This window comes from Anomaloglossus baeobatrachus, unplaced genomic scaffold (genome assembly GCF_048569485.1).
Source record: "Anomaloglossus baeobatrachus isolate aAnoBae1 unplaced genomic scaffold, aAnoBae1.hap1 Scaffold_358, whole genome shotgun sequence".
Classification (NCBI taxonomy): domain Eukaryota; kingdom Metazoa; phylum Chordata; class Amphibia; order Anura; family Aromobatidae; genus Anomaloglossus; species Anomaloglossus baeobatrachus.
Window position 1 is genome coordinate 136,747 of NW_027442935.1, and position 72,089 is coordinate 208,835.

Here is a 72,089-nt window from a genome sequence, read left to right on the forward strand (position 1 = left end):
CATCGGAGCGGCACATATACATGCCTTGAAAAAGGCTCAAATGTGAGCCGAAACATTGGCATTTTGGTTGACTCCTTTTGCAGATTATGAAAATAAAATATTCTTCAAAACCATATTGACATCTTTTTCCTGTGCGTGCCAGAAATATTAGTATTAATGTAAAAAAAATTCTGAGCACCAACATATTACATGGTTGTAGCAGAGCTTTTTCCTTCATACAGAAATCTCACTCCAGTCCCTGATGGGAGTAATATTTCTTGCATGGGGGGGCGTGGCCTGGACGGCAATGTGAAGAGACGTGTTTGTGGAGCTCTCCTGCAAACTCCCTTGATAAATCCCTGAATACCGCTGTTATCACTGCCTCAGCCGGCTGTCAGGAAGATAAGGTGGTGAGGACTTGTCTGGGGTGAGTCTGGTGGATGCAGAGTGCCATGGTCCGTCACAGGCAAAAAGATAATGGAGGCGGGAAAGTCCCCAGCTCTCAAGATGGTGCCATGATAAGGCAGGAAGCTGAGAAAGTTAATGCAGCCTGTCAGGAGAGGATGCAGGTCGCGGCAAGGCTGGAGAAATTTGCCTGGACTTCAGAGAAATCACTTCAGCATACAGATAACAGAGGTGAGATAGAGGAGGGAGAAGACAATGCCAGCTCTGATGAGATGGGGGATGGTGAAAAGCAGCAAGATAAGACAGGAAAAGTGGAGAAAGCACATAGTGCACAGGAGGCTCCAGAAAACCCCACTTTAAAGGACATTTTTGCAGTGGTGTCTTTTTGTAAAACAGCTCTGACTACCCTGACGAAGCAAGTTAAGGGATTACAGGCAGAGGTTGCTGACATCAAGAAAGACCTCAAGAAAGCCGATCTGAGAACAACGGCTGTAGAGGAGAGAGTGGGGATAACAGAGGATCATATTACAAAACTACAAAAGTCTGAAAAAACATTTGCACAGCAGATAGCTGAAATCATGGCAAAAAATGATGATTTAGAGAACCGCTCTAGAAGAAATAACATCCGAATTGTCGGCATCCCTGAGAAAGCGGAAGGAAGAAACCCCACTGAATATGTAGAAGACTGGCTCAGGGGGAAAATGGGTGCTAATGTCTTATCCAAGCTCTATGCCGTGGAACGTGCACACAGAGTCCCGATGCAGCCACAACCAGCAGGCAGGGGCCCTCGCACTATCCTAGCCAAGCTCCTCAACTACAGGGACAGGGACACTATACTGCGAAAGGCAAGAGACATGGAGGATCTTATGATTGACGGCCAGAGAATTTCCATATACCCGGACTACTCCATTTCTGTTCAAAAGCTACGTATGACTTTTACAGGAGTAAAGAGGCGCCTGCGAGAGATGGGGGTGCAATACTCAATGATGTTCCCGGCAAAGCTAAGAGTGACGGCGTTGGAGCGGGTGCACTTTTTTACAACTCCAGAGGAAGCCATGCAGTGGTTGGACGCAAACGAAAAGCGGATCCGTTTGAAGGAATGAGCTGACTGTCTGAATCTGCAGTGTGTTGGAGAAGGCCGGCTGAGACTCTACAACATCCTTAGGAGCTTACAGGGGACCCTTCTTGTTTTTTCTTTTTTTTTCTCCTTCCCTTTGGGATTGAGGTAGTATGCAGGGGGAATGTGAAGGGTTTGATGTGAGCTTCGCAGGACATGGGGACTGCCTAATTAGGCGCGGTGGTGGTATTTACAATTTGAGATTCCAGTTTAATTACTGTTCGCCATTTTACTGTTATATTGGTTGAGTGGAATATGATTATACATAGAAAGGGGGGGAGTGGAGAATTGTTGGAAAAGGGACGAGTTTTAAAATGTGTCTAAGAGGGGAAGGCGAGGGAGGTAGGGGGGAATTTAGTAGGGATTATGGACCAGGTTTGGAAAACCCGATGCTTCACGGGAGTACTCGAAAACACGAAGTGGTGGGGAGTAGGAGGGGAGGGGAGCAGGGGGGGAGGGGGGAAAGGGGTAGGGTAGAGGCAGCATGGGGAGATACTACAAGGTTTGATGGTTTTACTGGGTGTGATAATGGGGGATAGAATTAAGGTGTTGAGTTGGAATATTAGAGGGCTATCAGATAGGTCTAGGAGAGCGGCAATAATTAAATATGTTCAAGACCAGAACCCGTCAGTAATATGTCTACTAGAAACGCATCTAACAAAGGAGACAACACATGTTTTAAATAGGAGATGGGTGCAGAAGGCCTATCACTCCACCTTTTCCAACTATGCAAGGGGTGTATCACTGCTGATCCATAACTCTGTGCAATATGAAGAGATAGAAGTGTATGTGGATAAAGAGGGACAGTGTGTGGCCGTCAAGTGTAAAATATTTGGCAGACTCATGTGTATAGCTGCAATATATATACCACCTCCATATAAGTGCACCAAACTAAGGGAGATAAGGGAGTTCTCTGAGAAGGGGGGAGTAATCCCTTTTTTACTGGTGGGGGACTTCAATAATGTGATAGACCTGTACTGGGATAGGAGTAGTAGACCTCCAGGTATTCAGGATAGTTCTATGACTTGGTTTGGCACTCTTATTGGGGAACTTGGAATGGTGGATGCCTGGCGAGTGAGGAATGGGAGGGTATCCTGCTTCTCTTGTTATTCGGCTTCACATAACACTCTGTCCCGCATTGACATGGCTCTAGGTAGTGATCTGATGGATGCAATGATAAGCGACGTGCAATATCTGACAAGAGTGATTTCAGATCATAGCCCAATTCTAGTATCCATACGACGGGGGACCCTGACAGAGGGAAGGAGGGGAGAGTGGAAGCTTCATCCAGCATGGATCCGTCATATTAATATGGGGAATATAGAACGGGATCTTGGGGATTTCTTTATCCACAACGAGGGTAGCACTGGTCCGCTGGTGTATGGGATGCGATGAAGGCATACCTCAGGGGGCTCCTGTTCAGGGATATCTGTAAACGTAAAACACAGACGAGGCAGGATGAGAAAAATAGCCTGGAGGCCTTAGATAAGGCAGAGCTGGAAGCAATCCGGAGTACTACTACGGACGCGAAGCAAAATCTTAGGCAGGCGCATGAACAGGTTAATAAGATGCTTTTGGAGAAGGCGGTAAGGAAGCAGGCATTCCAAAAATTGCATTTTTATGAGGAGGGGGAAAAAGTTGGTCATCTATTATCGGTCATAGCTGCAGCTCAAAGGAGTAGTTCATTTGTGCATGGTATGGACACGGTGGAGGGGACACAGGTCACTGAGGTTGAGGAGATCCTTGGGGTCTTTAAAGATTTCTATCGCACGCTATATTCTTCTATTGGAGAGATGAGGGTGGAAGAGGTGGACTCATTTCTTGAGCGAGGTGAGCTTCCGGTGTTGTCTGTGGCGGATAGAGATAAACTGGAGTCACCTATTACTATTGATGAACTGGAGGGCGCTCTGCATGGCATGAGCAATGACAAGGCACCGGGAGCAGACGGGCTACCAGTTGAAATTTATAAACAGTTAGAAGAAATCCTATTACCCAAACTATTGAAAGTCTTTGAGGTGGCGGAGGGGGAAGGTGTATTGCCTGAATCTATGAGAGAAGCAATAATAGTAGTAATTCCTAAGGAGGATAAAAATCCGAGGCTTCCAGACTCATATAGACCCATCTCGTTATTAACAGCGGACGTGAAGCTTCTGGCTAAGGTGTTGTCAAACCGGCTGACTGGAGTTATATCTAACCTAATACATATGGACCAATCAGGGTTCATGGCCAATAGGTCGACAGCTGCTAATATCAGGAGATTGTACCTTAATCTACAGTTGCCGCCTGACAACTCTGGCCGGAGGGTAATCGCTTCACTAGATGCCCAGAAAGCGTTCGATAGTGTTGAGTGGGGGTATCTGTGGAAAGTGTTGCAGCATATGGGTTTTGGCCCAAGGTTTATAAAGTGGGTGCAGCTGTTGTATAATAGGCCTACTGCTAAAGTTAGAGTTAACGGTATGACCTCCTCAGCGTTTGAGTTGCACCGGGGAACGAGGCAGGGCTGCCCACTATCGCCATTCCTATTTGCTATTGCAATAGAGCCTCTGGCGGCGGCCATTAGGAAAACAAAGGAGATCCATGGATTTAAGTATGGGCATTTAGAGGAGAAAATAGCTCTTTATGCTGACGATTTATTACTTTTCTTGGGGGATCCATCAGCCTCATTGGATCATGCCATGCAGATAATAGAGAAATTTGGAGAAGTTTCGGGACTGACCATTAATTGGTCTAAATCGAGCCTCTTTAAAGTGGATGGGGAAGTAACCTGGACAAATGGTGATACTGGGGCTAACAAATTGAAGAATGTGGATGAATTTAAATATCTAGGTATCCAGATATCTCTGCCAGTAGAAAAATACATACAGGTGAACTTATGGCCTCTCCTTAAAAAATTGAGAGCCAAGGTGGATGCCTGGAACAAGCTACATTTGTCAGTTGTTGGAAGGGTTAATTTGCTAAAGATGGTAGTAATGCCTAAACTCCTATACATACTGCACAATGCCCCTGTTTGTATTTCAAGGAAAAGATTTAAAGGGATAAACTCGCTGTTTAGGGACCTGGTGTGGGGTAAAAAGCAGCCTAGGGTGCGATTAGAGACTTTACAAAGGCCGAAGGATGAGGGGGGTCTAGCAATCCCAAATCCGGAATTGTATTATATAGCGGCGCAATGTCAACACCTCAGGGGTTGGTCTGATCGAGAGAAAGATGGGGGCATTAAAGAAGTACTGGAATACATAGTGGGTAGAAGTCCATTGGTAATGGGACTAGAGGATGGTGCGGTGGGGCTCCTGGGTAGAACATCTCCTACAATGGCACTTATAAATAAGACCTGGGATAGGCTGAAAAGGGTGAGAGGGGTGACCCGGTTAACTAAGTTTACACCTATCTGGGATAACAGTAATCTCCCGGAGATTCAGAAAATGGGGAATATTGAGGAGTGGAGACGCAAGGGTGTGATATACATGCATCAGATATTGGACGGAGGAATTGTGAAGTCGTTCCCGCAGTTACAGAGTGAGTTTCAGTTACCGGCGTCCGGCTGGCTCCACTACAGACAATTAAAACATGCGATTGCAGCCCAAGCGGCTAAACAAAGTGTGGCCATACAGACTGACCTGGTACTGGAGTATGTGTGTAAGGGCGGAGGAAGCACTAAAGGGATAATTTCTGGCACGTATAAAGATATATTACATACCTTTCTTTTAGACTACCCAATTAAAACTAAATCTAAATGGGAGGAGGAAGTTGAGCCGATAACGGAGGAGGTGTGGGAGAGTATCCTGGAGTATATCCCTAAACTTTCCATGAGCGAACCAGCCAGACTGTCTCACCTATACGTGATTCACCGGGTATATAGGTCTCCTTTACTGATGTTTAAAATGGGGTTGAAAAGGAATTCGGAGTGTCCAAGGTGTCAGGGATCTGACGCAGGTATTTTTCACATGATGTGGTCTTGTCCGAGACTGGTCTCCTTTTGGACTAAGGTTATCCACAAGATAGGAAGAACATATGGGTGTGTCCTCCCCAGGGAACCAGTGATATGCCTATTGGGATATGTTGAGGAGCTTGGGGTGGAAAATACTATGAAAATTGTCATTGCTAGGCTGCTATATGCGGCAAGAAAGCTAATCCCCAGGTCCTGGATTAAAAAAGACCCCCCGACCAGGGGAGAGTACATTAAAAGGGTGAAATGTATTCTTCAGCTGGAACGGGGAGTGTATGAAAGAAGGGGGAATGTTAAAATGTTTGAGAAGCTATGGTCTCCTTGGCTGCAATGCGAATAAGACGAGTGATGGACCAATAAACTGGTCTGGGACCGGGATAGCCGTCTGAGACCTCTGATGTGTATGTTTTGTTTTATTTGTGTTACTAGTTGTTCCTCTTGCACAACGGGATGGTTGCTATACTACAGTTGAAGGGTATCCTAAGTGTGTACTAAATGGGATGTAGTATCGGGGAGAAGTGTTGCTGCCGGGGTGGGGGAGGGGGCGGGAGGGGGAGTTAAAGGGGTAATAGATGTGATAAATTTAATTTGGATGCCGATTTGTTATTCTGTTGTATGTATTCTGTTTTAATAAAAAAGTATCTGATTTAAAAAAAAAAAAAATATTTCTTGCATTGCATTAGGAGGCACATACCACTCGTCAAACGCTCCAAATTCATGAAGAGGCATGCACCATTTCATGAATCAATAGTGGCCCCCGCATAAATTGAGCCCTTTATGTTATAAGAACGAGCCCTTTACAAAGGATAATTATTGTAATTAAAAAACTAAAGGATTTTATCTGTCTGATATCCAATGCATTATTTTTTTGTAGGGCTACCCACAAATAGAGATGAACAGACCTGTTGAAGTTTGGGTTCAGCTTTCTCAGTTGGACTTTAGATAAAGTTCAGTTCGGAAACCGGACTGGTCCTAAACGCTGTTGGAAGTCACTGATTGGGTAGTTCGGGTCTCCGCCCAGATGCATCCAGCCATTTATTACCGGGGGACGGATGGCGGGATTTTTTCCTTGTACACAATACATCTTATAACAATGTTTTTACCTCCCCGTGAAAGCCATTCAAACACTACAAGCAGCTCACACCTGGCCAAGCACTGATAGATCGAGCGGTTAGGAAACATAAAGCACCAAAACTCCGAACTCTAACACTGATTTTTTTGTATAAAGTCTGTATTTGGTACAAACACTGAACTTTACTATTTAGGTTCACTCGTCTCTGCCCACAAAGGTTTATTCCAGTTTAGATTATGGGTGTAAAAGAAGCCAGAACTGAAAGCGGTCTATCTCTTGGTGGAGAGGAAGTAACATTTATGATACTTATGCTGGGGTTCTGTGAATTCAATGGGATTCGGTCACTTAATTAAAAATCAGAATAATGTAGACAGTGTCACTCTAGGTACCAAGTGAACGGCGAGAGGGAAGGGAAACCCTGTGCCTAGGGTAAGGGGATATGAGAGCCCTGACCAAGCCTACCGCTGGGCCCTGAGTTGCTTCACCACCCTATATAGATTCCACACCTATGCGCCGAGCCAGATACCTGACCCTAGGCTGACCCTGAACTGAGCCCTAAATAGGGAACGGATGGGATGAGCTCTTCATCAACCTCACTAAGTACTAAAGGACACACACGAATAACAAACAAGGGAAACAACAAACAACGTACTGCTAGACGACTCAGTAAGAAGTTCAGTAAAGAGCAACAACGATCCTACTGGTGTGTGCAAGCCACCTGGTTGCATCCAGAGCTTGTGAAGGAACTGAATATCTCCATCACAAGTCCAGGAAAAATGAGAATATTTTAAAGCAAGAGGAAATACAGATGATTAGCAGCTGAAGGGAAGAGGAGCTCCCCAGTGTCCTAAAGTAAAAGGATGAAAACCCAGCAGAGAGGAGATACCTAGTACACAGAATACTAACAGCTGGAAAAATAGAAAATCAGGGAACATTTTGCACAGCCAAACGCTGTGACCTTCTATTGCCAGATACCACATTACTGTCTGTCACCCGTGACACACCTCTGACAGAGAGGGACTCTGATTTACTGGGCTGCTTGCTGTAGTTTTGATAAATTCACTGTATTATCACTAGGGGATTATCACTAGAGAACTAGTAAACCTGCTGCTATGTATCCTCTATCTCCATAAGCTTTGTATAACTCCACCCTGATTAGCAGCTTTCTGTCTATGCTCATTGTACACAGCTGCCAATCAGTGGTGTGGGAGGGTTATACACAGAGCAGTAGTTCAAGAACTGGTAGATTTTAAACAAAGAAAACTGATTTTCAAAACTTCAGCAAGCAGCCAAGTAAGTGTCACATCGCTGGAATCAGGGTCTTTGCTTATGCAGGTTGATTGGACACACATTACAAGTAGCTTTGTTCCTCTTACTCCATAAACAACATCCCAAATCCATAAGCTATTCAATTTTATATATTTCATCTGAAAAGTAGGCTGTGTTTATAAAAATACACAAAAGATATTACAAAGGGGAACAAAACATTACAGCATATACTATTACATAAAATAAAAGGGAATAACGAGAGAAAATAAATGAACCTAGATCACAAACATAGATTCTGATTTATAGAGGGAAGGACGCCAATGGAACGTGGAACAATCCTATACAGCAATGTTGTGTTCATTGAATGAGGATCATATTTGGCATTAGCATTTTATAACACAAGTTACACCCACATACTTCCCCTCTGGTGACACATAACACGGCTGGACTTCAGATAACTACAGAATGTGTCTAAGTCTTAAGGGTGCTTTACACGCTGCGACATCGCTAACGGTATATCGTCGGGGTCACGGTGGTTGTGACGCACATCCGGCGCCGTTAGCGACATCGCAGCGTGTGACAGCTAGGAGCGACGATCAACGATCAAAAAGACGGAAAAAATCGTTGATCGTTGACACGTCGCTTCTTTTCCAAATGTCGTTGCTGTTGCATGCCGCTGGTTGTTCCTCTTTCCTGCGGCATCACACATCGCTATGTGTGACACCGCAGGAACGAGGAACATCTCCTTACCTGCGTCCACCGGCAATGAGTTAGGAAGTAGGTGGACGGCAGGTTACGGCCGCTCATCTCCGCCCCTCCTCTGCTATTGGACGGCTGCCGTGTGACATCACAGTGACGCCAAACGCCCCTCCCCCTTAAAGGAGAGCTTGTTCGGTGTCTCCAGCAACGTCGCGAAGCAGGTATGTGCGTGTGACGCTGCCGTAGAGATAATGTTCGCTACGGCAGCGATCACCACATGTCGCACGAACAATGGGGGCAGGTGCTATCGCGTACGACATCGCTAGTTATCGCTAGCGATGTCGCAGCGTGTAAAGCACCCTTTAGAAAATTATGAGATTCCCAACTTTTACAATATCTTTGCCACTGGAGGTTCTAGGCGAAAGATATTACTGTCATCTTTCCTCTCATGATTTTATCTGTTCAAAAATAGGAAACATTGCATAGATATGTTCATCTTTTTGGCCAATATCCATTTGGTGAGACCCTGGCCATCACCCAATGATGCAAAACAATTCTTTGCATTCTCCGTTTTATCACAAATTTGAAAATATGACTTTTCTATTTAACAATGCAGTTCATAAAACCTCAATTCATATTTTCCGTAAGGCGATACAAAGGATTTGAATTTATTTGCTATTTTTCCGTTCCACTGCTGCTCTTATCTCTATCGGTCATAAATCTGTCCTTTTCTGCATTCTTGTGCATTTACGCTGAGATTGGCCTTACATCTGGTAGAGGATTCTCTTTAGTTACTTGTTTCCAAAGGACAGGGTCAGCTTCATAGCTGACCCCCTTTATAGGAGTCTTTATGGTTATTTTAATTTGTATATGATACAGGACAAGACATTAATACATCTTTTTCCAAAATTGAGCTGTTAACCCCTTGAAAGCCAGGGTCATTTTTTCCTGGACTTGGTGGTTGAAGAGTTCAATAAAATCAGAAATATTAGGGTATGTGCGCACGTTGCTTTTTACCTGCTTTTTTGCTGCTTTTTCTTCTGCGCTGTTTAATGCCAAAATGGATGTGTTCTTCTATTCAAGCAAAGTCTATGGGAATTTGGGTTTCTTGTTCACACTATTGTTGTTCAAAATGCTGCCTTTTTGTGGCAGAACTTTGGTCAAAAACTCAGCTTTGCAGTGCAAAACCCAAATGGCAAAAACAATTGACATGTTGCTTCTTTGAAAAGCTGAGTTTTTGACCAAAGTTCTGCCACAAAAAGGCAGCATTTTGAACAACATAGTGTGAACAAGAAACCCAAATTCCCATAGACTTTGCTTGAATAGAAGAACACATCCATTTTGGCATTAAACAGCGCAGAAGAAAAAGCAGCAAAAAAGCAGGTAAAAAGCAGGTAAAAAGCAACGTGCGCACATGCCCTTACTGTCATGATTCTTGTATGACTTTGCTTGTGGAGAGCCATTGTAGGTGTTTGGTTTCCTGCTGTCTGCATTCTCCAGGGTTAGGTCCAATGGGAGGACCCTATTCTGTCGTGCCTCATTCTGGGGGTCACGCTGCCTTATTTTGGAACTGTTTTCCTTGGTACGCCTCCAGTGAATAGTTCCTGCTCTGCAGTGAGTGCTTCTGGTTCCTGTGAGTCTGTTCTGATGCTACCCGCTACCTAGTACTCCTTTCCCTGACCTCCGTCCTTCCTGTCTTGTCTTACCGCTCTGTCTCCCTAACCCGTTCTATGCTTTGTTATCCCGTCTCAACTCCCTCTATACTTCCTTGTCCTCTCGGTTTACGACCCCGGTTTGCTATCTGACTACGGTTCTGCTCCCCTCCGGCTCCTGACGATACCTCCTGGCTTTCCGGCCCTCGGCTCTCACTTGACTCCAGCTCCACTTATCCCTCTGTACCTATGTGATTTCCCGGTACTGAATTACGGCTTGATCGACCATTCTATTGTATCCTTCTGCGGATGCTAGTGACCTCTAGTGGGCTTCAAATATAAAAAATAAATTAATCCTGCACCACCAGGGTTTACCTTCACAGTTTAGTGGCTGAAGGAAAGCTGCTCCAGTCCTCGTAACAAAATGAGCCAGGAGGAGCACACTCAGATGAGAAATAAAATGTCCGAAGGATTATCCACAGAAGAACAAGTGGCTCCACTCCAAGGCCCGTAAAAATGGATTTATTAATACAAAAAGATGTACATAAAGAAAGCAGTGGCGGAGCTGGGTGCAAGCTCCTCCTGGGAGTAGGTAGCATCTTGGCCTCTATAACCGTCTTGGCTTTGAGCAGTTAGTGACTTTCTGGCTCTCGCTATGATTGGGGCCTTCCTTGATTTAGGATAAATGGCAGCCTGGATTTTCCTTTCCACAGAGAGTTTCCTTCTTACCAAACACTGTAATTAGAGGATAGAAGTGACTGGAAGTAGCCCCACCACCTCCAGCGTCATACACCTCTCCCCCAATACTCAGTCTTCACCTCCTGAGTCCTCAGACACAGACATCTTTCTCTATTTTTCCTGTCAGAAAAGGACCCGGAAATTTCCTCTCTGCTGCGTCACTTCCTTTTAACATATAAGGCAAAGGGAGTTTTGAGAACGGCCAGCAGAGGTCAGTGTAGATGCTACAACTCTCAGAGCAAGGCTTCAGAAGGCACAGATAATGCGCAACATTATAGAGAAACACACGGCCATCAGGGGACATTCTAGTAGTGTCTACTCTGGTCACTGCACACTCACAGCCCCACTCACTACACGTCATACACACATGGCTCTGCTCCATACACATCATACACACACAGCCCCACTCACTACACATCATACACACATGGCTCTGCTCCGTACACCTCGTACACGCGGCTCCACTCAGTACACATCGTACACACACAGCCCAACTCAATACACGTCTTACACACTCGGCTATGCTCTATACACCTCGTACACACACGGCTCCGCTCCGTACACCTCGTACACACACGGCTCCGCTCCGTACACCTCGTACACACACGGCTCCGCTCCGTACACCTCGTACACACACGGCTCCGCTCCGTACACCTCATATACACACATCTTTGCTCTATACACCTCGTACACACACGGCTCTGCTCCGTACACCTCGTACACACACGGCTCCACTCCGTACACCTCGTACACACACGGCTCCGCTCCGTACACCTCGTACACACACGGCTCCGCTCCGTACACCTCGTACACACATGGCTCTGCTCCGTACACCTCGTACACACACGGCTCCGCTCCGTACACCTCGTACACACATGGCTCTGCTACATCCACACTGTAAACCCCTCCTGACCCCTGACATAACCTCCCCTCATCCAGCACCATGACAACCAGCACAGCAGAGCCCTGCATACACTGAGGAGCTGATCATGTGACCCCTGACTCCTCCCCTCCATGTGACATCATCACAGGTCCTGGAAGCACAGAGCAGCCAAGCCATATATCCGGTGCGCGCCGCGGCTCTGCAGGAGGAGGTAGGTGCAGGGTCTCTGTTATTTTGGGGTCAGCATTATCATTAACCCCTTCATGTCTCAACTATTTTCACCTTTAACCAGTTCAGGACCAGTTTCCCGCTATTCCTGACCGCCTCATTTACATTCAGTTTAACCCCTTAAGGACGGAGCCAGTTTTGTACTTCATGACTCGGCCATTTTTTTGCCATTCTGACCAGTATCACTTTGACAGTTTCGAGAGGTAACGCCAAAAAGTGGACCCCACGGTTTGTTCCCCACTTTCTTATGAGCGCGGTGATACCCCACATGTGGTCAGAAACCTCTATTTGGACAAATGGGAGGAGCTGAAACAGAAGGAGCAATATTTGAATTTTGGAAAGGAAATTTGGCTGAAATATATTGCGGGCACCATGTAGCATTTGTAGGGCCACTAAGGTACCTAAACAGCAGAAACCCCCCACAAGTGACCCAATTTTGGAAGCTAGACCAATGGAGGAATTTCTCTAGATATTTGGTGAGCACTTTGAACCCCTGGAGGCTTCACAGAATTTTATAGTGTTGAGCCGAGAAAATAAAAAAATAAATTTTTACCACAAAATTGTTACTTCAACCAGGCAGCTTTTAGGCTATGTGCGCACGTTCTGTTCCTGTAGAAATTTCTGCAGCGATTTGAACAGCAGACGTGCGCTTCAAATCGCTGCAGAAAGAGTCTGTAATGAAAAAAAAAAGCCGATTTCATGCGCTCTGATTGCAGCCCCTCCCATAGACAGAGCGGGGGGTGCAGGCAGAGCGCACGAAAGAAGTGACATGTCACGTCTTAGAACGCGCGCTTCGGGCAGCAGCTGAAGCGCTGCGTTCTAATACGCAACGTGCGCACGTCTCATGCATAATCTTCATAGATTATGCTGGGGACGCAGGACGCATGCAGTTACGCTGCGGTGCAGATCGCAGCGTAACTGCATGCAATACGCACAAGTCCGCACATAGCCTCATTCACAAGGGTAACAGGAAAAAATGCATCATACAATTTATTGTACAATTTCTCATGAGTACGCAGATACCTGATATGTGGTGGAAATCAACTGTTTGGGCGTACGGCAGGGCTCGAAAGGGTCGAAACGCCATTTGACTGTAAAATTAGCTGGTATCATTAGCGAAAGCCATGTCGTGTTTGGAGAGCCGCCGAGATACCTAAACATTAGAGCTCCCCCATATGTGACCCCATTCTGAAAACTAAACCCCTCAAGGATTTTATCCAGGGTTATGGTGAGCATTTTGAATCCACAATTACTTCACAGAATTTGATAACCTTAGGTCATCATATTGAAATTTTCATTTTTTTAACAAAAATGTTGCTTTAGCACCACATTTCTCACTTTTTTAAGAGGCAACACCAATATGTGGACACCACAGTTTGTTATACAAATTTTTATGAGCTCAGTGATACCCCACATGTGGCCAAAAACCTCTGTTTGGACAAACGGGAGGGCTCAGAATGGAAGGAGCACCATGTGAATTTTGGAAACGTTGAAATAAATTGCGGGCACCATACCGCATTTGCAGGGCTCCTAAGGTACCTATACAGCAGAAACCTCCCACAAGTGACCCCATTTTGGCACTACACCACTCAAGGATTTTATTCAGGGTTATGTTGAGCAGGTAGTTCACAAAAATATTGTTGTAGTGCCAAATTTCTCACTTATAAGACCGACGTATCTAACGATATATCACCAGGGTCACGGATTCCGTGATGCACATCCGGCATCGTTAGTGAGGTCGTTGCGTGTGAAAGCAAGGAACGACCGTTAACGATGGAAAATACTTACCTTATCGTCCTTCGTTGACACGTCGTTCCTTTTTAAAAAATCGTTGATTGTTGAGCACGCAGGTTGTTCGTCGTTCCCGAGGCAGCACACATCGCTATGTGTGACACCTCAGGAACGACGATCTGCAGCTTACCTGCGGCAGCCGGCAATACGGAAGGAAAGAGGTGGGCGGGATGTTACGTCCCACTCATCTCCACCCCTCCGCTTCTATTGGGCGGCCGCTTAGTGACGCCGCTGTGACGCAGCACGAACCGCCCCCTTAGAAAGGAGGCAGTTCGCTGGCAACAGCGACGCCGCTAGGCAGGTAAGTCCGTGTGATGGCTGCAGAGAAAAGAAGCACAATGGGCATGAGATTCCTAAACATCCCGCCACTGCACTTGTACTGCACAACATCGCAGTCAAAACACTCTGCGCCCAAACCGCTGCATATCCTGATTGTGGGCACATAACCTAAAAGCTAGGATAGATAGATGGATAGATGGCATGTCAGATGCGACATGCCACGAGCCCCACTGAACCAGCAGAGATGTCCTGAGACCCGGCGTAAACGGACCCAACTGAACCAGCAGAGGCGTCCTGAGACCCGGCATGAACGGGCCCCACTGAAGAACGCCGCTGCCTGCAGTGAGCATCTGTGAGACCTGCTGCACGGAAAGACTGCCGGGGAGACTCCTGCATCCAGCTATCTACCCACCGGGCATCACCGGCTGCTGCTGGCAAGTCCAGCCACCTGTACTGCTCCATCTAATGTTCCTGAGCAGCAAGAAAGAACTGACTAAAAGTCATAGTGACTGAGGTTAGACAAGTGAGAACCTGTCGCCATCTTGGTTCCCTGGAAGTCAAGTTGGCATGCCCTTAGCATTTCTAGTCTGCTCTCAGGAAGCTTCCCAGTACTACCGGAGGTGTAGTTGCCAACCTGCATAGTGGACCTCCGACCGGACAGAGGGGCGCCCTGGGACATGGCGGGTGGTGAGTGTGCGGCCCTGTGCCCGGGGGAGCGTGGAGTGTTCAGCGTGCTGCCTGCCTGTCTGTTTGCCCACCGGGTCCGCCGCAGTGGTCTGCTTAATTGGACGCTGCTTTGGACGCTTGCCAGCTTGGAGTCCTGTGCTCCGAACATCTGTTGGTCCCCTTGATCTGCTGCATGTGCTCGACGGAGGGTTTTCCCCCCATGAGAGCTCTGTACCCACCAGGTCCGCTACCCAGGATCTCAGGATTCATAATCCCCATGTGAACGATATTGGAGGCAGTAACACAGGACACCCCCGTTTATTGCTGGGTGTCTTGACTGGGGGGGGGGGGTGCAGAGGGGGGTGTAGTTGTGGAAGCTCCCGAGGGGACTGCTGCCAGGGACTTGGACCTGGGGCTTCTCCTTCTTCCCACTGGCATCACTGAGCTGGAGCTCAGTACACAGGCTTGGCCACAGATAAACAGCCTCCTGCTTCGGGCTATTCGGATTGCTGTTTGAGGGGGCGAGAGTTCATACAGTGAGATATAGGCTGCCGGATTCCGCCAAAGATACCTCATATAATATACAATTTTTATTTTTTATACCTAATTAATTAATCTTGTTTTAATTTTTAAGTATTTTTTGTGGGGGGAGATAATGCTTTTTGATTATTATGATAGGTGTGGGAATAATTTGCCTGAGTATGATAGATGTATCAATGAAGAGTGGGAATTGGCAGGCTTGTCCAGGGAGGAAATGGCGGGGGAAGGGAGGATGATCCTATGGTGGTTTAGGGCTAAAATATTTCGGTCGTATTAGGTAGGGGCAGATATGGTGGGAGCCGGGGGATGGACTTCTCTCGGGGAACAAGGGGCCGCTGCATGATAGTGGTCCCTTGTTCGGCTCCCCAGAAACATTCTGGCTCAACTTATTGGTTTTCTGGAGATAGACGAATTCCAGACCCTGGGCTCAGGTTTTTAATGTTTAATGCCAGATCGGTTAAAAATAAAGCCCCACCTTGTTCATGATCTTCTTTTAGATGAGGGGGCCGACCTAGACTGTATCACCGAGACCTGGCTGGAACCCGAGGGAGGGGTTCCTCTCTCGGAAATTTGCCCGGCCAAGTTTGAGGTGTGGCATCAACCGCGACCCCAGGGAAGAGCAGGAGGAGTGGCTATTATTGCCCGGAAGTCCCTTGGCCTACGCAGACTCTCTGCCCCCGAGTTTCGGGGGTGTGAGTTCCTCCGTGTGAAGTTGGACCTAGGGATTCAGGTAGGCTTGTTGCTTGCATACCTGCCTCCCAGCTGCGTGGCAACAGCTCTACCAGTGCTAGTCGAGGAGATAGCTGGGTTGGCGGTTGAGTTCCCCAGATTGATGGTGCTGGGGGACTTTAATTTACCGTCGCTCGGTGAATCCTCTGGGCTGGCACGGGAGTTCATGGCTTCCATGACAACCATGGACCTGAATCAAGTAATACAGGGTCCAACTCACAGGGGGACACACCCCCCCGATATGATATTCTTTTCGGGGCAATTGAGAGATGATCTCGATGTAAGGGGCTTAGATACTTCGCCCTTGTCATGGTCGGATCATTTTCTGCTACGGCTTGACTTTCAGATGCCAATCCTTCCTTTCAGGGAGGCGGAACCAGTTAAGTGGTTCCGCCCCAGACGCTTGATGGATCCGAAGGACTTTCAGATGGCGCTTGGGGAATTACCGGATTCGTTTGTCCATACTTCGGCGGAGTCTCTAGCATCAGCCTGTAATATGGATGCCAAGGAGGCTCTTGACCAGATTGCGCCTATCCAGCCTCTCCACGGCGATGAACCCAGGAGATCTCCTTGGTTTACTGAGGAACTCAGGGGAATGAAGCATCTATGTAGATGTCTAGAGAGGCAGTGGAGGCACTGTATGTCTGAATCTGCGCGAACCAGACTAATATCTTGTACTAAGAGGTATCTGAAAGCGTTCAGAACGGCAAAGTCTTTGTACTTTTCCGCTCTGGTTGCGTCTGTGGAAAATCGCCCGGCCGCATTGTTTAAGGTGACCACACACCCTCCTTAACATCAAGAGGGCTGCAGAACCCTTGCAGGGTAGTGCCGAGGATTTTAACAACTTTTTTGTGATAAGGTCTCAAAGATTCGGGCGGATCTGGACTCCAATTAGAATGCAGTGTCGACTGATAATGATTCAGTCGAGGTACTGGGGCATGTCTTGAGCAGGTTATCTGGGATAGGTTTGATCTAGTGTCTCCTGATAAAGTAGAAGACCATTGGAGCTGTGAACTCTGCTACTTGTTTACTGGATCCGTGCCCCTCCTGGCTGGTTGTGGCTGGTAGAGAGGTAACACGGTGCTGGATCCAGAAAATTGTGAATGCTTCTTTGAGGGAAGGGTCCTTTCCGGCTCCCTACAAGGAGGCAATTGTGCGTCCCCTCCTCAAGAGGCCTTCCCTGGACCCAGACGTTTTTAATAACTATCGTCCGGTCTCCAACCTTCCCTTTATTTGGAAGGTTATAGAGAAGGTGGTGGGGCTCCAACTACAGCGGTCCTTGGATGAGACCGATCACCTAGGTCCTTTTACAGTCCAGTTTCAGGCCTGGCTATTCCACTGAAACTGCTTTGATTGCATTGATGGATGATCTCTGGCGGGCCCGGGATAGGGATGAGTCCTCTATTCTGGTGCTTCTTGACCTCTCAGTGGCTTTCGATACCATCGATCATGGTATCCTACGCCGATTAGAGGGATTGGGAGTGGGAGGCACTGTTTTATGGTGGTTCTCCTATCTCTCTGATCGGTTACAGTCGGTATTAGTGGGGGGTCAGAGGTCATCTCCTAGGTCTCTTCTTTGTGAGGTGCCTCAGGGGTCAGTCCTCTCGCCCCTGCTATTTAACATCTATATGAAACCACTGGCTGAGATCATCCAATGACACGGGGTACGTTGCCACCAGTACGCGGATGATACACAGCTGTACGTTTCTTCCCCATGTCAATTCAATGAAGCAGCAGAAGTGATGTGTCGGTGTCTGGAGGCTGTGATGGTCTGGATGGGTGATAATAGGCTCAGGCTGAATCCCGACAAGACGGAGTAGCTGTGGGTATTGCCTCCTAGGGACAATTCAAACTATCCCTCCATTAGCTTGGGGGGGGGAGTTTATTACCCTCTCAGAGAAGGTTCGCAACTTGGGAGTCCTCCTCGATCCACGGCTAACATTAGACCACCATGTATCGGCTGTGGCGAGGGGGGGCGTTTGCCCAGGTTCACCTGGTGCACCAGTTGCGCCCTTATTTGGATTGTGAGGCTCTACGCACAGTGGCCCCTGCCCCTATTACTTTGAGGATTGACTACTGCAACGCTCTCTACATGGGGCTACCCTTGAAAAGTATTCGGAGACTGCAGGTAGTCCAGAATGCAGCCGTGAGAACCATTGTGGGACTTCCTAGGCATTCCCACATTTTGCCAACACTCAGCGAGTTGCACTGGCTACCGATTAGTCTCCGAGTACAATTCAAAGTATTGGTGATCACCTATAAAGCCCTACATGCTATAGGACCAGCATACCTTCCAGATCGTCTATTACCTCATGTGTCTCAGTGACCAGTTCGAGCCCATAGGGAAGGCCTCCTTCGAGTCCCGCCAATAACTCACTGTCGACTGGTGACTCCCAGGCTACAGCCTTCTCCATAGTAGCTCCATCCCTCTGGAACAATCTCCCCCCAGGTCTTCGTCTTGCCCCAACCTTACTGGCTTTCTGTAAAGACCTCGAGACTCACCTATGCCATCAGGCCTGGGATTGTTAGTGTCGGATACAGCTAATAAAGCTAATAATTTATGACTGTGTTAAGATGGGTATGAATGGAGTATGTCTGTTGGGGGTTTTATAATTTTTAAGGTATATATAAAAAAAAAGATATATTTATTTTATGTTAATTGTTTTATTTGTTAAAGGCTTTGTAATTTGCATTTATGTCGTGAGCCACTCTGAGTCTTTGGAGAAGCGCTGCATACAAGTTTGACAAATAAATAAATAAAGTTTTCCCCAGGTCCAGCCAAATCACCCCCTGTCAATCCCTGGTCTCCCATTACCTCCAGCAGTGACGATCCCCCACGATCCATCCTCTTCCTTCTCAGAAGATCCTGGCCACATGTGCAGAGCGGCTCTCAGCCGGCTCCATGCTAATAGTGACACTGAGCTTACTGCAGATCACACTGCCGTGCTGTGGACCAGAGGAATGTGAGTGCAGCATCACTGCAACCACACTCCTCACATGCAGGGTTTGCACTTCCAGAAAATGGGGGATACGTTCTCTGAGCGTTCCCCCATATTCTGGAAGGTCCAGAGTCGTAGGACAGTCATGGCCAACCTTTCAGAGGCCGAGTGCCCAAACTGTAGCCCTAAACCCAATTTTTTTTTCCGAAGTGCCAACCAATCCTATTATTTAAATAATTGATTTTAACCTTACCTTTGCAGTCTTCTCATCAGCAAGAGGCATCACACTCATGCTTACCACACATTGAAACTGAGCCACTGCCACTGCCCTTTCCAGACACAGCAGTTGGATTAATGTTTCTGGAAAAAAATGCAGCATATTAGACTGCTATTTTAGCATGGAATGCAATCAGATGTCACCCTGTAATCCACATCTACATTTCAAAGTCTGAACATCTTGAAAACCCATAAAGACGTACGAGTTGCTCCCCTCCCCCTTCATTGTGTAATTATTTCTCCCTTCCTGAGCCACATCCTGTTAAACATGTCCCCTATCCTGATATATATTTCCTACATTCTGGTATATTTGTCCCCATCATGGCCCCATCCCGGCATGTACCCCATTCCTGGTAAATGTCCTCCATCCTGGTAAATGTACCACATCCTGGTAAATGTACCCCATTATAGAAAATGTATTTAATCACTGGCATGTTCCCCCATGCTGTTAAATGACCCCATCCTGGTAAATGTAGCTCATCCCGGCATGTACCCCATTCCTGGTAAATGTACCCCATTATTGTAAATGTATTTCATCACTGGCATGTTCCCCCATGCTGTTAAATGACCCCATCCTGGTAAATGTACCCCATTCTGGCATGTTCCCACATCCTGGTAAATGTACCCCATTATTGTAAATGTATTTCATCACTGGCATGTTCCCCCATGCTGTTAAATGACCCCATCCTGGTAAATGTACCCCATTATTGTAAATGTATTTCATCGCTGGCATGTTCCCCCATGCTGTTAAATGACCCCATCCTGGAAAATATACCCCATTCTGGCATGTTCCCCCATCCTGGTAAATGTACCCCATTCTGGCATGTTCCCCCCCCCCCCCCATCATGGTAAATGTACCCCATCCAGGCATGCTCCCTTATCCTGGTAAATGTCCTCTTTCCTGATATGTTCCCCTTCCTGCTAAATATTCCCCATCCTGGCATGTTCATGTACCCCCATCCTGGCATTTTTTCCCCCATCCTGGTACATGTATCCCATCCTGTTAAATGTCACCCTTCCTGCTATGTTCCCCTTCCTGCTAAATGTACCCCATCCTGGCATGTTTCTCCCCCATTCTTGCAGCCATGTTTCCCCCCATCCTTGCAGCCATGTTTCCCCCCATCCTTGCAGCCATGTTTCCCCCCCATCCTTGCAGCCATGTTTCCCCCCCCATCCTTCCAGCCATGTTTCCCCTCCATCCTTGCAGCCATGTTTCCCTCCCCATCCTTGCAGCCATGTTTCCCTCCCCATCCTTGCAGCCATGTTTCCCTCCCCATCCTTGCAGCCATGTTTCCCTCCCCATCCTTGCAGCCATGTTTCCCTCCCCATCCTTGCAGCCATGTTTCCCTCCCCATCCTTGCAGCCATGTTTCCCTCCCCATCCTTGCAGCCATGTTTCCCTCCCCATCCTTGCAGCCATGTTTCCCTCCCCATCCTTGCAGCCATGTTTCCCTCCCCATCCTTGCAGCCATGTTTCCCTCCCCATCCTTGCAGCCATGTTTCCCCCCATCCTTGCAGCCATGTTTCCCTCCCCATCCTTGCAGCCATGTTTCCCTCCCCATCCTTGCAGCCATGTTTCCCTCCCCATCCTTGCAGCCATGTTTCCCTCCCCATCCTTGCAGCCATGTTTCCCTCCCCATCCTTGCAGCCATGTTTCCCTCCCCATCCTTGCAGCCATGTTTCCCCCCCATCCTTGCAGCCATGTTTCCCCCCCATCCTTGCAGCCATGTTTCTCCCCCATCCTTGAAGCCATGTTTCTCCCCCATCCTTGCAGCCATGTTTCTCCCCCATCCTTGCAGCCATGTTTCTCCCCCATCCTTGCAGCCATGTTTCTCCCCCATCCTTGCAGCCATGTTTCTCCCCCATCCTTGCAGCCATGTTTCTCCCCCATCCTTGCAGCCATGTTTCCCCCCCCATCCTTGCAGCCATGTTTCCCCCCCTATCCTTGCAGCCATGTTTCCCCCCCTATCCTTGCAGCCATGTTTCCCCCCCTATCCTTGCAGCCATGTTTCTCCCCCTATCCTTGCAGCCATGTTTCTCCCCCATCCTTGCAGCCATGTTTCTCCCCCATCCTTGCAGCCATGTTTCTCCCCCATCCTTGCAGCCATGTTTCTCCCCCATCCTTGCAGCCATGTTTCTCCCCCATCCTTGCAGCCATGTTTTTCCCCCATCCTTTCAGCCATGTTTCTCCCCCATCCTTGCAGCCATGTGTCTCCCCCATCTGTGCTGTCCATATTTCCCCCATCCGTGCTGGCACTGTCCCCTCATCCGTGCTGTCCATGTTTCCCCCATCCGTGCTGTCCATGTTTCCCCCATCCGTGCTGGCACTGTCCCCCCATCCGTGCTGGCCCTGTCCCCCCCCCCCCCATTCGTGCTGGCACTGTCCCCCACACCTTGGCACAGCCGCACACAGTTTAAAAATGAAACAAAAACTCCACTTCCAGCACCAGCTCCACCGCTTCGCGCCGCTGGGTCCTCAGTTCCCGCGTGGCTACAAGACACCGGCGCCGCTTACTGACACTCTGACGTCTCCTAGACAACAGGCTGCGGCCTAGAAGAGGAGGAGTGTCAGAGGGAGGCAAAATCTTTCCTCTGCTCCAATACAACTTTGAACTGCCGGCGTGATCACACTGACAGTTCAAAGTGGCTGAATGTGGTGACAGCGCGCGTGTCGGCAGAAAGGGCTCTGCGTGCCCAGTCTGACACGCGTGCTATAGGTTCGCCATCAATGTTGTAGGACCTCCAAAATGGATTACGGCAGACCTGATTTTTTTTTTTTCCTTTCAATAAATTAGTGAAGGAGGGAATGTGAGAGGATCTTTTTTTTTTTTTTTTTTTTTTTTTTTTTTTTATTTATTATTATTACTGACTAGACTAGTGATATCGGGTATCTGATAGACACCGTGATATCACTAACCCTAACCCCAACGACCCCATTTATTACCCCATTTGCCACCACACCAGTGCAACGGGATTAGCTGTGCGAAGCGCCAGGATTAGCGCATTTAATGGATGCGCCACTTCTGGGTGGCTGCGGCCTGCTATATTTAGGCAGGGAAGGGCCAAATAACCATGGTTCTTTCCACCCTGAGAATACAAGACCACAGCTGTCCATTTTACCTTGGCTGGTAATTCAATTTGGGGGGACACCACTTTTTTTTTTAATTATTTATAAACAATTAAAAAAACAGCATGGAGAGACCTCCATTTTGGATTACCAGCCAAGGTGAAGCTGCCAGCTGTGGTCTGCAGCCGTCTGCTTTACCTTAGCTGTTTTTTTTAATGCTAAACACAAGGTTAAACACCCCTTAGAGCCACATGAAAGTTACTAAAGAGTGCCAGCTTAGAATATGCAGGGGGGTGGGATATTCTATATATGTTGGACATCTATTTATCTAGCCATCTATGCCAGTTGCGAGATAAATCCTTTTTTTCGGCCTGAATCGTGCTCTCCAGGGTCTGAGCTACCTCCGGTAGCTGAAACCACGGAAATTTTCCTATGCTGGGGGCCGGTGTACACTTTATTTCTTGCCACCGTTTTAAAACAGCGGATCAGAATAAGTACCTTTTTCTGCCGCAGTTTTAATCCGTAAGGCTGTCATAAAGGGGTTAAAGATCTGTGACAATCTTTTTCTTTGTTCGGATATTCAAGTAAATGTTGCATCTTTTCTCGTGATTTCCTCGGCTTAATTTTCCTGTTACTGTCGTCATCTTTATCATTTCTTTGCTTTCATGATGAGGCTGAAGTCGGTTTCTTGTTTGGCAATTTTTTTATTTTTTTTTACGTTTTTTAGTAACAAAAATAAAACATGACAAAAATATCCACTGCAGTGCGGAGCCCGGATGTGAATACACTGAAAAGCAGCCAAAATGATAAATCTGGCACTAAAATCGGCATCAAAGAGGCTCCGAAGAGCGTTAAGGCTGCTTTACAAGCTGTGATATCGTGACCGATATCGCTAGCGTGCGTACCCACCCCCATCAATTGTGCGACACGGGCAAATCGCTGCCCGTGACGCACAACATCATGCGGACCCGTCACACTACTTACCTGCTCTGCGACGTCGCTGTGACTGGCGAACCGCCTCCTTTCTGAGGGGGCGGTTCGTTCAGCATCACAGCGACGTCACAGTAGCGTCACTGAGCCGCCGCCCAATAGAAGCGGAGGGGCGGAGATGAGCGGGAATTAGGTAAGGTGAAGTTCTTCGTTCCTGCGGCGTCACACATAGCGATGTGTGCTGCCGCAGCAACGAGGAACTACATCGCTAGCTGCAGCTGCAGCGTTTCTCGAGAAGGGACCCCCATGTCACTGATGAGCGATTTTGCACGCTTTTCCAACGATGCTAAATCGCTCACAGGTGTCACACGCAACAAAATCGCTAATGTGGCCGGATGTGCGTCACAAATTCCGTGACCCCAACGAGATCGCATTAGCGATGTCGTAGCGTGTAAAGCCCGCTTTATGGAAAGGGTTAAATGACTTTGGGCTTTGCCCATAGACTGAAATCAGAGAACAATGGCGGCTTTCCCTTTGTGATTACAAATTAATGCTAGAAACCCATTTACATCAGCCGGAAGAGAACTTTACAGAACTCCAGTTACTTATTCACATCTGGGTGAATTGGCTATTTGATCACTTTGCTGCCAGTTCTGATGCCCCGAACCCATTTGGGCCGGGCTGGAGTGACCTGAATCTGATGCGAGACATCACTATATAATGGTGGGGTCAGATTAGTGACCCAAGGTCATTTAACCCTTTCACAAACACCCTTTGGTACCCATTTTGATGCCCATTTTTGTGCCAGTTTTATAATTTTTGTAACTGCTTTTAAGTGTATTCACATCCGGGCTCCTCGTTGTATTGTACTTTATTATTGTGATTTTTTTTTTTTTACGTTTGTTGTTAAACCTGTAAAAAAACAGAAAAAAAATCCAAATAAGAAACCAACTTCAGCATCGAGTTTTTTATTGCTGATGTCGAGCGATACTGGTGGGAAAATAAGGGAAATGTCTGTTACCACATATACACTGTGTGCAGAATTATTAGGCAAATGAGTATTTTGATCACATGATACTTTTATACATGTTGTCCTACTCCAAGCTGTATAGGCTGAGAGCCAACTACCAATTAAGTAAATCAGGTGATGTGCATCTCTGTAATGAGGAGGGGTGTGGTGTAATGACATCAAAACCCTATATAAGGTGTGCTTATGTGGCGCCCTGGCCTAGCCAGGTCGTCACAGATAACACACAAACACCCCCACCCCCATTGGACAGGGACACCAGCCAAACACAAAACCCTTGTTGCCTCCCTCCAGGGGCTAATGTCCACACCAGGTGTGGCGGAGCCAAGCGGTTGGCCCCACCCACCGAGGAGTTCACAGTCCTGGAGGCGGGAAAAGTGTCAGTAGAGTTTTGGAGTTGAGTTCAGGAGGTTGAAGTGAGAGGCGTGAGCACTTGGGTGCCTGGGTAGTGGCCCGGGCACTGACAGCAAGGTTGGCAGACGGTGGTGGCCGTCTGCAGGAGTGGTGAAGCAACGCGGAACCGTAGGACCGGGGTCGGGCGACGGCCCGCCGGTACCGACCGGGGAGCGAAGTGAAGCCAGCACACACAGGCAGGGCCATCGGACCCCGACCAGGCTTGGAGCCGCCGACAATAGTCAGATCCGAATGTGACTGGAACCCCAGGGGTTTCATAACAGCAAAAGTCCCGATTGAAGACAACCGCCCACACCGTGAGGGTATACAGCTACCGCCCAAGGCTAGAGACCCAAGGGCCAGCGCCTGCGGGCAAACGGGCTCTTCCGGTACCCATACACCGGGGAGCGGACTACCGTTGGGAATCCATAGTAGTCAAAAAGAGAACATCAAGGTGCAGGGAAAGACAGCCGCCATCACCTGTCCGGGGAGAGACACAGCAGCCGGCTGCGGGACCCGTCCATCCAGCCGTTTGGTTTACCGAGGAGTTTGTACCTTTCTTGCTGAGTGAGTACACCCGTGCCATCCGGCACTGCGCCGCGCTGTCCCTGCAACCCTGCACCTCGCCAACCCTGCCTCCCCGTCACCTCATCGGGCCCCGGGACCACCGACCCCTACCCACGGAGGGGGACAACAACATCCCAGCTGCTCCCTACCATCGCTCCCGGGATCCCCGTCACCAGCAGCGGTGGTGCCCATCTTCACCACGACCCGTGGGTGGCGTCACGGACTAAATCCCCCCAAACCAACCACCCCTTTCACTCACGGGCGAGGAGCGCCACTCGAGTCCCCGGATCTGGTCCACCGCTCGAGCCACAGAGCAGCCGCAGCAGCGCCGGACCCGAGTGCTAGCGAGAGCGCAGCAGCGACGGCGTCCTCCCCGCCCACGACACTTAATTATTAGGCAACCTCCTTTCCTTTGGCAAAATGAGTCAGAAGAGAGATTTGACGGGCTCTGAAAAGTCTAAAATTGTGAGATGTCTTGCAGAGAGATGCAGCAGTCTTGAAATTGCCAAACTATTGAAGCGTGATCACCGACCAATCAAGCGTTTCATGGCAAAAAGCCAACAGGGTCGCAAGAAGTGCGTTGGGCAAAAAAGGCGCAAAATAATTGCCCATGAATTGAGGAAAATCAAGCGTGAAGCTGCCAAGATGCCATTTGCCACCAGTTTGGCCATATTTCAGAGCTGCAACGTTAATGAAGTATCAAAAAGCACAAGGTCTGCCATACTCTGGGACATGGCCAAGGTAAGGAAGGCTGAAAAACCACCACCTCTAAACAAGACACATAAGCTAAAACGTGAAGACTGGGCCAAGAAATATCTTAAGACTGATTTTTCAAAGGTTTTATGGACTGATGAAATGAGAGTGACTCTTGATGGGCCAGATGGATGGGCCAGAGGCTGGATCAGTAAAGGGCAGAGAGCTCCACTCCGACTCAGACGCCAGGAAGGTGGAGGTGGGTACTGGTATGGGCTGGGATCATCAAAGATGAACTTGTGGGACCTTTTGAAGTTGAGGATAATAATAATAATAATAATAAAGTTTATTTATATAGTGCCAACATATTCCGCAGCACTTTACAATCCGGTTGGGGTTGTATAGACAAATACAAAATAGTACATAATTCAACAGCTACAGTAGGAATGAGGGCCCTGCTCGAAAGCTTACAATCTATGGGGAAGAAGGGGGACACAAGAGGTGAAGCACACTTGTAGATCTGGCTGGCTATTGTTATGCTAGTTAATTAGTTACATATAAAGATGAATGATCTGGTCTTTAGGCAGTAACCTTTTGGGTGCCCTTACGTGCTATTGGTTGTATATAGGATGTGAGGACAGAAATAGGAGAGAGAAGGTTATGAGTAGCATTTAGAAGGTGGGACGAGGGCCAATTAGGTTAGTAAGTTATTATGATAAGTTTGTCTGAAGAGATGTGTTTTTAATGTACGCTTAAAAACTTGGGGGCTGGATATTAGTCGCATTCTTTGGGGTAGCGCATTCCAGAAAACTGGCGCGGCACGAGAAAAGTCTTGGAGACGGAGGTGTGAGGTTCGTATTATGGAGGATGTTAGTCTAAGATCATTTTCTGAACGAAGGGGGCGGGTAGGATGATAGACAGAGATGAGGGATGAGATATATGGTGGTGCAGAGCTGTGGAGAGCTTTGTGGGTGAGGGATATAAGTTTGTATTGTATTCTGTAGCTGATAGGTAGCCAGTGTAGTGACTGGCACAAGGTAGAGGCATCGGTGAAGCGGCTGGACAGGAATATGACCCTGGCAGCTGCATTCAAGAAGGATTGGAGAGGGGAGAGTTTGGTCCGAGGGAGACCAATCAATAAAGAGTTGCAGTAATCTAGGCGGGAATGAATAAGAGCGACAGTAAGGGTTTTTGCAGTCTCCAAAGTAAGAAATGGTCGGATTCTGGAGATGGTTTTGAGATGTAGGCGACATGTGCGAGTGAGTGATTGTATATGGGGAATGAAGGAGAGTTCTGAGTCAAATATGACCCCAAGACAGCGAGCATGCTGCTTGGGAATAATGATTAAATCATCGAAGGTAATTGAGATGTCGGGTGTAGGTTAGTTAGTAGAGGGAGGAAACACAAGAAACTCAGTTTTGGAGAGATTCAGTTTCAGATAGAGGGAGGGGAGGACATGCTTTGAGAGACAGCAGACAGACAATCTCTGGTGTGGTGAGGATGGAGTGAAGCTCAACTCCCAGAGCTACTGCCAGTTTCCGGAAGACAACGTCTTCAAGCAGTGGTACAGGAACAAGTCGGTATCATTCAAGAAAAACATGATTTTCATGCATGTAATGCTCCATCACATGCATCCAACTACTCCACAGCATGGCTGGCCAGTAAAGGTCTAAAAGATGAAAAAATAATTACATGGCCCCCTTGTTCACCTGATCTGAACCCCATAGAGAACCTGTGGTCCCTCATATAATGTGAGATCTACAGGGAGGGAAAACAGTACACCTCTCGGAGCAGTGTCTGGAGGCTGTAGTGGCTGCTGCACGCAATGTTGAGTGTAAACAGATCAAGCAATGACAGAATCTATGGATGGTCGGCTGTTGAATGTCATCATAAAGAAAGGGGGCTATATTGGTCACTAATTTTTTGGGGTTTTGTTTTTGCATGTCAGAAATGTTTATTTCTAAATATTGTGCATTTATATTGGTTTACCTGGGGAAAAGAAACAAGTGAGATGGGAATATATTTGGTTTTTATTAAGTTGCCTAATAATTTTGCACAGTAATAGTTACCTGCACAAACAGATATCCTCCTAAGATAGCCAAATCTAAAAAACCCCCACTCCAACTGCCAAAAATATTAAGGTTTGATATTTATGAGTCTTTTGGGTAGATTGAGAACTTATTTCTTGAGCAATAATAACATAAAGCCCTCTAAAATACAACTTGCCTAATAATGCTGCACAGTGTATACCCTGATCCCCCGCAGTGACTGACAGCCGCTCAGCATTAGAACCTGCTGTCAGTCAGTGCTGAGAGCGCGTATACAACCACTGATCACTGTAAAGCAAACACTAAAACCTCATCGGGGCAATCCCTATGACTGAAAGCCGGAAGTATCAAAAAACTGACCCGCACATCCAACAAATGTGAACAGGTGCTAACTGCAAAAACATAGTAACTATAAATGCATACAGTTGCACACTGAAAAAGCCAAAAGTGTACAAGGGAAAATATGGCACTGCATTACTGCAAAAGAGAGATATTTAGTTTATGTATTGGTCAATGCATGTAAGCCCCGAAACCAACGGCAAGGTAGGTAGGTTCCCGGATAACAGAGATATACCTTGCCTTTGGTTTCTGGGCTTATATGCATTGGCCAATACATAAACTACGGTAAATATCTCTCTTTTAAATCATGCAGTGCCCTATTTTCCCTTGTACATTTTTGGCTTTTTCAGTGTGCAACTGTATGCATTTATATGACTGAAAGCCGGACACTCATATTATTATATGTTTATGACCTCATGTAACTATTTCTTAGCTATTTTGTAACACTTATTATTTTGTATATATGGCTGTTTTTTACCTGATTGGGGCTAATAACAGAGGTTTGGATTCACAATGGTATTTTCCTATATTTCACATATTCCAAGGAGGGGGGTGGGGAGGATAAGTTCCGTATTTAAGTATTTTTAATTTACTTCTTAGCAGTGACCACATGGCCTCTGTGTATGGGAGAGGAAGCACAGTCAGCTCTTTCTACCTTGAAAATAAGGCCTACCCGGAAAATAAGCCCTAGTAGGATATTTGGGGCTTTTTTGACTATACTGTAATTAAAATATAAGCCCTACTCTAAAAATAAGCCCTAGTTTCCATAGGGAAGTGTCCACGCATCTAAAAAAGTTAAAGAATACAGCAGGACTCTTCATCAAAGAAAGCAGACATCCCGAAAAGAAAGCAGACCGACCCCCCCCAAAACAAAAACCGCACTTACCAGACCCCAAACAATTACAATTTGCAAGTACCGATGGTGGATGGGCTCTCACACAGAGATCTGTGTCGCTGTCAGGTCCCTTGCCGTTCCCGCAGCATTGCTCCGCAGAGTTGTGTATACAGTGACAGAGAAAGCAGAGACAGTAATAAACCATCTCTGCCTTATGTAAAGATGGACGGATTTCCTCTCCGTTTCTACATGTTTGTGTATAGATGCACTGTTATGTAATGACATTGTAGAACATCACTATAGAGTAGGAGTCAGATGGCCCAGATGTTTAACCCCTTCACCCCCAGCCGATTTTTCGGTTTTATTCGCTCTCCTTCTTCTGAGAGCCGTAACTTTTTTTATTTTTATAGATCGGGAAAAATACTCATCTCCTGTAACAGTAACATCTAAATCCCAGTGGCTAGCGGGACCTCTGCTGACATCACGCACATGTGACCAGAAAGGGGCGGGGCCTCCACGACATTCCTCATACCAAAAAGATACATTATTCTTCTAAGTCCACATCGGCATAGAGTTGATTATAATAGAAGCGAGGGTCTGGGGATAAGACCTCCAGATGGGGGAGTGCAGGGGGGGTGAAGCCCCCCCCTTGCATGAGTATAATGGACTGAAGAAAACATCGCCACGCCCACCAAAGCCGTCACGCCCACTAAAGAAGCTGGTCACGCCCACAGGTCCTACCCATTTTGATTTAGCCACAACCCTCCTGTAACCTGCAGTACTTGGCTGCTTATTACAGGACCTAAGTCATGTGAGCTACAGGACTCCTCATATGACCCTGTACTACTATGGCAACCATCGAATCCACATGATCACGTCACGTGACTTCCGGTGGAGGCCTGTGAGTAAAGTTTTATGGCGATTGCGATTATACTGAGGCTGTCACATTTTGACAGCGCCATTTAAGGGGTTAACAGGCACGGGCAGATCGCGGATCTGCTGGTATCTGCTAGGCACACATCTTAGCTGTACAAATCATCTGAGGTGTGCGCCTATCTCCGCCGGCTGCCGGCAGCAGCAGGAGGGAATTAACACTGACCGCTAGGACATAATTTTACTGTCCGCGGTCATTAAAGGGTTAAAGTCTACGAGCTCCGAAACCAGTTTAGAATATATAAACTTTATTTACATAATTTTTCTAGTTTAGGAGTGAAATATAATGTGGGCACATTTTGTAATTGGGATAATTCCACTATATTTCTGCCTTCAAGCAAGAAATGGGTGGTAAATTGTGCGTCAGCGAGTGCACAGATCCGTACGCCATGTGTGGCCCCTCTTCTTCCGTTAGAGACAAGAAAACATCAAATCCTAATTCCATTGTCCTGTTCTTACCCGAAAAACTGGGAAATTATTTGTTTTTGCACTTTTGTATTTTCCTACTTTTATTTCGGGAACAATTACTCTTTTATTTTTCCGTTCACATTGTCGTATGAAGGATTGTGGGGTTTTTTTTTTATAAAAATAATGTGCTACTTTTATCGGTCGGTTTTACTACTTTCATAGCACATTTCATGTTCAATTTTTTTTCCTATCCAAATGATATCTCACCTCCCTTATCTCCATTAATGTTACATATGGGCTCATCTCCTTCCCATTCAGGTCCCTACAATATCGGATCCTCTCAGTGGAGATCTTCTATAGAAGAGAATTCTCCTGATTGCCCCGTGAAGGATGGATATGGACAGGGACAAGATGGCGGAGAGGATATTACACCTCACCCTAGAGATCCTCTTCCGGCTTACTGGAGAGGTGAGAGATTCTGATGACGTCACATTACATCATTCTTATCTAAACAGATTAATGCCAAGGTGGGGGGTATGATATAGTGTATTTTTAAAAACTATCACTATATATAAATATATTAAATACACCCCAACTCCAATAAATAGGCTATTCATATAAATATAAAACCGACAAGAAAAACAGCCAAATTCCAATAAAATATATATTCCTTTATTAGTTATGTAGTTAAAACAGCAATTTATATGCAAGGTTAATGATGACAGGAGGGACCCACAACACAGTACAATTATATAAAAAAAAATAAATAAATAAGAAATGTAATTACATGAAAAGGCCACCAGATGGCAGCTGGAGCCCAAAACAAGCGAGCACACATGGAAAACTGCCACAGAATCTATATATATAATTGCCTTATTCTGTCTGTCTGTCTGTCATGCTCCAAAGTTGTGTCCTTACGGTGACACAAAGCTGATTGGCCGCTGGGCTCGCCATGGCCCCGCCCCCCCCACGGATTGGCCTCTCGCCCCGGCTCTCTGCAGGCCCCGCCCCCCTCACGCAATGCACGCTCGCTCTGGCCCGGCCCCCCGCACGCAATCCCCAACTGACACGGACCCCGACTCCTAGGTGAGTACACACACACACATCAGATCACACTCACTCTCACACACACCTCACACACACATCACATCCACACACTCACAACATCCTGGGATATCGCTTGCTTCTCGGCGGCGATCCTGTGCTGTGAGCTTTCAGGACCTGCCGGAGGATCACATGACCAGAAGCATGTGGTATCTCCAGATGTTGTGAGCGTGAGCGCGTATGTGTAATATCGTCAATGTGTGTGTGTATGCGATCGGGTGTGTGTGTGTGAGTGTATGCGATCGGGTGGGTGTGAGTGTATGCGATCGGGTGGGTGTGTGTGTGTGAGTGTATGCGATCGGGTGGGTGTGTGTGTGTGAGTGTATGCGATCGGGTGTGTGAGTGTCGGCAGAGGAGCACGGCGTGCTGGAGGAGGCTGGAAGGAGAGAGGCTGATCCTGGGGAAGGCTGGGAGGGGGAGGCTGAGAGAAGAGAGGCTGATGTTGGGGGAGGCTGAGGCTGGGGTAGGCTGGGAGGAGAGAGGCTGATGCTGGGGACAGAAAAGGCTGATGCTGCGGGCACAGAGGCTGATGCTGCGGGCACAGAGGCTGATGCTGCGGGCACAGAGGCTGATGCTGCGGGCAACATGGGGGATGGAGCACTATGGGGGGTGCGCAGCATGAGGGATGGAGCACGATGGGTAGTGCGCAGCATGGCGGATGGAGCACGTTTGGGAGTGCGCAGCATGGCGGATGGACCACGTTTGGGAGTGCGCAGCATGGCGGATGGAGCACGTTTGGGAGTGCGCAGCATGGCGGATGGAGCACGTTTGGGAGTGCGCAGTATGGCGGATGGACCACGTTTGGGAGTGCGCAGCATGTCGGATGGAGCAAGTTTGGGAGTGCGCAGCATGGCGGATGGAGCACGTTTGGGAGTGCGCAGCATGGCGGATGGAGCATGTTTGGGAGTGCGCAGCATGGCGGATGGAGCACGTTTGGGAGTGCGCAGCATGGCGGATGGAGCACGTTTGGGAGTGTGCAGCATGGCGGATGGAGCACGTTTGGGAGTGCGCAGTATGGCGGATGGACCACGTTTGGGAGTGCGCAGCATGTCGGATGGAGCAAGTTTGGGAGTGCGCAGCATGGCGGATGGAGCACGTTTGGGAGTGCGCAGCATGGCGGATGGAGCACGTTTGGGAGTGCGCAGCATGGCGGATGGAGCACGTTTGGGAGTGCGCAGCATGGCGGATGGAGCACGTTTGGGAGTGTGCAGCATGGCGGATGGAGCACGTTTGGGAGTGCGCAGCATGGCGGATGGAGCACGTTTGGGAGTGCGCAGCATGGCGGATGGAGCACGTTTGGGAGTGCGCAGCATGGCGGATGGAGCACGATGGGGAGTGCGCAGCATGGGGGATGCAGCACGATGGGGAGTGCGCAGCATGGCGGATGGAGCACGATGGGGAGTGCGCAGCATGGCGGATGGAGCACGTTTGGGAGTGCGCAGCATGGCGGATGGCGCACGTTTGGGAGTGCGCAGCATGGTGGATGGAGCACGTTTGGGAATGCGCAGCATGGGAGATGGAGCACGATGGGGAATGCGCAGCATAGGGGATGGAGCACGATGGGGAATGCGCAGCATGGGGGATGGAGCACGATGGGGGGTGCGCAGCTTGGGGGATGGAGCACGATGGGGGGTGCGCAGCTTGGGGGATGGAGCACGATGGGGGGTGCGCAGCATGGGGGATGGAGCACGATGGGGGGTGCGCAGCATAAGGGATGGAGCACGATGGGAGGTGCACACCTCCCCCCAACACACACACACACGCGCACTGCACAACACACACACACTGGGAAACACAAACACCGCCCTACACAGATACCCACACACACAGACAACGCTGCACACACACAACACCCAACACACAAACACCGCGGCATACATAAATATACGCACATACCGCGCAACACACACTGCACAAAACATACCTCCCCCAAAACACACACAAACCACGCAACACACACACACACACAACGCTACAGACACACAGCGCTACACAAACAAAGCAACACACACAACGCAACACACAAACAACACCGCTCTCACCCCCCGCCACACCCAGACAACACCCAGAACATGTACAGCCCCTACACAAACACTTGGTAACTACACACAACAACATCTATATATATAACAAAAATCATACATTAACTACACAATACGTAAATTCTAGAATACCCGATGCGTAGAATCGGGCCACCTTCTAGTAAATAAATATATATATATATATATATATATATATATATATATATATATGTGCAAATACTATAAATTATATATAAAGTGCACAACAGTAATAATAAAGTGTATAATAGTGAAAAAGTGCACTATAATTAATAATACTATGGCAGACAATTCATGTGAAGTCACATGCAAAGAGCATCAAGATAACCACCTGGGGTAAATCCACAATGCTTAGTCAAAGTTGGACTATATAAAAGTGCAATGTGCAAGCAAATAAATGTAAATACATTTAATTAGATGGGAATTGACACATTTCCCTGACGAAGGTACGCCGAAACATGTGTAGGGTGGGTTGGAGGCTCCCTATACACAGTCCATATGGCTTCAGGTATACCCATCTACTTAAATGTATTTACATTTATTTGCTTGCACATTGCACTTTTATATAGTCCAACTTTGACTAAGCATTGTGGATTTACCCCAGGTGGTTATCTTGATGCTCTTTGCATGTGACTTCACATGAATTGTCTGCCATAGTATTATTAATTATAGTGCACTTTTTCACTATTATACACTTTATTATTACTGTTGTGCACTTTATATATAATATATAGTATTTGCACTTTTATATATATATATATATATATATATATATATATATATATATATATATATATATAATATATATATTTATTTATTCTGTGGCAGTTTTCCATGTGTGCTCGCTTGTTTTGGGCTCCAGCTGCCATCTGGTGGCCTTTTCATGTAATTACATTTCTTATTTATTTTTTTTTTTTTATATAATTGTACTGTGTTGTGGGTCCCTCCTGTCATCATTAACCTTGCATATAAATTGCTGTTTTAACTACATTATTAATAAAGGAATATATATTTTATTGGATTTTGGCTGTTTTTCTTGTCGGTTTTATATCATTCTTATCTACTAGAAGGTGGCCCGATTCTAACGCATCGGGTATTCTAGAATTTATTGTGTAGTTAATGTATGATTTTTGATATATATATAATATAAATATATAGATGTTGTTGTCTGTAGTTGCCAAGTGTTTGTGTAGGGCGCTGTAAATGTTCTGGGTGTTGTCTTATTAGAGTATAACAGGAGTAGTAGTCCTGGGGAGAGAGGAGTATAATAGGAGGAGTAGTCCTGGGGAGAGAGGAGTATAATAGGAGGAGTAGTCCTGGGGAGAGAGGAGTATAATAGGAGGAGTAGTCCTGGCGAGAGAGGAGTATAATAGGAGGAGTAGTCCTGGGGAGAGAGGAGTATAATAGGAGGAGTAGTCCTGGGGAAAGAGGAGTATAATAGGAGGAGTAGTCCTGGCGAGAGAGGAGTATAATAGGAGGAGTAGTCCTGGGGAGAGAGGAGTATAATAGGAGGAGTAGTCCTGGGGAGAGAGGAGTATAATAGGAGGAGTAGTCCTGGGGAGAGGAGTATAATAGGAGGAGTAGTCCTGGGGAGAGAGGAGTATAATAGGAGGAGTAGTCCTGGGGAGAGAGGAGTATAATAGGAGGAGTAGTCCTGGGGAGAGAGGAGTATAATAGGAGGAGTAGTCCTGGGGAGAGAGGAGTATAATAGGAGGAGTAGTCCTGGGGAGAGAGGAGTATAATAGGAGGAGTAGTCCTGGGGAGAGAGGAGGATAATAGGAGGAGTAGTCCTGGGGAGAGAGGAGTATAATAGGAGGAGTAGTCCTGGGGAGAGAGGAGTATAATAGGAGGAGTAGTCCTGGGGGGAGAGGAGTATAATAGGAGGATTAGTTCTGGGGGTAGAGGAGTATAATAGGAGGAGTAGTTCTGGGGGTAGAGGAGTATAATAAGAGGAGTAGTCCTGGGGGTAGAGGAGTATAATAGGAGGAGTAGTCCTGGGGAGAGAGGAGTATAATAGGAGGAGTAGTCCTGGGGAGAGAGGAGTATAATAGGAGGAGTAGTCCTGGGGAGAGAGGAGTATAATAGGAGGAGTAGTCCTGGGGGGAGAGGAGTATAATAGGAGGATTAGTTCTGGGGGTAGAGGAGTATAATAAGAGGAGTAGTCCTGGGGGTAGAGGAGTATAATAGGAGGAGTAGTCCTGGGGGGAGAGGAGTATAATAGGAGGAGTAGTCCTGGGGGTAGAGGAGTATAATAGGAGGAGTAGTCCTGGGGGTAGAGGAGTATAATAGGAGGAGTAGTCCTGGGGGTAGAGGAGTATAATAGGAGGAGTAGTCCTGGGGAGAGAGGAGTATAATAGGAGGAGTAGTCCTGGGGAGAGAGGAGTATAATAGGAGGAGTAGTCCTGGGGAGAGAGGAGTATAATAGGAGGAGTAGTCCTGGGGAGAGAGGAGTATAATAGGAGGAGTAGTCCTGGGGAGAGAGGAGTATAATAGGAGGAGTAGTCCTGGGGGGAGAGGAGTATAATAGGAGGATTAGTTCTGGGGGTAGAGGAGTATAATAGGAGGAGTAGTTCTGGGGGTAGAGGAGTATAATAAGAGGAGTAGTCCTGGGGGTAGAGGAGTATAATAGGAGGAGTAGTCCTGGGGGGAGAGGAGTATAATAGGAGGAGTAGTCCTGGGGGGAGAGGAGTATAATAGGAGGAGTAGTCCTGGGGGTAGAGGAGTATAATAGGAGGAGTAGTCCTGGGGGTAGAGGAGTATAATAGGAGGAGTAGTCCTGGGGGTAGAGGAGTATAATAGGAGGAGTAGTTCTGGGGGTAGAGGAGTATAATAAGAGGAGTAGTCCTGGGGGTAGAGGAGTATAATAGGAGGAGTAGTCCTGGGGGTAGAGGAGTATAATAAGAGGAGTAGTCCTGGGGAGAGAGGAGTATAATAGGAGGAGTAGTCCTGGGGAGAGAGGAGTATAATATGAGGAGTAGTCCTGGGGAGAGGAGTATAATAGGAGGAGTAGTCCTGGTGAGAGAGGAGTATAATAGGAGGAATAGTCCTGAGGGGAGAGGAGTATAATAGGAGGAGTAGTCCTGGAGGTAAGGTGTCTAATAGGTGAAGTAGTCCTAGGGGGAGGTGTATAGGTGCCCAATGTGTGCGGGGGGCGTGGTTGAGCGGGCACAGTGTGCGGAGGGCGTGGCCGAGCGGGCACAGTGTGCGGAGGGCGTGGCTGAGCGGGCACAGTGTGCGGAGGGCGTGGCCGAGCGGGCACAGTGTGCGGGGGAGTGGCTGAGCGGGCACAGTGTGCGGGGAGCGTGGCCGAGCGGGCACAGTGTGCGGGGGGCGTGGCCGAGCGGGCACAGTGTGCAAGGGCGTGGCCAAGGGGGCGGGGCCGAGCCGAGCGGCCAATGCGACGGTTGTCACTGTAATGATGTTATTTTGGAGCAAGACAGACAGACAGAATAAGGCAATTATATATATATAGATGGGAATAACAGATGGACAGAACTGGAGAGGTGAGGACTCTGGAAATGTCTGGAGTGAGATTTATTACTGTGTCTCTCCATAACCAGGATTACACAGTAGTGAAGAAGACCTCTAGTGAGCGCTGTCAGGCCCCTGTGTCTGAGGGATGGGGAAGACCCCTGAGCCCAATCACGGGGCCTCCACATCAGCCCCCGATACATGAGGACATCAATGACCAGAAGATCCTAGAACTCACCTACAAGATGATTGAGCTGCTGACTGGAGAGGTGACACTGCTGGGAATGCTGGGACATTATACAGTAACGCTATGAAGGGATCGGGGGTGACGGTATCATTGTATGTGTCAGGTTCCTATAAGGTGTCAGGACGTCACCGTCTATTTCTCCATGGAGGAGTGGGAATATTTAGAAGGACACAAAGATCTGTACAAGGACGCCATGATGAAGGATCCCCAGCCCCTCACATCACCAGGTAATAGACAGGACTAAATACACACAGCCTATAATTATCTGTATGTAAGGAATGAATTCAGTCCCTCTATGTGTCTCCTCCAGGTCTATCCAGTAAGAGGACAACACCAGAGAGATGTCCCCGTCCTCTTCTCCCACAGGACTGTAAACAAGAAGACCCCGATGTTCCTCAGGATCATCAGGTAGATGGAGAGAAGGTGCCATGAAATCTCCCTATGATGTGTAGACGGCTGTGAAGGTCTTGTGCTCAGTCTTGTTTTATCCTCCAGTGTTATATGTGTTATACTTGTGTAATGAGAGCGGTGGAGATGGCAGGATTAGAGCTGATCATAGATGGGACTTCTCCATCTGTCTGTGACTTTTACAATATTTGTTTCAGGGGGAAGATCTGCCCCATATTAATACTACAGAGACATATGTGAGGGGTGATGAGCGGAGTAAAGAGGAGATTCCTACAGATGACCGCCCAGGTGAGTAGTGACCACTAAATGCAGAGAAGTCATAGATTCTTCTCAGTCACCGGCTGTGGCTGCTTTATCCGTGGTGTAGTCCGGCCATATCACAATCAAGTGGTCCCCATTCTTTCACTAAGCCAATGTGTTGAAATTGTCCCCATTACTTGGGCATTGGAGGTCCTTCTGTTGGAGTTAGAGGTTGCGTACTCACAGCTGCCCAGATTTCTAAACTACAAAGCCAAATAGCAGTGTAGCACCCAGGGATATGGGGTACTCGGTTCCGGGTTATGTACGCTCTGGGGATGTCACGATGGTGGCCGTTACCTGGTTCCGTGCCCTGGGCCCTTTTTGTAATGGGGGATTTTTACAGGGGATATTTGAATAGAGGTTATTCGTGACGCCACTTGCGGTGTTGCAGCTAAGTGTCTCTACTGTTGCTGATGGTATGAGCAACTAGTATGATAGTCCCTCCACAAGTAGGGTATTGCCCCAGCGGGTGTATGGTGCAGTGAGCGTCGGAAGAAGGAGTCCAGATATTGATTCAGTGCAACTGGTTTACTCACGTTGGGATGTTAACTGGTTGCCCGAGGCCGGCTGGTTTTGCCTCCAGGTCCCCTTCGTCCCAGTGCCAGTCTGGTTCTTTGGTACCTTCTTCCCCTGCACCTGTCTCTGGTAAGTGGGTCCCCCTGGTATGGAACACTGGGGGTTCCCGGTCTGTGGTTTGTCCACCTCTGTCCGCCTGACGGTAGCGTGATCCCTGTGGGGTTGCAGTCTCTGGTCCTTTCTCCAGTTCTCTCTTTGCTACTGAGTCTTCAAATTCTTTAGGGTCAGCAAGGTCCTTGATGGTCCCCTTTGCTGTGCAGGTGTTAATGACTCGCCCACCCCAGGGCTATGGGACACCCGGTGCCGGGCCGGACTAGTCCGGTGGTAGTCAGTGGTGGCTGGGCCCGGCTCCGTGGCCCTGGTGGGTGTCAGTAGAATATGTGGCTTGAATTAAAGTTTGTGTTCGTGACGCCACCAGTGGTATGCGGCTAATAAGCTGCCGCTGCTGTATGAGGCCTCCGGGGGATGATATGGCAGCAATGGTGGTACTACTCCCCACAGGTGGAGCAGTGCCCCGGGGCACAGTTGGTGCTTGTGAGTGTCTATGCAGATGAAATAACAGAGGCAACTCCAAGGGTGCAGTTTCAAGTTCTTTACTCACAATTCTTGTCACAGTCCTGCAGGAACCCTTGGACTGCTGGGACCACTGTCAGGGACCTCCGCCGTTTATGGGTGATTCTTGGAGTAAAAGCCGGTACCCTTCTCTTAAGTGTCTCTGTCTTCAGCTGTCTTCCTTAGCCTTGCCTTTGTAGGATGAACCTGGCTTGGCCTCCACAACAGCCTCCAGGCTGGGGGGTCACCTGTCGGCTGATTATCCCTTTTCTAGAGGTACTGCTGTGGGCTCTGGCCCGGGGAGCTTACAACTTTCCCTGGGCCTCGGTTTTTACTGTCTGGAGATGATTTTGCACTCCTCCGGTTTCTAGGGACCGTCCCCTGCTGCAGCTTGATCCCTCCACCGTTGTTCCTGTGGAACAGGCCACCGCAGCTCTACAGCTACCCGTGGCCCTGGGATCCCTTCTTTTCTCTGCTTGGTGTCACCTGGACCCTCTGAGTCCCAGGATCTTCACCAGGAAGCGTCTCTTTCTTTCCTTTCAGCCCCTGACTGACTTGGAGCTTTCTTTCCTTTCTTTTCTCCTCCTTGCCTGCCTCCAGCAGGCCTCCTCCGCCTTCCCCACTCTCTCTTCCACTGACTCCACTAGCCCTTCCTCTCTGTGTCTGCACTCTTGTGGCTCCTCCCACCTCCCCAGTTGCTCTGTTCTACCCTATAGGAGCAGGGATGGGTCTTACGGCCCCTCCCAGCATGCAGCATGGGAGGGTTTTCTGCCACTATCCCTGGTCCCAGTGTGTTCCTAGCAATGGCTGTAGTGTAGATTTACCAGGGGACCGGTGTTCACTCCTTTCCTCACCCAGAATGGGGCATCACACCGCTGGATGGGGTGCAATGACCTGTGGCGATGGAAGCCTCAGGGGCGCCACACTCCCCCACAGCAAATCCCAGCACGTCCTCGGGCTGAAAAACAACAGAAAATGTGGAGAAACTGCAAAAACATTTTTACACGCGTGTAGAAAGAAAAACAATATAACATTTCTTCCCTTTATGGGAGGCACATATTGGTAAACGTTGCAAACTTCTTATAAAGAAAAACTCTAAGTGTGCACTTCCAGTCCATTGCACGGTTCGGGCACATCCCCCATAATTCTGGTAGGGGGCACAACGGGTGCAACTAATTACATTTTTGGCTACTACAAGTCCAGTAGCCTGGCAGTTCGTTTCTCTCAGTCTACAAAGTGGAAAACAATACCAGCCACTAAGTCCAGTGGCCTGGTTACACAGGACACTTTACACATAACATTTACCAGGGACCACATTCCAGTCTAGTGGCCCGGTACACATACACAGGGGGAGTGACTTCTTCAAAAAGTACAAGGGGCAGTAGGCAGGAAAGGGTGTCATCTTCGAAAAGAACATGAGGGCAGCACAAAAGGGACATCTTCACAAAGCATAAGGGGCAGACAGGGGCTATTTACAGTTCAGCATCTTCTTTTCCTTCTTACTCACGAGGATAGATGCGGGGGTCCCACTCCGGCATTGCTCCGGGCAACAGGTATGCCGATGAGATTATTGTCTGGGTCCCCTGGGTGCTGGCCACTGATCCTCTGCGGACAACTGCGGCCTGGGCGGGAATGGGGCTTCTTGCACGCGCAACACGGCGTTCCTGCAGAGGGCTACTTGTTTGCAGGGGGCTGTTGGTGTGATCTTTAGGGTCTTGCTTTGGCCGTGCACCCTGCATCAGACAAGCCATGGAGATCCGGGTCTGTGTCTCCTGCATGGCTGTTGCAGGCCCGCTGCTCCGTTCTGCGGCTTGGGCCTGCTTTGAGGTAGTGCTGCGGCTGCTGCTGACAGGGGAGACGCTGCACGCTGGCATAGTGCGGCGCCACTCCGGTTCTTTTGAGGACGTCTCCTCCCGCAGGATGTGTACGTGCAGGGCGTACCAGCCCCGGCTTCCCATCAGCCGGGTGTACTCCACAGCGTCACCCGGCTTAGCATCTCGCCCTGAGTGGCCTTTGGGCAGGTGTTCCTCAATATCACGTCGGGCCACAAAAACATCTTTACCCAGTCCGGGCTCTCTGATGAAGCCCCAGCCTCCTTCCTGTCGAAAGTCTACCACTAGGCCCCATCTCACTGGGCCCTGTGACCCCTTGAGGGCCTTTCTGATTTGATCCTTGGAGGCCAGGTTGGACGCCTCCTCGGCCCTCCGCTTCTCCTCCCGGGCCTCCCGCTCCCGCTGGTACTCCTTCACCAATCTCTGGCAGGTCAGCTCATTTGCCAGGGGAGTCTCCTTGGGCCGCAGTGGCTGCTGTAGTCTCCCACTCTCAATGGGCGCCGCGTCCCAGTTCACTCCCGGAGATGTTGTTCCCAGGAGGCTTACAGGGGGACTCGGTAGGGGGCCCACTAACTGCGCGGGGTCCACCCCTCCCCAGGCGCCATCTTCGGGGGTTTCAAGTAGGCCTCCGGTGCCCCACCGGGCGTCAGCGGGGCTGGCTGGGAAAGCTAGCGGGACGGTGGAGGGACTGGGCGGTGGCGCTTGGTAGGGCCATGGGTCCGGACGGGTCAGGGTTTCAAATAGCTCACCCGGTCGCTGCTCTGCGGCCTCCATCCTGTGGCCCACGCTCTCCGGCACCATCGAGTTTCCACTCCGCCGGTCCACCTCCGTTTGCATGTTGTTCAGCCTCCGAGCCAGGATTCTCATTTCCTCCCGGAGCAGGTCCAGCTCGGGATCCATCTTCCCGGTCCCTGGTGCGTACTTCTGCAGCCTCTCTGCCATGCTGCCGACCTGGGGAACGCTTGCTGGAACACTGCTCGGGTGCTCGACCACGCCACTTGGCTGCACCCTTTCCCTTCCCGGAGGCGGGGCCGGAGGCTGCACTATCATCTGGCGCCAGACTGGCGCCCAGCCCATCACGGCCAGCACCGCTTCGCTCGTTATCAGGTACATCTTCTTTATTTGCTGGTCTGGCATTTAGACTCTTCCTGCCAGCCGGCCAGCTTGTCTAGTCGCCATTGCTTCTTCCTCCGCCTTCCATGGCGGGCACCGCTTCGCGCTCTTTTTGCCAAGACCAAGGGGGCGGGGCTTCTCTTCGCGCCCTTTCTTCTGGCACGCCCCCCTTCTTCTCGCTCTTTGCAGCGCTAATGGCGGCAGTTTTCACAATGAAGCATGCAGTAACACAGTCTTTTCAGGCGCACAGTACCCGTCCTGGGCACGACATCCTGTTCGTGACGCCAAAGTTTACTCGCCCACCCAAGGGCTATGGGACACCCGGTGCCGGGCCGGACTAGTCCGGTGGTAGTCAGTGGTGGCTGGGCCCGGCTCCGTGGCCCTGGTGGGTGTCAGTAGAATATGTGGCTTGAATTAAAGTTTGTGTTCGTGACGCCACCTGTGGTATGCGGCTAATAAGCCGCCGCTGCTGTATGAGGCCTCCGGGGGATGATATGGCAGCAATGGTGGTACTACTCCCCACAGGTGGAGCAGTGCCCCGGGGCACAGTTGGTGCTTGTGAGTGTCTATGCAGATGAAATAACAGAGGCAACTCCAAGGGTGCAGTTTCAAGTTCTTTACTCACAATTCTTGTCACAGTCCTGCAGGAACCCTTGGACTGCTGGGACCACTGTCAGGGACCTCCGCCGTTTCTGGGTGATTCTTGGAGTAAAAGCCGGTACCCTTCTCTTAAGTGTCTCTGTCTTCAGCTGTCTTCCTTAGCCTTGCCTTTGTAGGATGAACCTGGCTTGGCCTCCACAACAGCCTCCAGGCTGGGGGGTCACCTGTCGGCTGATTATCCCTTTTCTAGAGGTACTGCTGTGGGCTCTGGCCCGGGGAGCTTACAACTTTCCCTGGGCCTCGGTTTTTACTGTCTGGAGATGATTTTGCACTCCTCCGGTTTCTAGGGACCGTCCCCTGCTGCAGCTTGATCCCTCCACCGTTGTTCCTGTGGAACAGGCCACCGCAGCTCTACAGCTACCCGTGGCCCTGGGATCCCTTCTGTTCTCTGCTTGGTGTCACCTGGACCCTCTGAGTCCCAGGATCTTCACCAGGAAGCGTCTCTTTCTTTCCTTTCAGCCCCTGACTGACTTGGAGCTTTCTTTCCTTTCTTTTCTCCTCCTTGCCTGCCTCCAGCAGGCCTCCTCCTCCTTCCCCACTCTCTCTTCCACTGACTCCACTAGACCTTCCTCTCTGTGTCTGCACTCTTGTGGCTCCTCCCACCTCCCCAGTTGCTCTGTTCTACCCTATAGGAGCAGGGATGGGTCTTACGGCCCCTCCCAGCATGCAGCATGGGAGGGTTTTCTGCCACTATCCCTGGTCCCAGTGTGTTCCTAGCAATGGGTGTAGTGTAGATTTACCAGGGGACCGGTGTTCACTCCTTTCCTCACCCAGAATGGGGCATCACACCGCTGGATGGGGTGCAATGACCTGTGGCGACGGAAGCCTCAGGGGCGCCACATTAACAGGTCGGCTTGAAGCTCTTTCCTGTCCTAGGGTCCTGTACCCTGTCGGTGCGTAGTTCCGGGAATACTTCACCGGCAACCACCTCTCCTGGGTACCAGGTCATTGTCAACCCGAGTCAGGATGTTGCTCAGTCACACCTCTCACTTTCACTGTCAACTTTTAACAGTCACCGCAGTTCTGACTATGTCTGCTCCCTTTCACTGCAGACTTCCTTCTCCTTTCTGTGTCCTGACTCCTCTCCACAGTTTGGGATTACCTGGGTTCTTGGTGTTACTGGCACTGGGGTTCTGAGTCCCTAAGGGTGTAGGCCCTGCATCCTGGTGGGTATGCAGAACTTTGTAGCACCCCGATGGATTAAGGTTCACTACATTAGCGTACATAGAATGTGCGGACAAGTAGAATGATATTATGATAGCCTGTAGGAAATATCGGAGGGTGATGATGCTGTTTCCTTCCTAGATTCCTGGCATTATATAAGATGAATCTACCTTCTCTGTATTTTGTGCTGCTGAATGTGATAATTTAGTCCCTACAACACCAGGTCCAGTCTTTTTGATCAAACTTTGCTTTTATGATAGACAACATTAAATGTCCAGTGAGATCCAAGTGTGAATTTCTGTACAATAGTTTCCCCTTAGGGTAAGTTCACACAGTGCGTTTTTCACGGCGTTTTTACGCGTTTTTTGGGTGCGTTTTTGCCCAGAAAACTGCATGACTTTGCTTCCCCAGCAAAGTCTATGAATTTTCATTTTTGCTGTCTGCACACAGCATTTTTTTTAGCTGCGTTTTTGTAGTGCCCACAAAAACGCAGCATGTCAATTATTTTCGCGTTTTTCACTGCGTGTTCCACCCATTGAGTTCAATGAGCTGTTTAAAAACGCAATGAAAAACGCAAATTGCAAATATAGCTGCGTTTTAGTGCGTTTCTATGACTAAAAACGCAGCTATAAACGCAAGGGGTGAGTAGTAAAGTGACATGTACAGGAAGAGGATTCCTTCTGTCAGTAAACACAGAAGCATAAATCCTCCCGGTACCGCCACCGCTGCCCCCACTTCCCGCCGGTGCCATGTCTGCTCCCGTGCGGCGCCATGGCCGGGCAGGAGGTGGAAGCGGCTGTGAAATCAAAAGTGAACAGTAGAAAAAAAAAGTCATACTCACCTGTCTGCAGACTCCCGGTGCCATGTCCGCTGCCTGCTCCTCTCCCGGTACCGCCACCTTTGCTCCGGCTGTGTGCTGGCTCCCAGTCAGCACGTTCGATGGATACAGGACCTGGCGGTGATCACCTGATGCGGTCACATGATGCGGCACCTGACGCATCAGCTGATCGCAAGTCTCGCGGTGAAACCCGGCTTTTACCGCCCGGCTGGCTATCAGCTGATGCCGTCAGGAGACCGCTTCACTGATTACCGGCAGCTCCTGGTGCGATCGGACAGGAGTCAGAGCGCAGATGTGTGTATTTTTTTTTTTTTTGCACCGATGCATCAGCTGATTGTATAAACGGCTTTTATACAATCAGCTGCTGTGTCATGTGATTCAGGTCCTTGAACCTGACACATCATCTGATTGCTTTGCCTTCCAGCAAACCGATCAGATGATATTGAATCCGGATTGGACAGCGCGGGACCCTTGACCCAGGATTACTGCGGAGGGGTGAGGGGGGGGGTTTATTTCAATAAAGATGGAGTCACTAATTGTGTTGTGTTTTATTTCTAATAAAAATATTTTTCTGTGTGTTGGTTTTTTTTATCTTTACTAGAAATTCATGGTGGCCATGTCTAATATTGGCGTGACACCATGAATTTCGGGCTTAGGGCCAGCTGATAATATACAGCTAGCCCTAACCCCATTATTACCCAGCGAGCCACCCGGCATCAGGGCAGCTGGAAGAGTTGGATACAGCGTCAGAAGATGGCACTTCTATGAAAGCGCCATTTTCTGGGGTGGCTGCGGACTGCAGTTCGCAGCAGGGGTGCCCAGAAAGCATGGGCACCCTGCGCTGTAGATTCCAATCCCCAGCTGCCTAGTTGTACCAGGCTGGACTCAAAAAATTGGGCGAAGCCCACGTCATTTTTTTTTAAAATTATTTCATGCAATTCATGAAATAAAAAAAAAAGGGCTTCCCTATATTTTTGGTTCCTAGCCAGGTACAAATAGGCAGCTGAGGGTTGGGGGCAGCCCGTACCTGGCTAGCATGCAAAAATATGGTGAAGCCCACGTAATTTTTTTGGGGGGCAAAAAACCCCTGCATACGGTCCTGGATGGAGGATGCTGAGCCTTGCAGTTCTGCAGCTGCTGTCTGCTCTCCTGCATACACTAGTGGATGGAGTATGCTGAGCCTTAGTTCTGCTCCCCCTGCCTCTCCCTCCAGCATACAGTCCTGGATGGAGCATGCTGAGCCTTCTAGTTCTGCAGCTGTCTGCTCTCCTGCATACACTAGTGGAGAATGAAGAACATATTGAAGAAGGAAATGACAGACCTTTTTTTTTTCTTCAACAATCTTTATGACATTGTTCACTGAAAAAAAACCGCATAAAAACGCAGTGAGCAAAATTGCAGCAAAACGTAGCAAAAAACGCACCAAAACGCGGTAAAAACGCATGCGTTTTTGCCACGTTTTTTTGACGCGGGTGCGTCTTTGCACGTTTTTTGACACAAAAAATGCACAAAAACGCTGCGTCGAAATAACTGAGTGTGTGAACTTAGACTTATTTTGACTTTTCAGTTTTCTTTAAAACCGATTAACTTCAACAGAATTGCAATAAACTGCAAAAAAAAGACCATTCCCCATCTGCCGTGATCTATCCCTCAGCTGTGCATGTCTGATGGCTCTAATATACAGATAAGAGCCACCGAGCCCATCCTCTAATCACCCAGAGTTGTGTCACCGCTCGTTACTAATTATTTTACTGATGAAGACTGATGAATTTGACTATTTCAGTACATTTGTTATTGTCTATACTCACACTTATTCACTATTTATTGGCTTCATCTTTAACACCATACTGTACATACACACATCTTCTAATCATATTATAAAGCTTCTATGAAATCGTCATATAGACACAGATAATTATGAAACGACATCTATACTTTGATTATTTACACACACACACACACACACAGATAAACTTATTACATCTGGACAAACGGCCCATAGCCCAGCCCTACCCTCACAGTCCCCCCTTAATAAAATATCTGTGACTGTTGTCAACCTTAAATTTTTAAAACTTTATCATTTAGACATATTTCATTTGGAACTTATCTGTGAACCACCCCTGTTTCGAATACGTTTTCCAGTTTGGAGCTCCCTCTTGTGGTCCGTGCTGGCGGTGCAATTGATGTGTGGAAGGGAAGCGACACACCTGCAGAGGACTGGCAATCAGGGTCTGATTGGGCTATTTAACTTAGTAGCTTTCTCTTGTTACTTGTCAATTGCTCCTGTGTGTCCAGTACATTCTGCAACCAGCTCTGCTCACTTCCTGAACTTCCCTCAGATAAGTGGTCTTGGACCTCTGCTGTTTGTTTACTACCTTTTGTTGTTCTGCTTTGATACTATGCATGATTCCTAATTTGTCTGTGTGGAGTTCGTGGTGGAATGGGATCATTCCCTGCTGCTACTTAGCGCCATGATTCTGCAAGATTTGTGTTTTGTCATGCATGGTATTATTCAGTCCCTCATCTGTATTAGTGTTTTTTGGATTCCAGTAACATCTGAGTGCTGGTACAGTGGAGGAGAGGTTTAGTAACCTCAGGATTTTTCCATATCAGTAGTGCTAGTATTCATTAGGGTTTTTACGGCTGCAGACAGTTGGGCTTTCCTATCCTTTTCTATAAAGATAGTTTGGGCCTCACCTTTGCTAAAATTTGTCCTTTCTGGCTTTGTATTGTGTTCTTCTATATCACCGTAGCCTTTACATGTGGGGGGCTATCTATCTATCTTTGGGGACTACTCCGAGGCAGATTAGCTTTCTTATATTTCTATCTGTGAGATTATTTAGTTCTCCGGCTTTGTCAAGGCGTCCAGGTCATCGTAGGCACGCCCCACGGCTAATGTTAGTTGTGTATCAGGATTAGGTCTGCAGTCTATTAAGTTTCCAGCCACTCTGTTACCTTTTTGGGATTCCGCATTATTGTATCCTCCTCGGTCCCTGAATCATAACACCCCCCCCCCCTTGGTTGTAATTAAATGTAATTGGTCCAACTATAGATGTAATACTTTCATTAGGGCACATTATCCTGACCAAGGAAGGTTGAATCTAGATCTTATCTTGAGATCAGCACATAACCAAAAAACATCTGCTACAGATTGTCTGTGGTTATTTTTCCAGATATTAAACGAGACGGAGGATACTTACATAACGTATTTTTCGTTTTATAAGACGCACCTGATTATAAGACGTAACCCCAAATTTGGTGAAGGAATAGAGAATTTAATAAATGGGGTCCGTCTTATAATGCCAGTGTCCGTCTAACAAATCATATAGGTTATATGTCCCTCATAGCCCCCCGTCCTAAAATTAGCCCCATTAATCTGGATATGGCCACCTTATATTGACTATAGCCCCCTTGTGCTGGCACACATCCCCCAGTGATGCCACATGTCCCTTATGCCTGGCACACGACCACTGTGGCTGGCACAATCCCCCCTGTGATGCTACATGTCCCCTATGGCTGGCATATGTCCTCTATGGCTGGCACATGGCCCCCTGTGGCTGGCACACATCCTCTATGGCTGGCACACGGCCCCCTGTGGCTGGCACACGTCCTCTGTGGCTGGCACACGGCCCCCTATTGCTGCACATCGCCCACTGTGGCTGGCACACAGCCCCCTATTGCTGCACATGGCCCACTGTGGCTGGCATACATCACCCTGTGTTAGATATCGCCCCCATGCTGCTGCTTATAGTAAAATAAACTCTTTCCTTACCTTCTCCAGCACTGTCCTCCCTCGTGTCTCCCTCCGTGTGGTTGAGCTTCGGCCTCCTGCTCTTCCTGGTTCTCAGTGCTGGTCATGTGATCGGTACAGCAGAGTGACATCTCTGCGTGCCTGATCACAGCAGCAGGAGGGAGACCGGGGAGACACGCTGGAGGAGGTTAGTAAAGCGTTTTTTATTTTACTATGGGCAGCAGCATGGGGGCCACATCTAACACAGGGGGGCATGTGCGATAAAAGGGGAGCACATGCACATATAATATGTGCCGCTCCCGCAGCCCTTCACCGCGGTGCCAGTTTCAGCACCACGATGATGGACAGCGGCTCTGCATATTATATGAGCAGGAGATCTAAGGCTGCAGCCGTCACCAGCTCACCAGCCTCTACCAGCCTCCCTCAGCCACCACCACCGCTCCAGAGCGGCCCCCACCTCCCCTGGAACCTGCAGTATATAATCCGTATATTCAGATTATAAGACGCACCCCCTACTTTCCCCCAAAATTTGGGGGAACAACAGTGCGTCTTATAAAGTGAAAAATACGGTAGTTACATAGTTACTTAGGTTGAAAAAAGACCTAGGTCCATCTAGTTCAACCTTCCTCAACCAGTTCTACATTTGGTCACTAAGTCATTTATAACCAACAATGTTGTGTGTACTGAGGAAATCATCCAGCCCTTTTTTAAAAGCTGTTATAGTATCTGCCATTACTACCTCTTGTGGTAGGGCATTCCACAGTCTGACTGCTCTAACTGTAAAGAACCCTTTCCTATTTAGCTGCCGGAATCGCTTTTCTTCCACTCGCAGTGTTTGCCCCCTGGTCCGTAGTATTGTCTTTGGAAGAAATAAGTCATGTGCCAGTCCTTTATATTGACCACACATGTATTTATACAAATAAATGAGATCTACTCTGAGACGTCTTTTTTTTCTCAGCTAAACATATCAAACTTTTTCAACCTGTCATCATATGGGAGACCTTCCATTCCTTGTAGTAGTCTAGTTGCCCACCTTTCAACTGACTCTAACTTCTGAATGTCCTTTTTAAAATGTGGAGCCCAAAACTAGATCCCATATTCCAGATGTGACCTTACAGGTGATTTATAGAGGAGTAACAATACGTTGGGATCACGGGATCTAATCTCTCTTTTTATACACCCTAAAATCTTGTTTGCTTTAGCAGCTGCTGCTTGACATTGAGTGCTGTTGCTCAGCTTATTTTTAATGAGAATACCCAAGTCCTTCTCCTGTTCTGGAGTCCCGAGTTTACTTCAATTTAATGTATACGCAGTTATAGGATTACTCCATCCTAGGTGCATTACTTTACATTTATCAACATTAAATCTCATTTGCCAAGTATCTGCCCATTCTGACATCTTATCCAGATCTTTTTGTAATATTGTACTATATAGGTAAGTTTATAAAATCCTACATAGTTTGGTGTCATCAGTAAAGACTGACACTTTACTATCAATCCCATCCACAAGGTCATTAATAAAGATATTAAAAAGAATCGGTCCTAGCACAGATCCCTGCGGCACCCCACTGCTGACTATAGCTCATTTAGAGAAAGTACCATTTATGACTACTCTTTGTTTCCTATCTTGTAGCCAACGCCTTACCCAGTTGCATATAGTTTCCCCTAGTTCTTGCTTCTGGAGCTTTAGTTTAAGGCTATTATGTGGTACAGTATCAAATGCCTTTGCAAAGTCTAAATAAATCACATCAGCTGCATTACCAATATCCAGGTTTGCACTTCCCCCCTCATAGAACCCCAACATGTTGGTTAGATATGACTTATCTTTCATGAATCCATGCTTTTTTTGAGTTATTATATTATTTTTGCAATATATTTTTGCATGTCATCCCTTAAAATGCCCTCAAAAACGTTGCACACTACTGATGTCAGACTTACTGGACGGTAGTTGCCTGGATCCAGCCTCTTACCTTTCTTAAATATCGGTACCACATCAGCAATCCTCCAATCCTGAGGAACCAACCCTGTTAGAAAGCGAGTCTAAAAAGATGAGATACAGCAGTCTGTTGATTACGGAGCTCAATTCCCTCAATATTCGTAGATGATGCCATCTGGCCCTGGGGATTTGTCACTGTTTAATTTACTCAGACGCAGGCATACTTCTTCTTGTGTTAAATTAATTATATCGGGTGGTGAACTTTGATTTTTCACTTGTTGAATGATCCCTGGTACAGTCAGTTCCTTGGTGAACACTGATGAGAAATAACTATTTAATATCTCAGTCTTTTGTTTGTCCTGTATAACTAACTAGTTATTATATTTTAAATGGCCGATACTATCCTTTGTTTTCCTTTTGGCATTAATGTATTTATAAAAGATTTTGGGATTTATTTTAATATCCTTGGCGATTTTTGTTTCAGTAGCTAATTTTGCTTGCTTGATGTCTTTTTTACATTTCCTATTGATATCTTTATACGTCTGAAATGCTATTTCTGTATTCTCAGCCTTTAAGATTTTAAACGCCCTTTGTTTGTTTTTTATACTTTGTACAGTCTTATTTATCCAAAGTGGTTTCTTTTTATTCCTGGACATTTTATTACCAGAGGGTATAAGTTTTTTACAGGACTCTAGTAGTATATCCTTAAACTTAGCCCATTTATGTTCAGTATCCCCAGTTACCATGACTTTGTCCCAATCTACACATTTAAGCTCTTCCCTTAATTTGTTGAAATCAGCTTTCCTAAAATTCCAGGTTTCAGCATTTCCCCTTTGAAATGTTCTATTGAATATTACGTTGAAGCTTACCATATTATGATCGCTGGTGCCCAAGTGCTCCCAGACCTGTAGATCTGAAATTGTGTTTGGTCTGTTTGACAGGACCAGATCTAGCAAATTATCTCCCCTGGTCGGTTCATCTACCATCTGAAAGAAGAAATGGTCTTAATTGTAGATAAGAACTTACAGCTTTTAGCACAACCAGTAGATTCTATGTCCAACTGTATGTCTGGATAGTTGAAATCCCCCATAATAAGAACCTGATTATTATTATTAGCTGCCTTTTCAATTTGTTGCAGCATTTCACCCTCTATTTGTTCAGGTATGTTTGGAGGCATATAGCAACTCCAATTAGAATTTTTCCATTATTCACCTCCCCACATACATTTACCCATACGGACTCTACATTGTTGCAGTTCCCCCCCAATGTCATCATTCAACACAGGTTTTAGGTGACATTGGGGGGAACTGCAACAATGTAGAGTCCGTATGGGTAAATGTACATGGGGAGGGGAATAATGGAAAGATTCTAATTTTGGTTGGTGTAAGTCTATCCAGGGCCACCTCGTGAACCTTGGTGATCTGCTCTTGATAAAGAGCCAAAGCGTGATGAGGCTTCATGTGAACAGTTTGTGACGCTGATTCAGAGAAGCCTTCTGAGATCATGGGTGGAATGGCAGCCGCTCTCTGCTTCAGTTGTTTCAGGTCCATCGGTATCTGAGATGTGACGTTAACTCGCGTGTCACTGCCAGTGCTCAGCAGACTGGACCATGGAGACATTAACCTGATGTGATGGGCTCTTTCAAAACTTTTCCCGATATTAGAGAGTCCATAGCTGGCATTTTGTATTAAGGAAAATCACTGAATATATTCATATATGAGTCAGTAGGAAACAAAAACATTCATAAATATATTAGGCTACATCAACTAAACCACATATTTGGGTCTGTGATATGGCTGAATTAAGTATTTCAGGTTAGTCAATTCATACCCTCAACAACAGAAGCTGACATTACTGGAGCAGATCCCAGATAAGATGCGACACATTTGCAGAAGACTTGATGTGACAGAACAGCAGAAAACCAGAGCAGGAGAAAGTCCCATAAAGGGACTCCATTTTGGAAAGTATAGCCTTCAGTGACGCAGTGGATGTTGGAGTGAAAATTGCAAATACAGTATATCACAAAGGTTAATACACCCCTCATTTTTTTGTAAATATTTAATTGTATATTTTCATGGGACAACACTGACGATCTGACACTTTGATGCAATGCACAGTAGTCAGTGTACAGCTTGTATAACAGTGTAATTTTGGTGTGTCCTTTAAATGACTTAACACACTTCCATTAATGTCAAAACTGCTGACAACAAACATGAGTACACCTCTAAGTGAAATTGCCAAACTGTGCTCAAAATGACAATATTTCATGTGGTCACCATTACTTTCCAGCACTGCCTTAATTCTCTTGTGCATGGAGTTCACTAGAACGCTAGTTCACTAGGAGCCGCTGTATCCTCTTCCATGATGATATCACAGATCTGGTGAATGTTAGAGACTTTCTGCTCCTCCACCTTCCATTTGAGGAGACCCCACAGATGCTCAATAGGGTTCAGGTCTGGAGACATGCTTGACCAGTCCAGCACCTTTACCCTCAGTTTGTTTAGCAATGCAGTGGTCGTCTTGGAGGTGTGTTTGACGTCGTTATAATGTTGGAATACTCTGTTTTGCCATTGACAGATGATGGAACTGAGTGGGGGCTTGTTTTTGTGGGAGAGGAAGTTTATATTGGTATCATATTCACCTACATAACATTTTAGGTGGTGTACCATACTCTACTGGTTCATGCCATGAGGTCTTCTATTAGACTGTGAGCTGTTATTGTCTTAACAAATAATTCTATTTTACTACATAACTTGCTGTTTCTATGGACGTTTTAAGTAGAAATGTTTAAAAATATTAATTTCAAGCATATTTTATGAAAAAAATAACAGATTTTATTCTTAGCAGATGACTGTACCACGAGACCAGTGGGACAACTGACATCTTCAATTTATAAATCAGATGACTTTGAGATCACACAAGATTCAACTAAAGCAAATGCCATTATTCCAGATATCCCATCTTTCTTTCACAGCAAAGATCTATCATCTGATTCTATGAAACAGGTCCTCTCTTCTGAATCATTACAGACTACTAAAATTAATAAAAGTCACAAAAGAGGCATTAGAAAACCAACTGATCTTAAAGAAAAGGAGCCAATTTCACAATTTAAAAATGGAAATAGTTTTCCTCCAGAAACATCATTTGTAAAACATAAAAAAATTCACACAGAGGAGAAAAGATTTTCTTGTTCCATTTGTAAGAAATATTTTAATCATAAATCAAACCTTGTACAACATCAGATAACTCACACAGGGGAGAAGCCATATTCATGTTCAGAATGTGGGAAATGTTTTAACCTGAAATCAAATCTTGTTACACATAAAAGTACTCATACAGGGGAGAAGCCATATTCATGTTCAGAATGTGGGAAATGTTTTACACAGAAATCAAAACTTGTTATACATCAAAGAACTCACACAGGAGAGAAGCCATTTTCATGTTCAGAATGTGGGAAATGTTTTATCCGGAAATCACATCTTGTTACACATCAAAGAACTCACACAGGTGAGAAGCCATTTTCATGTTCAGAATGTGGGAAATGTTTTATCCGGAAATCACATCTTGTTATACATCAAAGAACTCACACAGGTGAGAAGCCTTTTTCATGTTCAGAATGCGAGAAAAGTTTTAGCCACAAATTAAGTCTTGTTAGCCATGAGATAATTCATACTGGGGAGAAGTCATATTCATGTTCAGAATGTGGAAAATGTTTTAACTGGAAATCAAGTCTTGTTACACATCAAAGAACTCATACGGGGGAGAAGTCATATTCATGTTCAGAATGCGGGAAAAGTTTTAGCCACAAATTAAGTCTTGTTAGCCATGAGATAATTCATACTGGGGAGAAGTCATATTCATGTTCAGAATGTGGAAAATGTTTTAACTGGAAATCAAGTCTTGTTACACATCAAAGAACTCATACGGGGGAGAAGTCATATTCATGTTCAGAATGTGGAAAATGTTTTAACCGGAAATCAAGTCTTGTTACACATCAAAGAACTCATACGGGGGAGAAACCTTTTTCATGTTCAGAATGTGGGAGATGTTTTAACACCAAATCAGATCTAATTAGACATCAGAGAACTCACACAGGGGAAAAGACGTTTTCATGTGTAGAATGTGGGAAATGTTTTGCAAGTAGATCAACTCTTCTTTATCACCAGAGCAGTCACAGAGAGTAGAAGCATTTTTCATGTTCAGAATGTGGGAAATGTTTTCCCCAGAAATTGCATCTTATTAGACACCAAATAACTCACACAGGGGAGAAGCCTTTTTCATGTTCAGAATGTTTTAAACAGAAGTGGAACTTTCTTAAACATCAAAAATCCCACACAGGGAGTATCCATTATCATACCTAGAATGGGAAAAATGAAAACAAGGAAACTCATATTTTCTTGACCATCAATAATAACTTGCACTGGGACAAAATAAATATTTTATTGACAGATTGTCCAAAAATCACATAACAGACAGTCGTATAATTAAATGAGGAAGGGAAATTACTTTGGAACTTACCATATTTTTTGGACTATAAGATGCACTTCTAACAAAAACTTTTCAGTCATAGGATCAATCACATACCCTGTAAGGGACTGTAAAATGGGGTGATGTGTACACAGTGTGTGTGTGTGTATATAAATGTATATACAGTGAAGATCACAATTTTCTAAAAGTTGCGATCACTGTGTAGTACTACGTGATTATATGCTAATATGAGGAAACTCACAGTATTTTAAACTTATTTCATAAATTGTTTTTTTTTCAAAAGCACATAAAAATGTAAATGAAATAAATGTAAATAAACACTGATCAAAATTAGAGAACACTTTCAGATACCTGCAAGTTATTGGTGTTAATCTGTCGCCCAGTGCTAATTTCCTTAATTATCTGACAAACCCTGTTGGCAGCCTAACTTTTCAGTTTGCACTGACTTTGCAGAAATGGTCTGCCATTACAAAGTGATTGAAACACACCGGCAGCAGGTTATCCATATGAAGGCCTAAGGGGTAACCCTAACAGCCCTAGCAAGAGAATTTGGTTGTTGCAAGTCTGTGATTTGGAGAATATTGCATCTTTACAACATCACAAACTCTTTCAATTCCCCAAAGAAGACTGGTCGCTCTCGCAAGAGAGGACAGGATAATGTGGAGAATCTCCATGGGTAATTGTTTCAGCACTGCAGCTAGAATTGCTCGCCAGTTCAGCACCAAACAGGGTAAGGATCTGTCTCGTCATACAATGTCACGATGTTTAAGAGCATTTGGATTGAAAGCACACTCTGCAGTGACCAAACCTCTCATTAGCAGAAAGAATCAAAAGGCTGAACTCACCTTTTGTGAGGAGCATGTTGTGTGGACAGAGAAGAAGTGCTCCATAGATAGCGATGAAAGCAAATTTAATTTATTTGGGTCTGATGGGAAACATTATGTTCGTCAACGAACTGGAGAAAGACTAAACCCAAAGTGTGTTAAGAAGTCAGTGAATGGTGGTGGAGGACGTGTCATGGTTTGAGGAATGTTTTCTGCAGCAGGATTTGGACCTCTCATACAGCTACATGGAAGAGTGAATGTAAGTGTGTATCAGAACCTTCTTCAACAACACGTGGTTCCTTCCTTGCGTTCATCCCTCAATCATCCAGCAATTTTCATGCAGGACAATGCCCCCTGTCATACAACAAATTGGGTAAAGCAGTTCCTTGAAACAGAAAACATTGAAACAATGAAATACTTGCCCAGTGTCCTGATCTAAACCCAATAGAAAAGCTCTGGAACATCCTTGGTGACAAAGTTATTACATTGTTTCTGAAAAAAGCGAGTCATCAGACATTGTTCTCTAATTTTGATCTCCATTGTATTTAGTAGAGCTGTATGTAAATGTGCTTATGTAGCAGAACTGAGCGTGCATATACTGTCCATGCAGCAGTGTTGTGTGTAAATAAATTTACAACTTTTATTTTCTATATATAATGAAATATAAATTGCTTTTGTTTTTTAACCCCTTTACGCCCAAGGGCGTACCGGTACGTCTTTGGTCGCCTATCTCCAGTTACTGCGGGCTCTGGTGGTGAGCCCGAGGAAACCTCTGCATATGTTTGGGTATCAGGTGTGGGTATCAGGCTCAGGTGTATCGGAGATCCACCCGCACCTGTTAACCCTTTTAGATAGCGCTGTAAAACACTGACAGCACGACTTAAATGGCCGCAGTGGGGATTGTGCCATTTCCCACCACCATCGGCTGTCCCGTGACATGATCACGGTGCGCCAATGTGTTTCCATGGTAGCGCGGGGTCAGCTGATGACCCCTGACACTGCCATGGTAAACTTCCTGGGAGAGCCGACAGATCGCCAGCACTCACAGGAAGCAGCATTTCTGAAATGCTTAGGAAATCGGACTATGCAGTGATAACATCCCCTAGGGGACTAGGAAAATAAATAAAAAATGTTAATAAAAAGTTTTTAAAAAATAATAGGAAGAAAAAAAATAACAAAAAAACCTAAAAATTCAAATTACCCTCCTGAATATAAAACAGTTAATAAAAATAAAAAAAAACTACGCATATTTGGTATCAAGAAAAAAGAGAACAAGAGTTTCTATAGAAGAAATTGTACAAAAAATTTTCTTATAAAGAAGGTGAACATCCATTTAGTCTAAAAACATATTAAAACACCAGGACCATGCCCCGAGATAGATAGACACCACTTAGGGACTCATGAAACTAATTACATTTTATGATTGTACAGATGGCACAATCATCATAATATCAGAATATAGTATCTCCATAGTGGACTATAACTAGGTACAACATGAAGTCAGATCCACTCAAAAAGCTTAAAGCATACAGAGATGTAATACTGGAGTAGGGCATGCAAAAGTGGCGGTGGTAAAGCTGAATTTGGTAACAGGTCACAGGAAATGGAACCTCGAAACGCCCAACGCACGTTTCGATACATCGGTTTTCAATCTTCATCAGGGGACAGGTGCCTCTAATCTCTAAGTGCTGTCTATCTATCTCGGGGCATTGTCCTGGTGTTTTAATATGTTTTTAGACTAAATGGATGTTCACCTTCTTCATAATAATTTTTTTTGAACAATTTTAGCACTATAAAACTCTTGTTCTCTTTTCTCTTAATACCATGGTTCTGAGTTTGTGCTGTATGTGGGGATTTAGCAGAATCCATGCCCACATCCAAATTTGTATGGTGTTATGGAGTTTTTTGCTCAAATATTTGGTATCGCTACGTTCAGAAATGCCTGATCAATCAAACTATAAAACTAGTTAATCTGATTAGTACACGGCGTGGCGAGAAAAAAAATTCCAAACACCAAAAATTGTGAGGGGGGTTTTATTTCCACAAACAGACTATCAAAACATAGCATGTGCACAAAAATGATTTAATTAAAAACGCCAGCTCAAGACGCAAAAAAAGCCATCACAGACCCAGATCCCAAAAAATGAGAACGCAACGGGGCTCGGAAAATGGCGACAAAGGCACAACTTCTGAATTTTTTAACCCCTTAGATAAAAGTAAGACTGTGTGTACATGTAGCAGATTTTTTTTCTGCAGAAAAAGCATGTCTTGGCAGAAAGAAGCTGCTGAAAAAAGCCCCGTGTGCACAGCACTTCAGGAGTCTCATAGACTTTGCTGGGAAGCTTTTTCCTTGCAGTATTGATTAATATCTGAAAGGAAAAAAGCATGAAAAAAGCAACGTGTGCACAGAGCCTATGTTTGGTATCTACGAACTCGTACCGACCTGAGGCTTCACACCAACATGTCAGTTTTACCATATAGTGAACACTGAGAAAAAAGACTCCAAAACCAATAGCGCAACTACACTTTTTTTCTGCAATTTCACCGCACTTGGATTTTTCCCCCCATTTTTCAGTGCACTATATGGTAAAAATAATGATTTCATTCAAAACTACAACTCGTCGTGTAAAACACAAGACCTCATATGGCAAGATTGACGGAAAAATAAAAAAGTTATGGCTCTTGGAAGAAGGAGAGGAAAAAATGTAAATGAAAAATGGAAGATTGCCTGGGGGTGAAGGGGCTATTCACTAAGGTAATGGTGACAAAACAGTTCACATTGTAAGTGAAGACCATGGAGCGAGGACACTAGATAATGATATCAGGCACCAGGAGCGGCTCTAGCAGTTTGCAAGTGTTGCAGTGGCGTAACTAGAGTTTGATGTGCCCTGGTGCAAAATTTGGATCGGGCCCCCCCCTCCACGTACACCAACACTTAGGGGTACTTGGCACGTTGCGACATTGCACCTGTGATATCGTCGGGGTCAAATCGAAAGTGACTCACATCCGGCGCCGGTAACGATGTCGCAACGTGTAAAGCCTAGGAGAGAAGATGAACGAGCATGAAACAGTCAAAAATCGTCGGTGATCTGTGTCACGTCGTTCATTTTCATAATGTCGGTGCGTACGCAGGTACGATGTTGTTTGTCGTTCCTGCAGCTCCACACATCGCTGTGTGTGAAGCCGCAGGAGCGACAAACATCTCCTTACCTACGTCTGGCGTCCACTGGCAAGGCGGAAGGGAGAAGGTGGGCGGGATGTTTACATCCCGCTCATCTCCGCCTCTCCGCTGCTATTGGCCAGCCGCTTTGTGACGTCGCTGTGACGCTGAACGCACCTCCCCCTTGAAGGAGGGATTGTTCGGCAGTCACAGCGACGTCACCAACCAGGTATGTGCGTGTGCAGCTGCCGTAACGATAATGTTCGCTATGGCAGCTCGCACTACATATCGCATGTGCGACGGGGGCGGGGGCTATCGCGCTCGGCATTGCTAGCATCGGCTAGCGATGTCGCAGCTTGCAAAGTACCCCTTAGGGTACGGGATAGTGACACTGACACTCGGAGTACAGGATAATGATGCTGACACTTGGCTCTAAAGGCCGCTTTACAAGCTGCGATCTCGCTAGCAAGATCGCTAGCGTTCGTACCGCCCCCATCGTTTGTGCGACACGGACAAATCGCTGCCCGTGGCGCACAAAATCGCGTGGACCCGTCACACTACTTACATGCCTAGCGACGTCGCTGTGACCGGCGAACCGCCTCCTTTCCAAGGGGGCGGTTCGTGCGGCGTCACAGCGACGTCACTAAGTGGCCACCCAATAGAAGTGGAGGGGCGGAAATGAGCAGGATGTAACATCCCGCCCACCTCCTTCCTTCCTCATTGCCGGCGGCCGCAGGTAAGGTGAGGTTCCTCGTTCCTGCGGTGTCACACATAGCGATGTGTGCTGCCTCAGGAATGACGAACAACATCGTACCTGCAGCAGCAACGATAATTGGGAATAGGGGGGCATGTCACCGATTAGCAATTTTGAACGTTTTTGCGACGATTCAAAATCGCTCATAGGTTTCACACGCAATGACATCGCTAACGCGGCCGGATGTCCGTCACAAATTCCGTGACCCCAATGACATCGCTTTAGCGATGTTGTAGCGTGTAAAGCGGCTTTTACCCTCAGCACCCAGGTTTCCCATGATCTGAAATCCCTCTATCAGCACAAAGCTTTGCCATGTTCTGATATCCATCTGGTCCTCGGCACCCAGCTTTCCCATGCTCTGCTATACATCATTCCCTCAGCACCCAGTTTTCCCATATCAGAGCATGGGAAAGCTGGATGCTGAGAGATGTACATTAGAGCATGGGAAAGCTGGGTGCTGAGGGTAAGAGCCTTTTTACCTCAGCACAAAACATTCCCATCCCATACTTGTATCTTTATCCTCCCTCGTATATAGTTCTCCAAATACAATAATGGTCCCCACATAGCCTTCCATATAGTATAAAGGATCCCACATAACCCTTCATATATTGGAATGCACCTCCATAGTCCTCCATGTATTATAATGAATTTCCCATAGTTCTCCATGTATTATAATTCACCCCATATTTCTCCATATATTATACTGCACCACAGTCCTCAATGTTTTATAACACACCTCCATAGTCCTCTATGTATAAAGTAGAAGAAAGAAAAATCCAGCTTCCGGAGTAGTAGTAAAACTGATGCAAAATTTTATTAAAGGACGTAAAAATTAATGTGATGACAAAAATAGGGAGCCCATATGCGGCGTAAGGCTACGCGTTTCGAACGCTGCCTGCGTTCTTTGTCAAGCCTGGCTTGACAAAGAACGCAGGCAGCGTTCGAAACGCGTAGCCTTACGCCGCATATGGCCTCCCTATTTTTATCATCACATTAATTTTTACGTCCTTTAATAAAATTTTGCATCAGTTTTACTACTACTCCGGAAGCTGGATTTTTCTTTCTTCTATTGGACCCTTGCACTGCCAGAGTGTTATCCTTGCATGCCGGACTTTGCCCCAGTTGAGCTGGATCACCTTTTTTCCTATGTATAAAGTAGCCTCCATAGTCCTCCATATATTATAATGTAGCCCCCATAGTCCTACAGTGCCTACAAGTAGTATTCAACCCCCTGCAGATTTAGCAGGTTTACACATTCGGAATTAACTTGACATTGTGACATTTGGACTGTAGATCAGCCTGGAAGTGTGAAATGCACTGCAGCAAAAAAGAATGTTATTTCTTTTTTTATTTTTTTTTTTTTTAAATTGTCAAAAGTTTATTCAGAGAGTCATTTATTATTAAACCCCTCAAACCACAAGAATTCTGTTTGGTTCCCCTAAAGTATTAAGAAGTATTTCAGGCACAAAGAACAATGAGCTTCACATGTTTGGATTAATTATCTCTTTTTCCAGCCTTTTCTGACTAATTAAGACCCTCCCCAAACTTGTGAACAGCACTCATACTTGGTCAACATGGGAAAGACAAAGGAGCATTCCAAGGCCATCAGAGACAATATCGTGGAGGGTCACAAAGCTGGCAAGGGGTACAAAACCCTTTCCAAGGAGTTGGGCCTACATGTCTCCACTGTTGGGAGCATCATCCGGAAGTGGAAGGCTTATGGAACTACTGTTAGCCTTCCATGGCCTGGACAGCCTTTGAAAGTTTCCACCCGTGCCGAGGCCAGGCTTGTCCGAAGAGTCAAGGCTAACCCAAGGACAACAAGGAAGGAGCTCCGGGAAGATCTCATGGCAGTGGGGACATTGGTTTCAGTCAATACCATAAGTAACGTACTCCACTGCAATGGTATCCGTTCCAGACGAGCCCGTAAGGTACCTTTACTTTCAAAGCGTCATGTCAAGGCTCGTCTACAGTTTCCTCATGATCACTTGGAGGACTCTGAGACAGACTGGTTCAAGGTTCTCTGGTCTGATGAGACCAAGATCGAAATCTTTGGTGCCAACCACACAAGTGACGTTTGGAGACTGGATGGCACTACATACGACCCCAAGAATACCATCCCTACAGTCAAGCATGGTGGTGGCAGCATCATGCTGTGGGGCTGTTTCTCAGCCAAGGGGCCTGGCCATCTGGTCCGCATCCATGGGAAGATGGATAGCACGGCCTACCTGGAGATTTTGGCCAAGAACCTCCACTCCTCCATCAAGGATCTTAAGATGGGTCGTCATTTCATCTTCCAACAAGACAACGACCCAAAGCACACAGCCAAGAAAACCAAGGCCTGGTTCAAGAGGGAAAAAAAAAAAGGTGTTGCAGTGGCCTAGTCAGTCTGCTGACCTTAACCCAATTGAAAACTTGTGGAAGGAGCTCAAGATTAAAGTCCACATGAGACACCCAAAGAACCAAGATAACTTGGAGAAGATCTGCATGGAGGAGTGGGCCAAGATAACTCCAGAGACCTGTGCCGGCCTGATCAGGTCTTATAAAAGACGATTATTAGCTGTAATTGCAAACAAGGGTTATTCCACAAAATATTAAACCTAGGGGTTGAATAATAATTGACCCACACTTTTATGGTGAAAATTTATTAAAATTTAACTGAGCAACATAACTTGTTGGTTTGTAAGATTTATGCATCTGTTAATAAATCCTGCTCTTGTTTGAAGTTTGCAGGCTCTAACTTATTTGCATCTTATCAAACCTGCTAAATCTGCAGGGGGTTGAATACTACTTGTAGGCACTGTATATGTATTACAATGCAGCCCCATAAACCTTCATATTGTATTATGCAGCCCCATATTCCTCCATGTATAATGTGTGACACCCTGGTGGTCACACAGAAAAGGCCCCCCCGCACAACACCTTCCCTCACAGGGTTACACCTAGCCAAAAAAACCCTAGTCACCCCCTCCAGAGCAGGACAGGCACACCAGTGGGCAGGACCAGGCGGATGGAGAACACCCACCTAGGGGTCTAGAGAACCCGGGGCAGGAAAAGAGTCAGTTCAGTTGAGTTTTGAGTTGAAGTGAAGTGGAGTGGAGTAGGAGGAGAGGAGAAGTGAACCTCAAGTGCAAAGCCAGAAAGGAAAGGCGTCGGGGTTGGAGCCCTGGCGTATTGGCTAGGCGGCAGACGATGGTCCGTGTCTGTCAGAAGACGGGAAGACGGCTGCCGGAGATCCGAGGTGGACCGAGGCAGGGTTGGAGCCCGCGGATACCGACACCGGAGAACCGACCCGGAAACCGTGCACAGAGACCCTGAAGCAGAGACCGGAACAACCGGCTTTGTTAATTAACCAGTTGGGGACAGGATTACAGGTCCTGTCCCACCCAAAGTCCCGAAAGCAGACAACCACCCACCAAGGGGAATAGGGCATCCGCCAGGGCCCGGTAGATCCCAAGGGTCAGTGTCAGCGGGCAAGGCTCCCAACCAAAGTACCGGGAGCGGACTCCCGTGTTCCACACCAGGAAGTCCACCACACCAAAAACAGTGCAGAGGAAAGTGACACAGACCATCACCCCGAGTGAGGGACCAGAATACACCCGGCTGTGGCGGCCGGCCACCAGCACCTTGGTTTACCATTGGACTTGTGTGATTCATTCATTCGTGAGTAAACTAACATTTCCCGGCATGACCGGGCGCGCCGGCCCCTGCAATCACCACCCTCAGCACAGAGACACTGGGCCCCAGGGCATCCATCCCTGCCCACGGAGGGGTTAACATCCATCTGCTATCCCATCGCCCCCGGGTGCCCCATAACAGCAGCCGTGGTGCCACACTTTACCACACACCGTAATTGGCGTCACAGAGTGTCTACAGCAAATCCCGTACAAATACGTTCCCTTTTTATTTGAAGTGTCCGCGCGACCCCCTGGGTCCGGAAGAATCCCTCGAGCCACACTATGGATCCGGATCCGAGCAGCCCGGCTGCTACTGACTTTGGGGCAGCACATAATGCACCACTATATTCCATGTATAAGGTGTCCTTCATGTTTATTATGCAGCCCCATAGACCTCCATGTATAGTGCAGCCCCATAGACCTCCATGTATCATGCAGCCCCATAGACTTCCATGTGTCATGCAGCCAGCCCCCCCCTCCCCAGGGCCTCCATGTGTCATGCAGCCAGCCCCCCCCAGGGCCTCCATGTGTCTTGCAGCCAGCCCCCCCAGGGCCTCCATGTGTCATGCAGCCGGCTCTCCCAGGGCCTGCATGTGTCATGCAGCCAGTCCTCCATGTGTCATGCAGCCAGCCCCTAGGGCCTCCATGTGTCCTGCAGCCAGGCCCGCCCCAAGGACTCCATGTGTCCTGCAGCCAGGCCCCCTCAAGGACTCCATGTGTCCTGCAGCCAGGCCCTCCCAAGAACTCCATGTGTCCTGCAGCCAGGCCCCCCCCCAAGGACTCCATGTGTCCTGCAGTCAGGCCCCCTCAAGGACTCCATATGTCCTGCAGCCAGCCCCCCCCCCCCAAGGACTCCATGTGTCCTGCAACCAGCTTTCCCGTGTACTCACTAGTTTATAAAAAAAAAATAAAAAAATAAGTACTCACCTGATTTTTCCTTACACCGCAGCTCTGTCCTCACCTTTACTTGTTTCACCGCTGCTCGTCATCACTTCTGTCCTCGTTCCTCCGTGGCTCCGGTCGGCGTCCTCCTGCGCTCTGTGCTCAAATCACATACAGCAGTCGTACAGGAGTGACGTCACCAAGCAGGCACGGGGGAAGACTGATGATGCGTAGAGCAGCGCCGGCAGCTCTATGCAATATCAAATCAGTGTGCGGCGACGGGAGCGCGGTGACTGGAGCGCGGTGACACCACCGCTGACACCAGGCAGGGTGGCCCGGTGTCAGTGGCGCCCGCATCATATAGCGGCTGCAGCGCCGTGAGTTCTGCGGCAGAACAGCGCAGCTTCTCTCTCACAGAAAGGAGCTGGCTGCTGATCTGCCGGGCAGACGCGGGCCCTTAACCTCCCGGGCCCGGTCACAATGGCGACCGCTGCAACCGCGGTAGTTATGCCCCTGCAGTGTTGTATTTCGCATCTTCCTAGGTTCATGTCTCAGAGCGTCGGTCACCAGTATTATGTAGTAAGACCCTCAGTGGAGAATCGTAAATGAGCCTGTCAGTCAGTGCTATTAGGGGCTCTGTCCGGCACAATCCCTGACAGCCACATGCAGATGGAGGAGCAGTGCCATTATGTATGAAGAAGCTCCCACCTTGTAGAAAGTGGAAAACTTGAATTATAAATTCATTTGTAAAGTGATTTTATCGAGTTGTTAAAAAAAAGAAGAAGAGGTAAGGGAGAATGTGATACATAGTAGAAACAAGCATTACTCACCTGCTGAATCCATTGCTATGTCAGGTCTAACACTTTAGTGCTCCACACCGATCTGAGTCTACTTCTCTGCTGTGATGACGAACCCGATATCACACATGAGCGTTACATCACCTATACTGTGAGGCCAGTGATGGGCTGCAGCGGTCACATGTTGTATATGGCACATTATGGCTGCAGTTGTGCCGCCCTGGCAAAACCAGGGTGTCACAGAAGTCTGCATTTGTCTTTTTTTTGGTGCAGATTTCACTCTCCCTTGGGGAGTTTCCCACACACAAACACACCAGCCAATCAGGCCCCACTCACCCCCTCCTCAGGAAACAGGAGGGGGGAGAGAGGAGCTTAGAAAAGAGCAGAGTTTGAGCTGAAGTCAGTCTGCAGGAGGAGAGAGGGCTGGAAGCAGCCCCTGTGTGGGGCTAGGGAGAGTGGCAGTGAGGGCCTCAGGAATAGGCCAGCCGCTTGTGGGGACCCGAAGTGGACCGGGAGAGGGTAATGGCCCCCTGGTGCCGACTGTCGGGACCCAGTCCGGACCTGTGTACGAAGCAGACACAGACCTCAGGCAGGAGAAGAGCACCTGAAGTACACACACGGGTGTGGGACACGTCCTCACAGCATCCGTGGGCACCAGTTACCAGCAACTTGGTTAATTCCTGGACTTGTGTCAGTTATTGCTTTATACTGTGAGTACTCCTGCAGCACCCGGTCCAAGCCGTGCACTGCATCTGTCACTCCCCAATCCACAACTCCCAATTGGGCACGGTCCCCAGAGGCAGCGGCGGTGCCACCATCTCATCACCGCAACCCATGGGTGGCTTCACGGACAATTTCCCTTACCTAATCCCCTTTTTGCTGTGGAGCCAGGGATCACAGACCGGGTTCGCCACCGTACCCCTACAAAAGTGACCCCTTGGCCTGGATCTGAGTACCCTACCCCTGGGCGACACAAATTGGCATCACAAACAGGATTGAACAAGTCCACTTACTGGTGGAAGATCGCCTTGAAGTCAGCGGTGATCCATTGTGAAATTTGCGAAATCCACCATCTTGTCGCCATCTTCTGGCGCGTAAACTCCCGCCAAAGCCTTCTTCCCCGAGCGGTGGGCGCGAAAAAAAAAAAGGCTCTGCCCCCTGAGAACGCGGGCAGAATTGAAGCTCCGGAGAACCGGAAGCGAAAGAGAGACTTTAAAAGTTGCTAGAAGGACTGCTCCCGAGTACCAAGGGGGAGCAGCAGGAAGGGACTGCAGTTCATGTAACCAGGACTGTAAAGGCAGGGGCACCAGGACTTTGCCTAATTCCGTTCCTGGACAAGCGAGCCGCAACCCTGATGACATCATACCCGGCCCTGGCAGTCCGCCCGGCTGCAACAGCAACAGAGATGATGTCGGCTCCGGCAGTCCGCCCGGCCGCAACGGTGATGATGTCGGCTCTGGCAGTCCGCCAGGCCACAACGGAGGCGGCACCCGACCGGAAGTCTGTCCCAGATGCAGCGCCAGCCGCTCCCAGGTACCCCGTCCCGGCTGTGGAGCAGCTGGGGTGCACCTGCAGAGAGGAGGAGCAGGCCACTGAGCGATGGGGTCCTCGGCAGTTAGCGAGGCCGGTTGTAGCCGGCGCCGAGGGCATCCGAGTGGGCCTGGCTCCTGAGCAGGAGGCAGAGCACGAACCCGTGCCCCGTACTGGGAGTGGCAGCAGCACCAGTGGTAGCAGAACATGGACGGCTACCCGCAAGTTCAAAGTTCAAGTTGACTGTTTTATGGACTGTCACCCCTGTTGAATGTCCTCAGGTTCACAGAGGAGGCCATCTGCACCGCAGGTGGGGGGTGGCAGGATAGTTAAAAGTTTGAGCAAACGTACCTCCCGATGTGGGAAGATGCATGTTTGTAATGTTTAACTTTTCTTTTTCCCGTTAAATAATAAATGTTGGTAGCTGGACAGCCCGCGGACGGTCTGTATTTTACCAAGGGGGAGTGTGCCGCCCTGGCAAAACCAGGGTGTCACAGAAGTCTGCATCTGTCTTTTTTTTTTGGAGCAGATCTCACTCTCCCTTGGGGAGTTTCCCACACACAAACACAACAGCCAGTCAGGCCCCACTCACCCCCTCCTCAGGAAACGGGAGGGGGGAGAGAGGAGCTTAGAAAAGAGCAGAGTTTGAGCTGAAGTCCGTCTGCAGGAGGAGAGATGTCTGGAAGCAGCCCCTGTGTGGGGCTAGGGAGAGTGGCAGTGAGGGCCTCAGGAATAGGCCAGCCGCTTGTGGGGACCCGAAGTGGACCGGGAGAGGGTAGTGGCCCCCCGGTGCCGAATGTCGGGACCCAGTCCGGACCTGTGTACGAAGCAGACACAAACCTCAGGCAGGAGACGAGCACCTGAGGTACACACACGGGTGTGGGACCCATCCTCACAGCATCCGTGGGCACCAGTTACCAGCAATTTGGTTGATTCCTGGACTTGTGTTAGTTATTGCTTTATATTGTGAGTACTCCTGCAGCACCCGGTCCAAGCCATGGACTGCATCCGTCACTCCCCAATCCACAACTCCCAATTGGGCCCCAAGACTACACCTCCCCTACCTTTGGAGGGGATTCCATCTTGCTGCCCCACACCACCAGTCCCGGGCACGGTCCCCAGAGGCAGCGACGGTGCCACCATCTCATCACCGCAACCCACGGGTGGCGTCACGGACAATCTCCCTTACCCAATCCCCTTTTTGCTGTGGAGCCAGGGATCACAGACCGGGTCACGCCACCGTACACCTACAAAAGTGAGCCTTGGCCCGGATCTGAGTACCCTACCCCTGGGCGACACACAGTCAGGTACAGAAGGCCGGAGATCAGAAGCAGCTGGGGCTGTGACTGGCGAGTAATGCTTCTCATTTATTTTTTCCAGAATCACATACTTCCCCCGGCCCCGGGAGGTGGTGAAACGAAATTCTGCCCCAACTTCTCTAAAAAGTCTAATTAATCGAATGCCCCATTAAGTCAAAGTTGGAAGCAGAGTAAGACATTAATGACCCCTGTAACAGACCACAGGCCCAGCTCTAAGAAAGAAGTAAATCCACTAAGTCTGTCCATAGTAAGTTCTGCTAAGTGAATATTGAAAGAAGGTAAAATAATAGGTGACATCCCGGCCTCCTGATCAATGCTGAGGGACGTCATGTAGGGGGAACAATTGTGGTGTTTAGGCATTTCCTAAATATATCTGTAAATTATCACTTTCCAATAATCTTTAGACAATGTTCCCATGGAGCAGACTTGCTGTGGACCTCCGGCAGTGGAGGACCCGCATGATCCCGGACTGGTAAATCCCGCTGTATCATTGTGATAAATGTGCGGAGAAGCTGCATATGTCACCTTTGTTGTGATTGAGGCTCGCACTTATCAGCAGCATAAATTACATACTGGGGTCACAAACCTGCAGCTATCATCAGTTTACACTGCGGATATGAGATTTCTGAAAATACGTAAAACGCAGAGGATTTCACTGATAACACTAATTATAGCAAAAAGCAATTTAAATACCCCAAATGACACATACTGTACATATAATAGCTGGGTAATTGTCCTGGTGTGTGTGGCTTCTGCTGCACACACTGGGACCTGGGCTGCCTCTTATTCACAGTTGCCTCTGTTTGCGACATGGAAGCGGTTATATACAGGTTACAGGTACAGTACAGACCAAAAGTTTGGACACATCTCATTCAAAGAGCTTTCTTTATTTTCCTGACTCTAAAAATTGTAGATTCATATTGAAGGCATCAAAACTATGAATTAAAACATGTGGAATGAAATACTTACAAAAGTGTAAAACTACTGAAAATATGTCTTATATCTTAGGTTCTTCAAAGTAGCCACCTTTTCCTTTGATTACTACTTTGCACACTCTTGGCATTCTCTTGATGAGCTTCAAGAGGTAATCACCGGAAATGGTCTTCCAACAGTTTTGAAGGAGTTCCCAGAGATGCTTAGCACTTGTTGGCCCTTTTCCCTTCACTCTGCGGTCCAGCTCATCCCAAACCATCTCGATTGGATTCAGGTCTGGTGACTGTGGAGACCAGGTCATCTGGCATAGCACCCCATCACTCTCCTTCTTAGTCAAATAGCCCTTAGACAGCCTGGAGGTGTGTTTGAGGTCATTGTCCTGTTGAAAAATAAATTATGGTCCAACTAAACGCAAACCGGATGGAATAGCATGCCACTGCAAGATGCTGTGGTAGGCATGCTGGTTCAGTATGCCTTCAATTTTGAATAAATCACCAACAGTGTCAGCAGCAAAGCACCCCCACACCATCACACCTCCTCCTCCATGCTTAACGGTGGGATCCAGGCATGTAGAGTCCATCTGTTCACCTTTTCTGCGTCGCACAAAGACACGGTGGTTGGATCCAAAGATCTCAAATTTGGACTCATCAGACCAAAGCACAGATTTCCACTGGTCTAATGTCCATTCCTTGTGTTCTTTAGCCCAAACAAGTCTCCTCTGCTTGTTGTCTGTCCTTAGCAGTGGTTTCCTAGCAGTTATTTTACCATGAGGGCCTGCTGCACAAAGTCTCCTCTTAACAGTTGTTCTAGAGATGAGAAGGTGTGTCCAAATTTTTGGTCTCTACTGTATGTGTTGCTCTAATAATCTATTAATTTATCTAGGAGGCCGCATGGCACAATGAAATGTAAAATATAGAGTAGGACCCCCCTATTGAGATTTGCCGTGATGTGGCAGGGGTGGCTCAAAAAATGGATCAACTATTTGCTAAAAATCTCATTTTGTATTATAGTGCAGTTGGAATAAATCTGTGAATTTACACTTTTATTTGATGCATACCACTCTGAGATTGTGCTGGCTCCCTTTTCTCATTATGGAGAGAGAACTGAAGGCGCTGCATATGTCTTCAGAATGTGAGTACACTCCTAGGAACGTAACTGATCTGCAATATGCTGCAACTGAGGAATTAAAGGGTAAGTTGGACATTACAATGAAAATGTCTGACAAGGGTGGAGTAGTGATAGTGATGGATTTTTCTGCATACAGGTCACAAATAATTGACCTTCTGAATGATACCAGTACATATGTAAAATTAAATAACAATCCCTCTGTGAAATGTATTAAAGACACAAATAAAATCATTGACGGGATATCTTTGGGAGCGCTCACTAAAGCTCAGGGTGATTACTTGCATGTGGATCATCCTGTTCTTCCTATTACGCATGCCCTCCCAAAGATGCACAAATCCACACCCCATGAGACCCATTATTTCTGGGATTGGCTCCATTACGGGGTGACTGGGAGAGCGGCTTCATTCATTACTTCAGCCTCTAGTCCAGCGCACACCAGGTTTTCTGAAGGATTCTACTGATGTTTTGGAGCAACTTTCACATTTTTCATGGTCTCTTGGTTGAGCTGTGATGTTACCTCACTATTTCTATCCCACACAATATTGCTCTGGATGCATTGATATTTCATTTAAAGAAATATTCCAACTTTTCTGAAGATTTACAGCATTATATGTTGGATGTGACTTTTTTTTTCTCATGACTCATATTTTTTTTCCTTTTGATAATTATTTTTTTTTCTGCAATGTAAGGATGTGTCCATGGTGCCAAATACTCCCCTTCCCTTGCAAATCTGGGAAGAATGTTAATTTCTTTTTTTTCACAGAATAATCCCTTTATTGTCCTTTTGTTCTGGTATGCCTGATTCATAGACGACATGCTCATCATTTCTGCCATACCAGAGTTTATGTCTTATATCAATTCAAATCAATGTAATCTATTTTTTTCAGCATAATTCAACATCAATTTCTTTTTTGGATTTGCAGAGTGGAAAACAAATCCTAGAAAGGAAGAGAGAGGTGGCGCTTTTCCCGTTGCAGTATTTAGTGACCATAAGGAGTGCTTGAATGGTAATGCACTCACCTTGGGGTAAAATGGATCGTGGATGTAATCCAGGGAACCCGTCTATCCAACGGCGGCATCTGGTCGGCCCATTGAATTGGAGTCCTTCACTGGGCTCTGAGCAGAAAACAAAAAGACAAAAGGAGAAGGGCGGTCCGCACACAATCCGGTGGATTTGACGTATAGGTACAAAATGACCAGATCCACTTATACTGATCCTTTCTTTATTAAAAAAAAATAACAAAGACATTATTAGTATAAGTGGATCTGGTCATTTTGTGCCTATACGTCTAAGCCACCGGATTGTGTGCGGATCGTCCTTCTCCTCTTGTCTTTTTATTTTTTTTGGATTTACATTTGAATGATAAAATGTCCACCTCTACCTTTTGTAAACCCCTTTCTGGTAACAGTGTATTGCATGCGGCTAGCAGTCAGCGAGGTGGTGACATTAGACGTAAATTATTAACACGAGAGGCGTACTGGAAATTTTATTTAGATACTGCCTCACAGCATGGTCTGAATACCGTTCATATATGTTACCTTATTGGTTTTGGATAATATACATTCATATATTTAGATGTTCTGTGTTTCAGCTTGTATTTGAATATTTGGTTATTGATTTTTTTTAATGTGCTCAGTCATTTAAAACTCTTTTTTCGACTTCCGGTTCCGGCACTGTGATGTGAGGACGCGGGAGACAGAGCCCCGCACGTTCCTCAGCCCCACACACCGACTACAGGAGCCTCACGGCCGGGGGAGGAGGCGGAGAAGGGGAGGCGAGGAGCGGTAGGTGACCGTGCATGGAGCGGTACCTCCTCCGGAGCGGTGGCAGACAGCTGGAGCAGGGTGCTGGAGAGAAAGCAGTGCACATGGAGCGCAAAATGGCGGCCGCGGGCCGCGGCGGTGTGCAGGGAGGTGAGCGGGGACGGATGGAGGAGGAGGAGGGGGAGCAGCTGAGAGAGCAGCAAAGAGCTCGGCAACACGTGCAACAGGCAGCCGAGCAGCACGAACAGCAGGCAGCCGAGCAGCAGACAGCCCAGCAACTCCAGCAGCAGACAACCCAGCAACTCCAGCAGCAGACAGCCCAGCAGCACGAGCAGCAGACAGCCCAGCAGCACGAGCAGCAGACAGCCCAGCAGCACG

At 47.4% G+C, this 72,089-nt stretch overlaps 1 protein-coding gene across 1 annotated transcript; it reads left to right on the forward strand.

The window, feature by feature from the left end:
• Positions 1 to 11,915: 11,915 nt before the first annotated feature.
• Positions 11,916 to 56,424, forward strand: LOC142273132 (uncharacterized). The gene is made up of 7 exons (XM_075332516.1): positions 11,916 to 11,968; positions 30,763 to 30,912; positions 37,169 to 37,348; positions 37,430 to 37,553; positions 37,637 to 37,734; positions 37,932 to 38,022; positions 53,300 to 56,424. The coding sequence occupies exons 2-7, from the start codon at positions 30,835 to 30,837 to the stop codon at positions 54,637 to 54,639; spliced, it is 1,911 nt and encodes a 636-aa protein (XP_075188631.1). The 5' UTR covers positions 11,916 to 11,968; positions 30,763 to 30,834; the 3' UTR covers positions 54,640 to 56,424.
• The last annotated feature ends 15,665 nt before the right edge of the window (positions 56,425 to 72,089 follow it).

Excerpts from the sequence above, each read along its gene's own strand:
- LOC142273132 (XM_075332516.1), top strand. The coding sequence starts at position 30,835 with ATGGATATGGACAGGGACAAGATGGCGGAGAGGATATTACACCTCACC. Across the intron at positions 37,554-37,636 it reads CCAGCCCCTCACATCACCAG|GTCTATCCAGTAAGAGGACA; the intron begins GTAATAGACAGG and ends TGTCTCCTCCAG. Across the intron at positions 38,023-53,299 it reads TCCTACAGATGACCGCCCAG|CAGATGACTGTACCACGAGA; the intron begins GTGAGTAGTGAC and ends TTTTATTCTTAG.